At 44.1% G+C, this 72,089-nt stretch overlaps 1 protein-coding gene across 1 annotated transcript; it reads left to right on the plus strand.

Moving 5' to 3' along the window:
- Positions 1–9,420: 9,420 nt before the first annotated feature.
- LOC123161186 (uncharacterized) lies at positions 9,421–44,654 on the plus strand (the record flags this gene model as incomplete). Its single annotated transcript, XM_044579035.1, has 3 exons — positions 9,421–10,165; positions 24,782–25,489; positions 43,777–44,654. Coding segments are annotated over 3 exons (2,331 nt in total), but the record flags the coding sequence as incomplete, so codon positions are not given.
- Positions 44,655–72,089: the final 27,435 nt, after the last annotated feature.

The following is a 72,089-nucleotide window of genomic DNA, read 5'->3' on the forward strand; positions in this document are numbered from 1 at the left end:
GCCGGCAGCTGGAATTCTGGCTGGAAAAGGAGCAAATATTGGAAACCTATTCTGCACAGCTCCAAAAATCCTGAAACTCCACGGAAGTCATTTTTGGAATTAATAAGAATTATTGAGTGAAGAAAATACCAGAGGGGGCCCACATCCTAGCCAGGAGGGTGGGGGGCGCCCCCCTACTGGGCGCGCCCCCTGTCTCCTGGGCCCCCTATTGGCCCTTCGGTGCCCATCTTCTGCTATATGAAGGCTTTTACCCTGAAAAAAATCATAAGCAAGCTTACGGGACGAAACTCCGCCGCCACGAGGAGGAACCTTGGCGGAACCAATCTAGGACTCCGGCGGAGCTGTTCTGCCGGGGAAACTTCCCTCCGGGAGGGGGAAATCATCACCATCGTCATCACCAACGATCCTCTCATCGGGAGGGGGTCAATCTCCATCAACATCTTCACCAGCACCATCTCCTCTCAAAGCCCTAGTTCATCTCTTGTATCCAATCTTGTATCAAAACCACAAATTGGTACTTGTGGGTTGCTAGTAGTGTTGATTACTCCTTGTAGTTGATGCTAATTGGTTTACTTGGTGGAAGATCATATGTTCACATCCTTAATGCATATTAATACTCCTCTGATCACGAACATGAATATGATTTGTGAGTAGTTACGTTTGTTCCTGAGGACATGGGTGAAGTCTTGCTATTTGTAGTCATGTGAATTTGGTATTCGTTCGATATTTTGATGAGGTGTAAGTTGTGTGTCCTCTAGTGGTGTTATGTGAATATCGGCTACATGACACTTCACCATTATTTGGGCCTAAAGGAAGGCATTGGGAAGTAATAAGTAGATGATGGGTTGCTAGAGTGACAGAAGCTTAAACCCTAGTTTATGCGTTGCTTAGTGAGGGGCTGATTTGGATCCACTAGTTTCATGCTATGGTTAGGTTTACCTAAATACTTCTTTTGTAGTTGCGGATGCTTATAATAGGGGTTAATCATAAGTGGGATGTTTGTCCAAGAAAGGGCAGTACCCAAGCACCGGTCCACCCACATATCAAATTATCAAAGTACTGAATGCGAATCATATGAGCGTGATGAAAACTAGCTTGACGATAATTCCCATGTGTCTTCGGGAGTGCTTTTCTCATTATAAGAAATTGTCCAGGCTTGTCCTTTGCTACAAAAAGGAGTGGGCCACCTTGCTGCACTTTATTTACTTTCATTACTTGTTACCCGTTACAAACTATCTTATCACAAAACTATCTGTTACCTACAATTTCAGTGCTTGCAGAGAATACCTTATTGAAAACCGCTTGTCATTTCCTTCTTCTCCTCGTTGGGTTTGACACTCTTACTTATATAAAGGACTACGATAGATCCCTTATACTTGTGGGTCATCAAGACTCTTTTCTGGCGCCGTTGCCGGGGAGTGAAGCGCCTTTGGTAAGTGGAACTTGGTAAGGAATCATTTATATAGTGTACTGAAATTTCTGTCACTTGTTACTATGGAAACTAATCCTTTGAGGGGCTTGTTCGGGGTATCTTTGCCCCGACCAGTAGAGCAAGGAGTTGCTCCTCAACCTACTGAACCTACTGGATTTTTTTTACTTTGAGATTCCTTCGGGTATGATAGAGAAACCGCTAGCTAATCCCTTTGCAGGAGATGGAACATTGCATCCCGATTTACACCTTATCTTTGTGGATGAAGTTTGTGGATTATTTGTGTTGTTAAGAGGAACATCTTCCCTTTATCTTTGAAGGTAGATGCATTGACATGGTATAGGCTTTGTGATGATACGGGATCTTGGAACTATAAACGATTGAAGTTGGAATTTCACCAGAAGTTCTATCCTACGCATCTCGTTCATCATGATCGTAATTACATATATAATTTCTGGCCTTGCGAAGGAGAAAGCATCGCTCAAGCTTGGGGAAGGCTTAATTCACTGTTATACTCATGCCCCAATCATGAGCTCTCAAGAGAAATGATTATTCAAAATTTTATGCTCGGCTTTCTCTCAATGATCGCACCATGCTTGATACTTCTTGTGCTGGTTCTTATATGCTGAAGACTACTGAATTCAAGTGGGATTTATTGGAAAGAATTAAACGTAACTCTGAAGATTGGGGTTCCGATGATGGTAAGGAGTCAGGTATGACACCTAAGTTTGATTGTGTTAAATCTTTTATGGATACCGATGCTTTTCGTGGATTTAGCGCTAAATATGGACTTGACTCTGAGATAGTAGCTTCTTTCTGTGAATCTTTTGCTACTCACGTTGATCTCCCTAAGGAGATGTGGTTTAAATATAATCCTCCCATTGAAGTAAAAGTAGTTGCACCTGCTACAGTTGAAGAAAAGACTATCGCTTATACTGATCCTATTGTTCCTACTACTTATATTGAGAAACCACCTTTTCCTGTTAGAATAAGGGATCATGCTAAAGCTTCAACTGTGGTTCATAAGAGTAATACTAGAACATTTACACCTCGTGAGAAAATGAAAGTTGAACCTAGTATTGCTATGGTTAAAGATCTCTTGGATGATTATATAGATGGGCATGTTATTTACTTCTGTGGTGAAACTGCTAATATTGCTAAACCAGATGCTAAGATACATAGACCTGTTGTAGGCATGCTTTTTATTTCTGTTAAAATAGGAGATCATTTTTATCATGGCTTATTTGATATGGGTGCCAGTGCTAGTGCAATACCTATTTCCTTGTATAATGAAATTATGCATGATAGTGCACCTGCTGAGTTAGAAGGTATTGATGTTACAATTAAGCTTGCCAATAGAGATACTATTAAGCCATTTGGGATTGTTAGAGATGTCGAAGTCTTGTGTGGGAAAGTTAAATATCCTACTGATTTCCTTGTTCTAGGTTCCCCACAAGATAGCTTTTGTCCCATTATATTTGGTAGACCCTTCTTGAATACTGTTAATGCTAAGATTGTTTGTGAAAAGGATGTTGTTACAATTGGCTTGGGGGATATGAAACATGAGTTTAATTTTGCTAAATTCTTTAGACAATCCCATGATAAAGAATTGCCTAGTAAGGATGAAATTATTGGTCTTGCTTCTATTGCCGTACCTCCTACTGATCTGTTAGAACAATATTTGCTAGACCATGAAAATGATATGTTTATGAATGAAAGAAGGGAAATAGATGAAGTATTCCTTCAACAGGGTCCTATTCTAAAACACAACTCGCCTGTTGAAATCCTAGGGGACCCCCCTCCACCTAAGGGTGATCCCGTGTTTGAGCTTAAACCTTTACCTGATAATCTTAAATATGCTTATCTTGATGAAAAGAAGATATATCCTATTATTATTAGTGCTAACCTTTCAGTGCAAGAAGAGGAAAGGTTATTAAAAACTCTGAAGAAGCACCGTGCTGCTATTGGATATACTCTGGATGATCTTATGGGCATTAGTCCCACTCTATGCCAACACAAAATAAAATTGGAAAAAGATGCCAAACCAGTTAGAGATCCTCAACAACGGTTAAATCCTAAGATGAAAGAAGTGGTAAGAAAGGAGATACTAAAGCTCCTTGAGGCAGGTATAATTTATCCTGTTGCTGATAGTGATTGGGTAAGTCATGTCCATTGCGTCCCTAAGAAGGGAGGTATTACTGTTGTTCCTAATGATAAAGATGAATTGATCCCGTGAAGAATTATTACAGGTTATAGGATGGTAACTGATTTTCGTAAATTAAATAAAGCTACTAAGAAAGATCATTACCCTTTACCTTTTATTGATCAAATGCTAGAAAGACTACCCAAACACACGCATTTCTGCTTTCTAGATGGTTATTCTGGTTTCTCTCAAATACTTGTGTCAGCGGAGGATCAATCAAAAACTACTTTTACTTGCCCTTTTGGTACTTTTGCTTATAGACGTATGCCTTTTGGTTTATGTAATGCACCTGCTACCTTTCAAAGATGCATGATGGCTATATTCTCTGACTTTTGTGAAAAGATTTGTGAGGTATTCATGGATGATTTCTCCATTTATGGATCCTCTTTTGATGATTGCTTGAGCAACCTTAATCGAGTTTTGCAGAGATGTGAAGACACTAGTCTCCTCTTGAATTGGGAAAAGTGCCACTTTATGGTTAATGAAGGCATTGTCTTGGGGCATAAAATTTCTGAAAGAGGTATTGAAGTTGATAAAGCTAAAGTTGATGCTATTGAAAAGATGCCATGTCCCAAGGACATTAAAGGTATAAGAAGTTTCCTTGGTCATGCCGGTTTTTATAGGAGGTTCATTAAGGACTTCTCTAAAATCTCTAGGCGCCTGACTAGTTTATTGCAAAAAGATATTTCTTTTGTCTTTGATGATGACTGTGTAGAAGCATTTGAAGTACTTAAGAAAGCTTTGATCACTTCACCTATTGTTCAGCTACTTGATTGGAATTTACCCTTTGAGATTATGTGTGATGCTAGTGATTATGCTGTAGGTGCTGTTCTTGGGCAAAGAGTTGATAAGAAATTAAATTTTATCCAGTATGCTAGTAAAACTCTTGATACTGCCCAGAGAAATTGTGCTACCACTGAAAAAGAATTCTTAGCAGTTATATTTGCATGTGATAAGTTCAGACCTTATATTGTTGATTCTAAAGTTACTATTCACACTAATCATGCTGCTATTAAATATCTTATGGAAAAGAAAGATGCTAAGCCTAGACTTGTTAGATGGGTTCTCTTGCTCCAAGAATTTGATTTGCATATTATTGATAGAAAGGGAGCTGAGAACCCCGTTGCAGACAACTTGTCTAGGTTAGAGAATGTTCTTGATGACCCACTACCTATTGATGATAGCTTTCCTGATGAACAATTAGCGGTCATTAATGCTTCTCGTACTGCTCCATGGTATGCTGATTATGCTAATTACATTGTTGCTAAATTTATACCACCTAGTTTCACATACCAATAAAAGAAAAAGTTCTTTTATGATTTAAGACATTACTTCTGGGATGACCCACACCTTTATAAAGGAGTAGATGGTGTTATCGTTGTGTACCTGAGCATGAACATGAACATGTCCTAAGCAAGTGTCACTCCGAACCATATGGAGGACACCACGCTGGAGATAGAACTGCACATAAGGTATTTGTAACTCCCTCGATTCAATCGTACATTAATCATACACGCAAATGTGTACGATCAAGATCAAGGACTCACGGGAAGATATCACAACACAACTCTAGACACAAATTAAAATAATACAAGCTTTATATTACAAGCCAGGGGCCTCGAGGGCTCGAATACATAAGCTCGAATACACAAGAGTCAGTGGAAACAACAACATCTGAGTACAGACATGAGTTAAACAAGTTTGCCTTAAGAAGGCTAGCACAAAAGTAACATCGATCGAAAAGGCAAGGCCTCCTGCCTGGGAGCCTCCTAACTACTCCTGGTTGTCGACAGTCTTCACGTAGTAGTAGGCGCCCTCAGGGTAGTAGCAATCATCATCAAAGGTGGCGTCTGGATCCTGGGCTCTGACATCTGGTTGCGTCAACCGGAAAGAAGAAGAAAGGAGGAAAAGGGAAAGCAAAGCAACCGTGAGTAGTCATCCAAAGTACTCGCAAGCAAGGACCTACACTACATATGCAACATTATCAAAGGAAGGCTGTATATGTGGACTGGGCTGCAGAAATGCCAGAATAGAGAGAAGGCCTAGTCCTATCAAAGACTAGCATCTTCTGGAAACCACCATCTTGCAGCAAACAAGAGGGAGTAGAGTAGCATAAAGTAAAGTGGTAGTAGTGTTATCAACCTCGGCCAGAGATCCTTTCTCGACTCCCTGCGAGAAAGCAATCCCAGAGCCATACTATCCAGTTATCATCACAATCAAATCCTCATCACCATCCAGTTTTCATCACAAGTATCCAGTTCTAGTTGTATCGGTCGGGATACAACTCCAAGTGTCCGTTACCGTAGGACAGGCTATCGATAGATGTTTTCTTCCCTGCAGGGGTGCACCAACTTACCCACCACGCTCGATTGACTCCGGCCGGACACACTTTCCTGGGTCATGCCCGGCCTCGGCCAAACAATACGCTGCAACCCGACCTAGGCTTAATAGAGGCTGGACTAAACCTATGCCCCCAGGGGTCATGGGCCATCGCCCCAGGAACTCCTGCACGTTGCGTGGGCGGCCGGTGAGCAGACCTAGCTACCTCCCTAAAAAGGCAGGAGCTTACCAGTCCAACCCGGCGCGCGCCGCTCCGTCGCTGACGTCTATTAAGCTTCGGCTAATGTACACGACGCAGAACGCCCATACTATGCCCACGTGATGGTTAGTGCTATCAGGCTAGAGGCCCCTCGGATCAAATATCCAAATCTTAGTGGATTAGGAACGCGCGGTAACAAGCAGAGACTCACGAAAGATGTGACCCTATTGCCCCGTCTCGAGGACTTGCGGCAAGGGCTAAGAATGCCCGGCCACGCCTCGTAATTATCTCTCGGGCACCTTCCAGGTCAACCCGACTCCACATCACTCGCAATTATGCTCGCGCGGGCACCCCTCAGGGTCGACCCGTCTTTAGTAACATGGCTCAGTGTAAAGTCATAGTAACCATAGTAACTGTGTGTTTAAACATCAAGGGGAAAACCCGAGGAATCACCCCCGGTGAATTCCACTCAATGTAATCACCAAGGTGAACGTAAGAGGAATCACCCCCGAGGTTCACACTTGAGTGGTTGCACGACAGAGTCATATCGGAAGTGGTTAAGGTGGAATCACCCTCGATGACCACGACCGAATAGCTACACTACAGGGTTAACATCAGAAGTGCTGTAGAGGTCTCACCCTCGGCACTCGATAGTAACCCAGCAGTGTCGAGCAACTAAGGGGAAAGTGATGTGCGGTGCCAGGGCCTGGTCTTCAATCCCGTTGATCGGGTCTTCAATGATGAAGCAGGGGCAACAAGGACAAGGTGGGGGTCACTGATGGATCACTAACCAACCTATACTAAGCAATTTAGGATAAGCAGGTAAGGTACAATAACAGATACAAAAGCAGGCTATGCATCAGAATAGGAGCATACAATAATAGTAGCAAAATCTAATGCAAGCATGAGAGAAAGGAATGGGCGATATCGGGATGATCAAAGGGGGGGCTTGCCTGGTTGCTCTCGCAAGGAGGGCTCGTCGTCGACGTAGTCGATCACAGGGGCAGCATCGGTCTCGGGGTCTACCGGAGAGAAGAGGGGGAAGAAACAGTAAATATAAAGCAAACATAGCATCACAAAGCATAACGTGGCAATATGTCGTGCCGGGAGTGACCCAACGTATGGCTACACGATATAGGTGAAGGGGGAATTCAACCGGGAATGTTTTCCCGGTTCCGGACCTGTGTCAGACAGATGACCGGAGGGGAAAAGTTCCATGTTCAGATAGTTAGAGGCATGTGACAGATGAACGGACCGCGTATTCGGATTCGTTGAATTTTTCTGAGCAACTTTCATATAGAAAACATTTTCATCCGAGTTACGGTTTATTTTCTATGAATTTTTAAAGTTTAAACAATATTCTGGAATTATTTAAAAAAACAGAAAAGGAATATGACGTCATCATGACGTGCTGATGACGTTGGTAGTCAACAGACTCGCTGACCAGGTCAAACTGACCAGCGGGACCCACATGTCATAGACCGAGGGCTAACAGTGGGTTATTTTAAAAGAACAGGGGGGTTAATTAGCAGTTGGGCCCCACATGTAAAAGACTAATTAGCTAAACTAATTACTTTTAAATATAAAACTGGTTTAGTTAAATTGAATATGCGGCGGGGCCCGCATGTTAGTGGGCCAGAGTGCCCAGTCAGCAGTTGACCGAAGTCAACAGGTCAGCCAGGCCCACGGGTCAGCGACCCAGCGGGTGGCCCCAGCCGGCCAGGTCAGCAGTGGTGCCGGAGCTAGCTCCGGCGACCAAAGCAATGGCGGCGCCTCGCCGGAGTTGGCTGAGGCCGCACTACAGGGGGCCTCAGGACCTGCGGCTTGGACCTAAGGGCACGGCCCGGCGCCACGCACACAATGGTGACGACGACCGACGCCGGGGACGGCCGGAGCATCGCCGGCGGCGAGCAGAGGCGGCAACGGCGTTTGGGAGCGTGTCGGGAAAAGCCTACGGGGCGCCAAATCGGTCGTGGCTGGTCGCGCTCGAATGGACCTTCGACGCCGCATCCATCTACGGTGGTGGGGCGGCCCGTAACGGGCTGGAACGACGACGGCGAGTGGCGGGGCGGACGCTGGCGTTCGGCCGCGGTTGGAGACGAGGCTAGAGGGCGCGCGAGAGGGAACAGAGAGGGAGAAGGATGAAGGGCTCACTGAGCGGCACAAGGAGGCCGGTGATAGGCTTAGTAGCAGCAGGGGGGTCGCCGGAGAGGAGGAAGATGGCGGCGACCGTGGTGGACGGAGGTTGAAGACGGGGAGGCAGTGGGTTCCCTGGTGGCTTCCGACCCGAGCCCGTGGTCGGGGAGGGCGTAGCAGAGGTCGGCGAGGCAGGTGGACACGCCGGAGGCGCCCGGGGACGGCAGTGGCCGCGATGGTGGCACGGCGACGGCGACGAAAGCGTCGGCCCCTTTCTCCAGATCGGCAGAGCGGGAGTGAGGAAGAGGGGAGAGGTGGATCTGGGAGATGAGGAGGCAAGTGGGGAGGGGAGACGGGGAAGCCCGATGCGTCGGGGGATCTTATCCCCTCGTCGATGACGCCGGTGAGCCGGTCCGGTGGCGACCGCGACCGAGCGGTCGGTCGAGCAGTAGAAGACGACCGAGGGTGGGGGTTGGGCTGCTGGGCAGATCCCCAGGGCAGCGAGGAGGAGGGGGCTATGGGCCGTCCGGCTGGCCGAGGTGGGCCGAGGCCCAAGGGGAGGCCAGGGCTCTCCCACCCCTTCTTCTTTCCTTTGCCTTTTTCTTTTAGTTTTTCTTATCTGGAAACCAAAAGCTACTGCTTTGCAATTATTCCGAGCACCAAACGTCTCTTGTAAAAATGTGCCACATGCCACAATAAATAATGTGCAATATTGTGAAGTTGCACAAAATTGTTTTGAGCATTTGGAAATGATTACACACTTTTAGGAATTGAAAAGGCCAATTTAATTGTTGCTGGACCACTCAAATAATTTCTAGGAGCATTTTTGGAATCGAACAGAGGTAGGTTTCATCATGACAAATACTTAGGGAATATTTGCCACATTGTGAACTATTTTTCTGGCTCATTTGAAGATGCAAATAATTGACTTGCAATTTGAATTGAATTGGACTTGATTTTTGGACAAGTGGCATTTTGGCTTAGGAAAGCATGACGACAAGGCATCATTAGAGGGGATTACTGTAGCAAGATTCTCGGGGCGTTATAGTATTGCAATCCAGTTTTTATTGGCCTACTCTCTTCAAAGATGCTCGTAAGTTTGTCTTGTCTTGTGATGAATGTCAAAGAATTGGTAATATTAGTAGACGTCAAGAAATGCCTATGAATTATTCTCTTGTTATTGAACCATTTGATGTTTGGGGCATTGATTATATGGGACCTTTTCCTGCCTCTAATGGATACACACATATTTTAGTTGCTGTTGATTACGTTACTAAGTGGATAAAAGCTATTCCAAATAGTAGTGCTGATCATAACACCTCTATTAAGATGCTTAAAGAAGTTATTTTCCCACGGTTTGGAGTCCTTAGATATCTTATTACTGATGGTGGTTCACATTTTATTCACGGTGCTTTTAGTAAAATGCTTGCTAAGTATGATGTTAATCATAGAATTGCATCTCCTTATCAACCACAGTCTAGTGGTCAAGTAGAGTTGAGCAATAGAGAGCTCAAATTAATTTTGCAAAAGACTATTAATAGATCTAAAAAGAATTGGTCCAAGGAACTTGATGATGCATTATGGGCCTATAGAACTGCATATAAAAATCCTATGGGTATGTCTCCATATAAGATGGTTTACGGAAAAGCATGTCACTTACCTCTTGAACTTGAAGATAAAGCATATTGGGCTATTAAAGAGCTCAACTATGACTTCAAACTTGCTGGTGAGAAGAGGTTATTTGATATTAGCTCACTTGATGAATGGAGAACCCAGGCCTACGAGAATGCCAAGCTGTTCAATGAAAAAGTTAAAAGATGGCATGACAAAAGAATACAAAAGCGAGAATTTAACGTAGGTGATTATGTGTTGCTATTCAACTCTCGTTTAAGATTTTTTGCAGGAAAACTTCTCTCTAAATGGGAAGGTCCTTACGTTATCGAGGAGGTCTATCGTTCCGGTGCCATAAAAATCAACAACTTCGAAGGCACAAGTCCGAGGGTGGTGAACGGTCAAAGAATAAAACATTATATCTCAGGTAATCCTAGAAATGTTTAAACTAATATTATTGAAACCGTAACCCCGGAGGAGTACATAAGGGACACTTTCCAGAACGTTTCAGACTCCGAAAAGGAACAGGTATGTGGTACGGTAAGTAAACCGACTCCAAAACAGTTCTAATCGCAATTTTTCTCCGTTTTGGAATATTGAAGAATTTTGGAAAGCAAGAAGTAATCCGGGAAGGACACGAGGCCTCCATGAGGGTGGAGGGCGCCCCCCCTACTGGGCCCCCCCTGTCTCATGGGCACCTCGTGTGCCTCTCGGACTCCGTTTTCTTGCACGTTACTTCATTTGGTCGGTAAAAATTCATTATATAATCTCCCGACGGTTTTGACCACCGTATCACGCAAAAATCCTCCGTTTTCATTTCGAGTTGTTTTTCTGACAGATCTAGAGCACCATGACGTCTCCAAGCGCTCCCAAGGACAAGTTTTTCGAGAGGGTTTTCAACCCCTATCTTGCGGAGGTGCTGCAACACCCTCAAACCATTGAGATGCGTGAGGGGGTGCTGCACATCCGCGACGTGGAGGGACCAAGGCATACCGGAAGCGTGGAGACAAAGCTTGAAGCCATGGAACAACAAGTTTTCAAGTGCCAAGGGATGGTGGAGCATGGACTCAATGCCAACCAGATGATGATCGCGGAGTTCACCAACAACCACAAGCTGGATGCCAAGAACATTGGGGATACCATCTTCAAGCTTCATGAGAAAATCAAGCACCTCCAGGCCCAGATTTATGACCTGCAAAGCCAAAACTATGAGTATGAATATAGATTCAAGAGGATGAGTTTGGCTGCAGATTTGAGGATCCCGAAGACTCGATCATCCTTCTATGATGGTGAGCCTATGCCTTGGAAGATGGACGACAAGCCTACATCATCAACAACTCCTTCTTCACCACCTCCGAGGACATAATCACATGGGTATGGGCACTCCCCTCGGCAACTGCCAAGCTTGGGGGAGGTGCCCTGGTATCGTATCACCATCAGACTCCTATCTCTATCGTTTTTCTTAGTTCGATCCTTTTAGTAATATCTAGATCTAGTAGATTGAAGTTTTGATATGAATTAGTTTTGAGTTTTGCTTGGTGATCCTTCTATGTAATCGAGTCCGTGAGCTATCTATAATAAAGATTAGTGTTGAGTCAAGGGCTTTGCTATCTTGCTATGATCTTGAGAAAATAGAAAGAATAAAAAGAATAAAAGAGTTCATATTGATCTTATGGTAGTAATGACTTCACATATAAAGAGTATGAGGCATAAAAGTTGTTGAGAGTTGACAAACATATATAGTTTTGGTCATCATTGTAATTAATAGGAAGTACTAAAGAAAGAGAGGTTCTCACATATAAATATACTATCTTGGACATCTTTTATGATTGTGAGAACACATCAAGTATGACATGCTAAAGAGTTGATGTTGGACAAGGAAGACAACGCAATTGGTTATGTTTTCTCACATCTCAGTTAAAGTATATCGTCATGGGTCATTCAAACATGTTGAGCTTGCCTTTCCCCCACATGCTAGCCAAATTCCTTGCACCAAGTAGAGATACTACTTGTGCTTCCAAATATCCTTAAACCCAGTTTTGCCATGAGAGTCCACCATACCCACCTATGGATTGAGTAAGATCCTTCAAGTAAGTTGTCATGTTGCAAGCAATAAAAGTTGCTCTCTAAATATGTATGACTTATTAGTGTAGAGAAAATAAGCTTTATACGATCATGTGATATGGAAGTAATAAAAGCGACAGACTGCATAATAAAGGTTCATATCACAAGTGGCAACATAAAGTGACGTTCTTTTGCATTAAGATTTTGTGCATCCAACCCTAAAAGCATGACAACCTCTGCTTCCCTCTGCGAAGGGCCTATCTTTTACTTTATGCAAGAGTCAAGGTGATCTTCACCTTTCCCTTTTTTATTTTATCCTTTGGCAAGCACCTCGTGTTGGAAAGATCCTGATATATATATCCAATTGGATGTAAGTTAGCATGAACTATTATTGTTGACATCACCCAAAGGTGAATATGTTGGGAGGCGAAATTATAAGCCCCTATCTTTCTCAGTGTCTGATTAAAACTTCATAACCATAAGTATTGCATGAGTGTTAGCAATTGTAGAAGACTATATGATAGTTGAGTATGTCGACTTGCTGAAAAGCTCTATTCTTGACTCTTTCCGATGTTATGATAAATTGCAATTGCTTCAATGACTGAGATTATAGTTTGCTAGTTTTCAATGAAGTTTCTGAATCATACTTGACATTGTGAATAGATTGTTACTTGAGCATAACCAATCATATGATAAAATCTATATATGTTGTTGTTATATGAATGATCATGATGCCCCCTTGTCTGTATTTTATTTTTATCGACACCTCTATCTCTAAACATGTGGACATATTTTTCCATTTCGGCTTCCGCTTGAGGACAAGCGAGGTTTAAGCTTGGGGGAGTTGATACGTCCATTTTGCATTATGCTTTTATATCGATATTTATTGCATTATGGGCTGTTATTACACGTTATGTCACAATACTTATGTCTATTCTCTCTTATTTTGCAAGGTTTATCATGAAGAGGGAGAATGCCGGCAGCTGGAATTCTGGCTGGAAAAGGATCAAATATAGGAAACCTATTCTGCATAGCTCCAAAAATCCTGAAACTCCACGGACGTCATTTTTGGAATTAATAAGAATTATTGAGCGAAGAAAATACCAGAGGGGCCCACACCCTGGCCAGGAGGGTGGGGGGCGCGCCCCCCTGTTGGCCCTCCGGTGCCCATCTTCTGCTATATGAAGGCTTTTACCCTGAAAAAATCATAAGCAAGCTTACGGGACAAAACTCCGCCGCCACGAGGTGGAACCTTGGCGGAACCAATCTAGGGCTCCCGTGGAGCTGTTCTGCCGGGGAAACTTCCCTCCAAGAGGGGGAAATCATCACCATCATTGTCAGCAACGATCCTCTCACCGGGAGGGGGGCAATCTCCATCAACATCTTCACCAGCACCATCTCCTCTCAAAACCCTAGTTCATCTCTTGTATCCAATCTTGTATCAAAACCACAAATTGGTACATGTGGGTTGCTAGTAGTGTTGATTACTCCTTGTAGTTGATGCTAATTGGTTTACTTGGTGGAAGATCATATGTTCAGATCCTTAATGCATATTAATACTCCTCTGATCATGAACATGAATATGCTTTGTGAGTAGTTACGTTTGTTCCTGAGGACATGGGTGAAGTCTTGCTATTAGTAGTCATGTGAATTTGGTATTCGTTCAATATTTTGATGAGATGTATGTTGTCTCTCCTCTAGTGGTGTTATGTGAACGTTGACTACATGAAACTTCACCATTATTTGGGCCTAGAGGAAGGCATTGGGAATTAATAAGTAGATGATGGGTTGCTATAGTGATAGAAGCTTAAACCCTAGTTTATGCGTTGCTTCGTAAGGGGCTGATTTGGATCCACTAGTTTCATGCTATGGTTAGGTTTACCTTAATACTTCTTTTGTAGTTGTGGATGCTTGCAATAGGGGTTAATCATAAGTGGGATGTTTGTCCAAGAAAGGGCAGCACCCAAGCACCGGTCCACCCACATATCAAATTATCAAAGTACCGAATGTTAATCATATGAGCGTGATGAAAACTAGCTTGACGATAATTCCCATGTGTCCTTGTGAGCGCTTTTCTCATTATAAGAAATTGTCCAGGCTTGTCCTTTGCTACAAAAAGGATTGGGCCACCTTGCTGCACTTTATTTACTTTCATTGCTTGTTACCCGTTACAAATTATCTTATCACAAAACTATATGTTACCTACAATTTTAGTGCTTGCACAGAATACCTTATTGAAAACCGCTTGTCATTTCATTCTGCTCCTCGTTGGGTTCAACACTCTTACTTATCAAAAGGACTACGATAGATCCCCTATACTTGTGGGTCATCACATATATTTTAACCCATGGGGACCAAGTTCAATGGCCCACTTAGCCACTCTGCCTGTGGCCTCCCTGTTTTGAATAATATAACCTAAGGGAGCAGAACTGACCACGGTAATGGGATGACCAAGAAAATACTGCTTCAATTTGCGACTGGCCATGAACACCCCATATACTAGTTTTGGCCAATGTGGGTATCTTTGCTTTGACTCAATCAAAACCTCACTGACATAATAAACCGACCTTTGGACTGGATACTCCTTACCCGGCTCTTTCCTTTCCACCACAACTGCGACGCTGACGGCTCTACTATTTGCTGCCACATATAAGAGTAAAGATTCCTTCTCAATGGGAGCGGTGAAAACCGGCAGCTCGGCGAGTTGCTTCTTAAGTTCTTCAAAGGCCTCGTTGGCAGCATCACCCCAAACAAAGTGATATGTTTTCTTCATTATCTGGTAGAGAGGAATAACCTTCTCTCCCAGGCGGCTTATAAACCGGCTTAAAGCTGCAATACGACCCACCAGGAGTTGAACATCATTGACACATGCCGGCTTAGCCAGTGAGGTAATAGCCTTGATTTTCTCTAGGTTAGCTTCAATGCCTCTCTCAGAGACCAAAAACCCTAAAAGTTTGCCTGCAGGCACATGAAAAACGCACTTGGATGGGTTAAGCATCATCTTGTAGACCCAGAGATTATCAAATGTCTCTTTTAGATCCTCCAACAGAGTCTCCTTCTTTCTGGATTTGACAACAATATCATCCACATAGGCATGAACATTGCGCCCAATTTTACTATGAAAACAGTTCTGCAAACAACGTTGATAAGTTGTCTGGGCACTCTTAATCCCAAAAGGCATAGACACATAGCAGAAAGCTCCAAAAGGCGTGATGATAGCCGTCTTCTCTTAGTCTTTGACTGCCATCTTGATCTGATGGTATCCGGAATAAGCATCTAGGAAACACAAATGCTCACAACCCGCCATAGCATCTATGATCTGATCAATACGGGGGAGGGCAAAGGGATCAGCTGGGCAAGCCTTGTTAAGGTCTGTGTAATACACACACATGCGCCAAGTACCATTTTTCTTAAGTACTAGCACCGGATTAGCCAACCACTCAGGGTGGAAGACTTCAACGATGAACCCAGCTGCTAAGAGCCAAGCCACTTCTTCCCCAATGGCCTTGCATCTCTCTTCATTAAAACGACGAAGGAACTGCTTGACCGATTTAAACTTAGGATCAAAATTGAGAGTGTGCTCAGCGAGTTCCCTCGGTACACTTGGCACGTGTGAAGGTTTCCATGCAAAGATGTCCCGGTTCTCATGGATGAACTCGATGAGCGCGCTTTCCTATTTTGGATCCATATTAGCACCAATGGTGAACTGCTTGGATGAATCACCAGGGACAAAGTCAACCCGTTTGGTATTGTTTGCCAAATTAAACTTCAGCAACGGGTCATGCTCTGTTGTTGGCTTTTCCAAAGGGGTCATATCCACCGGGTCAACATTGTCTTTATAAAACTTCAACTCTCTATTGCAGATAGACTCAGCATAAGCATCATCGCCCTCACATTCTAGAGCTATTTTCCTGTCACCATGTACTGTGATGGTACCCTTGCGGCCCAGCATCTTAAGCTGCAGATACACATAACAAGGTCGTGCCATGAATTTGGCGTAAGCCGGCCGTCCAAACAGAGCATCATAGGGACTTTTGATCTTGACCACTTGAAAGGTTAACGTCTCTAGCCTGTAATTGTGTTCATTGCCAAATGCTACTTCCAAAGCAATCTTACCAACTAGGTAGGCCGACTTACCAGGCACCACTCCATGAAAGACTATAGAGGACGGATTAAGATCTTTGTTAGTCAGACTCATCCAGTGAAAAGTATCATAATACAAGATGTTGATACTGTTGCCTCCATCCATGAGCACCTTAGTGAACTTGTAACCTCCAACCTGAGGAGCCACCACCAGAGCCAACTAATCCGGATTATCAACCCAGGGCGGGTGATCCTCACGGCTCCATATGACTAGCTGCTCTGACCATCATAAATATTGAGGCACAACCGGCTCAACGGCACTCACCGCTCGCTTATGAACTTTCTGATCTCGCTTGCACAAGATAGTAGTAAAAACATGATACTGTCCACTGCTTAGCTACTTCAGGTTGCTCTAATACCCTGATTGTTGTTGTTGATTGCTTGATTGGGCTGCTGGTTAAAGCCGCCTTTTGATTGCCCTGACCTTGAAAACCGGAATTTGAACCGACACCCCCGAAGCCGGACCCGTGTGAACCGGAGCCTGGCTCGCCGTGTGGGCCATTACCGTTATTGTGATCCTGGTGAGAGTTATAATTCCTGTACTCCCTTATGATACTACAATCCTTCCATAGGTGGGTTGATGGCCTATTGGGATGACTATGTTTTGGACAAGATTGGTTCAATATCACCTCTAAATTGAACTTCTGCCCTCCAGATTGGGGCTGGAATTGTCCCTTGCAACTGCGATCACCGGACTGTGCATTAGTATTGGCCACAAAATCTGTGTAACACCCTGGATGTAACTTTCCATAATTTTAACTCAAACTCTTGCCATTTCGGGACCGCTGTGTAACACCCCAGGCTCACACGTTCTTCCACTATCGTAGCCTTAGGTTTAGGAATTAATTTTATTTTCAGGACCATTGTAGATCCAAAATCATAAGCGAGACTTTGCAGAACCTGTTTTTTCAGCACTTCGTAAAAAAGTTACTCCACTCTAGATCTGTAGACATTAGCCCTCCATGGCGATTTAAATGATAACATGTAACCCGCCAAGTGTCTTCCGGCTTAACTCTGAATCCCTTTTTGAACTGCCAATTTAACATTGTCATAACCCGGCTACACCCTGTCGGCTTAACCATGCTTTTAATCTTCTTTTTAGGCCTTGCACAACAAACATGACTAAGACCGCCACTTAATGTGACTGGGTCCCTTCCATCATCACAGAAGAAATGCTTGATTATTATGTTAAAACGGGCATCTTGTCAACAAACAATATCATTCACGGGCGTGTTCCAAACCCAGATGAAGCTAGACCTCAGCCAAAGGAGAATGAGGTTATCGTTTTTGCTGATCACATAAACCGGGGCTTCTCACCACCCAGGTCAAAATTCTTCTGTGATGTTCTGCACTTTTTTCAAATCCATCCCCAAGATATCGGACCCAATTCCGTATCAAATATCAGCAATTTCCAAGTCTTCTACGAAGTGTACCTTCAAGAAGATCCCAACATTGAACTCTTAAGAGAGTATTATTATTTGAACCGCCAGACTAAATTCACAGACGGTCCCAGCTTAGAGCTTGGTGGAGTCTCAATTCAACAGTGAAGAGAAGCTATTTTTCCATCTGCTGCACTTCCAAGTCATCCTAAGGATTAGAATCAAACTTGGTTCTACTGCCAAGACACATCTCCGACTGAAGAGAATCCTCTGTCGGGCTATCGTGACCACCGACTCAACCCAAAGCACCCTCTTCTAGAGTGGCTCACCAGTGCTGAATGAGCCAAATATATGCCTACCTTTTCAAAGGTTAGAGCTTTCCTGGCCAACGGTTTGACTGGCGTCGACCTGGTACATTGTTGGGTTTCTTGGAGGGTTATGCCTTTGAGCCGCCGACCCGACTTAATGTGCACATATACTTGTGATGTCAAAGATCCGCAACGGCACTGCCAAATTCGTCTGACTAATAAAGCGATCCATGACATGACCAAGACCCTTCTTGGGGAGAGCTTGGAGAACTACAACAAAGTGGGGTTGAATCCCTTCTGCAAACTTAACCCGCCACCAGATGTAAGCTCTCCAACTCATTTACCCCACTCACTATTTATATAATGTGCATATCCCTTATCTTCTTGTAACTTATGCAGGCTAAATCTGCTTTTTGGGATAAGAAGTATGAAGAGAAGGAGAAGGCACCCAAGAAACCCAGGGCTAAGACCAAGGCCCCTAAGAAAAATAAGAAGAAATCAACCGCCTCAGAGCTATTCACTTTTGATGATGAGTCGGAGGTAGAGCTTTACTCTCTTGGTTCCCTTTTTATACATCTTATTAACGTTGACTACTCTCAGGACGACGCGAAAGCCAGCCAGGCATGTGATGAAGAGGTAACTACTATTTCCTCTGACTCAGAGCTTTTGCCAAGACAAAAAATTCGACAGGTGACCCAAAAAGTAAGGTTTTCTCACCCTTTAGCTTACTTGGATCCAAACTTTAGTTTGAAGCAACAACGACATGAGAACCGGCGCTGAACTCAGAATAGTGGAGGCGGAGAGCTATCCTCAGGGTTACCCAACACACCGGCCCCTCGCAAGCATCAGAAAGAGGTGCCTCGGAATTCAAACTCTTTTTATTCAAAGGCGGGTCTTGTTTTCCCACCACTTACTCCTTCCGACTCAAATTATCAGGGAACTTCTCATTCCTCTTCTGGTGACTCTTCTCAAACCAACTACCGACTTTCAAAACTGCCCCTGGGTAATGACTTTTGACTTTGTTGTTTTAGCATTTGTACACATATATACTAGCATCTTCATCCTTTTCCTGCTGTGGGATAACAAAGCCAAGCAAGAAGGCGAAGACTCATAAGCCGGCAGAAGACCCAAAGATCCATGAGCCAGAAAAACAAACGCCAATATCTGAAGCTTCTGTGCAAAACCCCGAGGAGGTTACTAACGACCCTCCACCAGAGAACCCTGGCGCCTCCACCAATCCTATGGATGTTGATCCTTCAGGTGCTAAGCCGCCAAGTCCAATCAAGCCTTCTAAGGAGAATGCTGAAGATGTTCTGATCACCGGCACTAGCTACACAGAGCTGGGGAATCCTACCATCCTTGCTAAGCACTCCGCCAAGGAAGAATTGATTGAAAAGCGCAAGGCCAAGTTTGACATTGCCAACTATTCTCATCTAGGCGTCAGTGAACTACTCTCGGGCTATCTCAGTCAAGTGCACACTAGCCATGATTTTGAGATGGGCATAGTCAAGCAGATGCACCAAAAATATGAGGTGCAAACTTCTTCTTCCTTTGTTAATATATTCATTCAGCCCCCAAGTCTTAGTCACAGGAAAGAATTTAGTGAGTATGGCAAAGACTTTAATTAGTATATCATAGTAAAAACTTTGAGCCAGAGCTGCCATGAACCGGCTTGCTTTGGAAAAGATGAGCTGGATCATTTAGCTTCTGAATAAAACTTCACCTCATAGCCCTCACAGGCCGGGTTACCTTTGAAAAAGATGAACCGGATGTAGCTGCCACTTTTTGAAAGAACTTCTGCACCCATTATCCCCCAAGGCCAAGTGTTGTTGCTTGCAAAGGGCTTGGGACTTTGTCTATATGACATCTTAACATAGCTGATTATAATTGTTTAACCTCTTGTTTTACAGGAGGCCTCATCTCACTTGGCTGATATGAAAACCAGACTCAAGCTTTAAGGGTTTGAGCCCCAGAAAGCTGGCTCCAAGTTCAAATTCAGCATGGATGAAATGGAAAAACTGGAAACCAGGTTTTCTCCAGAGAGAATTGCCTAGGCTGAAGAAAAGACTACCTTAGTGGAGAGAGCCAAAAACGCTGAAGCTTCTTTGCAAGAGGTCACCGCAGAGCTCACCGGCTTAAAACGCCACATTATGCAGATGATTGTCGCTATCTTTCGTAAGTAATACTGAGTATTTTGATCATTTCCAATGCTCAACTTCTTAACCCGCTTGGCGACTTAACTGCATGTTTGTTTAACAAGCCCCAGTAGTACTAACCTTGGCGAAGATATGCTAGTAAAGCTGAAGGCGGTTTATACGCTGGTGGAGCAACTATATACAGGCGCTCAACAAATAGTAGTCACCATCTCGCACACCAAGCAAGCACCTGCTCTTCTCAGGGATGTTTTGAACAAGCTCTCTGTTCTGCCTGCAAGAAACGAAGAAATAAAGCGGTCATCTGCAAGAGCCGACGCTATTACTGCTTTGAGTCGGGCAAAGGCGTGGCAGGCAGAATTAGACCCGGCTGAGCTGGCCATTGGCTACCCAAGTTTCAAAGAGGATGGGTCTCCCTTTTATCAGGATGAGTTTGCTGCTTGCATGAAGGAGATGCACCCACTGGCAAGCCAACTCGCCGAAGAAACTGACCTGTCCAGATATCAGGTGGCTTATATGGCAGAGAATTCAAAAGTGAGGGTGCCGGCCTACGATGTTGTGGATCTCATCCCTCCAACACGTAAGCATACATTTGCTCCTGAAATTGATCCATTTGAATTTATTGATGACAAAGCTGAATTCCAAGCCATGACTGGACTCAACTGGGCATCGCCGAACTTCGAGACGACGGAAGAAGAAGAGGAAGAGCCGGCGCAGGATGACCCGGAAGCTTCAAGTCGCCAAGGCCAAGATAACTGATCCTTAGGGCGTTCTCAGATTGTATCGCGGCGCCTCTTCATAAAAACACGTAATCATTTGGGCCTAGAGATCCTTGTAATAGGCTAGTGGAAACAATGATTTGTCATGTCATCATGCATGTTTTAGCTTTTGAAACTGCTGATGATTTTTCCATGTGCTTTTGATGATCATGCAAGGAATATCATATGTTTTGCAAGCTTCCTGCATACATAGTGAATACCCTGGCGGCTTATGGTCGGGCGGGTCATAATGTCCAACATAATATATTCTGGCGACTTAAAGTCCATAACCAAGGTGGGTTGAAAAACCCAAATACTTATTCAAATATGAAGTCATACCTGTAGACCAAGAGCATAATGATGCTGTGAATAAATAGATCTGTAAGCCGGAAGCTTGACAGGTCCATAAGAGTAGCTCAATTCTGTTTTTTTGAAAAAAAATCAGTTTTTTTCCCATAAGCCGGCTCTCACGTGACATAAATCCGTTGTTTTAACCATAACAAGTTCAGGGTCTTATTGAAAAGATTAACTGGTAAGAGTACAAATGGGCCACATATCAGAGAGGCTGCGACAACAGGCGAGTTTGTCCTAGCTCTCTATAAGCCGGCTCTCACGTGACAAAGGCCGCCATTTTAACCCTGAGAAGTTCAGGGTCTTATTGAAAAGAGTAACTATCAAGAGTTTGGCGGGTCACCTAGCGGAGTAGCATCTTGTGAACAGGCAGGTTTAACTCAAAGTCGGCTTGGAAACCGGATCTCATGGGTGTGAACAGCTATACTCGGTGAGCAGGAAGCCCCCATGAGACCAATGAGATGGCGGGTAGGACAGATCAAGATGGGTGAGCAAGCTATGTTCATTAAACAGGAAGTCCCCAAATGTCCAATAAGGCGGCAAGTAGGCCGGATCAAGATGGGTGAGCGAGCTATGTTCATTGAACAGGATGCCCCCAAATGACCTTTCTTAATAGACAATAAAGACTCATATTTTGAAATGAAACGACAGAGTCCCCGAACTTTCAGGGATGCCGGCTTTATTATACTGATCAAAATATATACATTGATGAAGGTATGTAGAGCATAAGAGCCGGTGGCTCAAGTGTGATATGGTTGCATATGAGCAATGTTCCATGGCCGGTGGGTCTCCTCCTCTGATGTGTGTGAGTCCTTGTTTTCTCGAATATCAATGATGTAGTATGACCCGTTGTTTAGATTTGTGCTGACCACAAAAGTCCCTTCCCAAGGCGGGGATAATTTGTGCATATTTGTTTGATCCTAGATGAGCCGGAGCACCAAGTCGCCTTCTTTAAAGGTTCGAGATTTAACCCGGTGGCTATGATAACGGCGCAGATCTTGCTGGTATATTGCCGAACGAGCCGCCACCAGGTCACGTTCCTCATCAACAAGTTAAGAGCATCCTATCATGCTCTTTCATTATCAGCTTCAACATAAGCCGCCACCTTGCTGCACTTTATTTACTTTCATTGCTTGTTACCCGTTACAAATTATCTTATGACAAAACTATCTGTTACCTACAATTTCAGTGCTTGCAGAGAATACCTTATTGAAAACCGCTTGTCATTCCTTCTGCTCCTCGTTGGGTTCGACACTCTTACTTATATAAAGGACTACGATAGATCCCGTATACTTGTGGGTCATCAAGCCTCTTTTCTGTCGCCGTTGCCGGGGAGTGAAGCGCCTTTGGTAAGTGGAACTCGGTAAGGAAACATTTATATAGTGTGCTGAAATTTTCTGTCACTTGTTACTATGGAAACTAATCCTTTGAGGGGCTTGTTCGGGGTATCTTCGCCCCCACCAGTAGAGCAAGGAGTTGCTCCTCAACCTACTGAACCTACTGAATTTTTTTACTTTAAGATTCCTTCGGGTATGATAGAGAAACTGCTAGCTAATCCCTTTGCAGGAGATGGAACATTGCATCCCGATTTACACCTTATCTTTGTGGATGAAGTTTGTGGATTATTTGTGTTGTTAAGAGGAAGATCTTCCCTTTATCTTTGAAGGGAGATGCATTGACATGGTATAGGCTATGTGATGATACGGGATCTTGGAACTATAAACGATTGAAGTTGGAATTTCACCAGAAGTTTTATCCTATGCATCTCGTTCATCGTGATCGTAATTACATATATAATTTCTGGCCTCGCAAAGGAGAAAGCATTGCTCAAGCTTGGGGAAGGCTTAATTCAATGTTATACTCATGCCCCAATCATGAGCTCTCAAGAGAAATGATTATTCAAATTTTTTATGCTCGGCTTTCTCTCAATGATCGCACCATGCTTGATACTTCTTGTGCTGGTTCTTATATGCTGAAGACTACTGAATTCAAGTGGGATTTATTGGAAAGAATTAAACGCAACTCTGAAGATTGGGGTTCCGATGATGGTAAGGAGTCAGGTATGACACCTAAGTTTGATTGTGTTAAATCTTTTATGGATACCGATGCTTTTCCTGGATTTAGCGCTAAATATGGACTTGACTCTGAGATAGTAGCTTCTTTCTGTGAATCTTTTTCTACTCACGTTGATCTTCCTAAGGAGAAGTGGTTTAAATATAATCCTCCCATTGAAGTAAAAGTAGTTGCTCCTGTTACAATTGAAGAAAAGACTATCGCTTATACTGATCCTATTGTTCCTACTACTTATGTTGAGAAACCACCTTTTCCTGTTAGAATAAGGGATCATGCTAAAGCTTCAACTGTGGTTCATAAGAGTAATACTAGAACATTTACATCGCGAGAAAATGAAAGTTGAACCTAGTATTGCTATGGTTAAAGATCTCTTGGATGATAATATAGATAGGCATGTTATTTACTTCTGTGGTGAAACTGCTAATATTGCTAAACCAGATGCTAAGATACATAGACCTGTTGTAGGCATGCTTGTTACTTCTGTTAAAATAGGAGATCATTGTTATCATGGCTTATTTGATATGGGTGCCAGTGCTAGTGCAATACCTATTTCCTTATATAATGAAATTATGCATGATAGTGCACCTGCTGAGTTAGAAGGAATTGGTGTTACAATTAAGCTTGCCAATAGAGATACTATTAAGCCATTTGGGATTGTTAGAGATCTCAAAGTCTTGTGTGGGAAAGTTAAATATCCTGCTGATTTCCTTGTTCTAGGTTCCCCACAAGATAGCTTTTCTCCCATTATATTTTGTAGACCCTTCTTGAATACTGTTAATGCTAAGATTGATTGTGAAAAGGATGTTGTTACAATTGGCTTGGGGGATATGAAACATGATTAATTTTGCTAAATTCCGTAGACAACCCCGTGATAAAGAATTGCCTAGTAAGGATGAAATTATTGGTCTTGCTTCTATTGCTGTACCTCCTACTGATCTGTTAGAACAATATTTGCTAGACCATGAAAATGATATGTTTATGAATGAAAGAAGGGAAATAGATGAAGTATTCCTTCAACAGGGTCCTATTCTGAAACACAACTTGCCTATTGAAATCCTAGGGGATCCCCCTCCACCCAAGGGTGATCCCGTGTTTGAGCTTAAACCTTTACCTGATAATCTTAAATATGCTTATCTTGATGAAAAGAAGATATATCCTGTTATTATTAGTGCTAACCTTTCAGTGCAAGAAGAGGAAAGGTTATTGAAAACTCTGAAGAAGCACCGTGCTGCTATTGGATATCCTCTGGATGATCTTGTGGGCATTAGTCCCACTCTATGCCATAAAATTGGAAAAGGATGCCAAACTAGTTAGAGATCCTCAACGACGGTTAAATCCTAAGATGAAAGAAGTGGTAAGAAAGGAGATACTAAAGCTCCTTGAGGAAGGTATAATTTATCCTGTTGCTGATAGTGATTGGGTAAGTCCTGTCCATTGCGTCCCTAAGAAGGGAGGTATTACTGTTGTTCCTAATGATAAAGATGAATTGATCCCACAATGAATTATTACAGGTTATAGGATGGTAACTGATTTCCGTAAATGGAATAAAGCTACTAAGAAAGATCATTACCCTTTACCTTTTATTGAGCAAATGCTAGAAAGACTATCCAAACACACGCATTTGTGCTTTCTAGATGGTTATTCTGGTTTCTCTCAAATACTTGTGTCAGCGGAGGATCAATCAAAAACTACTTTTACCTGCCCTTTCGGTACTTTTGCTTATAGACGTATGCCTTTTGGTTTATGTAATGCACCTGCTACCTTTCAAAGATGCATGATGGCTATATTCTCTGACTTTTGTGAAAAGATTTGTGAGGTATTCATGGATGATTTCTCCGTTTATGGATCCTCTTTTGATGATTGCTTGAGCAACCTTAATCGAGTTTTGCAGAGATGTGAAGACACTAGTCTCATCTTGAATTGGGAAAAGTGCCACTTTATGGTTAATGAAGGCATTGTCTTGGGGCATAAAATTTCTGAAAGAGGTATTGAAGTTGATAAAGCTAAAGTTGATGCTATTGAAAAGATCCCATGTCCCAAGGACATTAAAGGTATAAGAAGTTTCCTTGGTCATGCCGGTTTTTATAGGAGGTTCACTAAGGACTTTTCTAAAATCTCTAGGCCTCTAACTAGTTTATTGCAAAAAGATATTCCTTTTGTCTTTGATGATGACTGTGTAGAAGCATTTGAAGTACTTAAGAAAGCTTTGATCACTGCACCTATTGTTCAGCTACTTGATTGGAAATTAACCTTTGAGATTATGTGTGATGCTAGTGATTATGCTGTAGGTGCTGTTCTTGGGGAAAGAGATGATAAGAAATTAAATTTTATCCAGTATGCTAGTAAAACTCTTGATACTGCCCAGAGAAATTATGCTACCACTGAAAGAGAATTCTTAGCAGTTGTATTTGCATGTGATAAGTTCAGACCTTATATTGTTGATTCTAAAGTTACTATTCACACTAATCATGCTGCTATTAAATATCTTATGGAAAAGAAAGATGCTAAGCCTAGACTTGTTAGATGGGTTCTCTTGCTCGAAGAATTTGATTTGCATATTATTGATAGAAAGGGAGCTGAGAACCCCGTTGCAGACAACTTTTCTAGGTTAGAGAATGTTCTTGATGACCCACTACCTATTGATGATAGCTTTCCTGATGAATAATTAGCGGTCATTAATGCTTCTCGTACTGCTCCATGGTATGCTGATTATGCTAATTACATTGTTGCTAAATTTATACCACCTAGTTTCACATACCAGCAAAAGAAAAAGTTCTTTTATGATTTAAGACATTACTTCTGGGATGACCCACACCTTTATAAAGAAGGAGTAGATGGTGTTATCGTTGTGTACCTCATCATGAACATGAACATGTCCTACGCAAGTGTCACTCCGAACCATATGGAGGACACCACGCTGGAGATAGAACTGCACATAAGGTATTGCAATCCGGTTTTTATTGGCCTACTCTCTTCAAAGATGCTCGTAAGTTTGTCTTGTCTTGTGATGAATGTCAAAGAATTGGTAATATTAGTAGACGTCAAGAAATGCCTATGAATTATTCTCTTGTTATTGAACCATTTGATGTTTGGGGCTTTGATTATATGGGATCTTTTCCTGCCTCTAATGGATACACACATATTTTAGTTGCTGTTGATTACGTTACTAAGTGGGTAAAAGCTATTCCAACTAGTAGTGCTGATCATAACACCGCTATTAAGATGCTAAAGTTATTTTCCCGCGGTTTGGAGTCCTTAGATATCTTATTACTGATGGTGGTTCACATTTTATTCATGGTGCTTTTCGTAAAATGCTTGCTAAGTATGATGTTAATCATAGAATTGCATCTCCTTATCACCCACAGTCTAGTGGTCAAGTAGAGTTGAGCAATAGAGAGCTCAAATTAATTTTGCAAAAGACTGTTAATAGATCTAGAAAGAATTGGTCCAAGGAACTTGATGATGCATTATGGGCCTATAGAACTGCATATAAAAATCCTATGGGTATGTCCCCATATAAGATGGTTTACGGAAAAGCATGTCACTTACCTGTTGAACTTGAACATAAAGCATATTGGGCTATTAAAGAGCTCAACTATGACTTCAAACTTGCCGGTGAGAAGAGGTTATTTCATATTAGCTCACTTGATGAATGGAGAACCCAGGCCTACGAGAATGCCAAGCTGTTCAATGAAAAAGTTAAAAGATGGCATGACAAAATAATACAAAAGTGAGAATTTAGCGTAGGTGATTATGTGTTGCTATTCAACTCTCGTTTAAAATTTTTTGCAGGAAAACTTCTCTCTAAATGGCAAGGTCCTTACGTTATCGAGGAGGTCTATCGTTCCGGTGCCATAAAAATCAACAACTTCGAAGGCACAAGTCCGAGGGTGGTGAACGGTCAAAGAATCAAACATTATATCTCAGGTAATCCTAGAAATGTTTAAACTAATATTATTGAAACCGTAACCCCGGAGGAGTACATAAGGGACACTTTCCAGAACGTTTCAGACTCCGAAAAGGAATAGGTATGTGGTACGGTAAGTAAACCGACTCCAAAACAGTTCTAATGGCAATTTTTCTCCGTTTTGGAATATTTAAGAATTTTGAAAGCAAGAAGTAATCCGGGAAGGACACGAGGCCTCCACGAGGGTGGAGGGCGCCACCCCCCTACTGGGCGCGCCCCTGTGTCATGGGCACCTCGTGTGCCTCCCAGACTCTGTTTTCTTGCACGTTACTTCATTTGGTCGGTAAACATCATTATATAATCTCCCGACGGTTTTGACCACCGTATCACGCAAAAATCCTCCGTTTTCATTTCGAGTTGTTTTTCTGACAGATCTAGAGCACGATGATGTCTCCAAGCGCTCCCAAGGACAAGTTTTTCGAGAGGGTTATCAACCCCTATCTTGCGGAGGTGCTGCAACACCCTCAAACCATTGAGATGCGTGAGGGGGTGCTGCACATCCGCGATGTGGAGGGACCAAGGCGTACTGGAAGCGTGGAGGCAAAGCTTGAAGCCATGGAACAACAAGTTTTCAAGTGCCAAGGGATGGTGGAGCATGGACTCAACACCAACCAGATGATGATCGCAGAGTTCACCAACAACCACAAGCTGGATGCCAAGAACATTGGGGATACCATCTTCAAGCTTCATGAGAAAATCAAGCACCTCCAGGCCCAAATTTATGACCTGCAAAACCAAAACTGTGAGTATGAATATAGATTCAAGAGGATGAGTTTGGCTGCAGATTTGAGGATCCCGGAGACTCGATCATCCTTATATGATGGTGAGCCTATGCCTTGGAAGATGGACGACAAGCCTACATCAAAAACAACTCCTTCTTCACCACCTCCGAGGACATAATCACATGGGTATGGGCACTCCTCTCGGCAACTGCCAAGCTTGGGGGAGGTGCCCCGGTATCGTATCACAATCACACTCCTATCTTTATCGTTTTTCTTAGTTCGATCCTTTTAGTAATATCTAGATCTAGTAGATTGAAGTTTTGATATGAATTAGTTTTGAGTTTTGCTTTGTGATCCTTCTATGTAATCGAGTCCTTGAGCTATCTATAATAAAGATTAGTGTTGAGTCAAGGGCTTTGCTATCTTGCTGTGATCTTGAGAAAATAGAAAGAATAAAAAGAATAAAAGAGTTCATATTGATCTCATGGTAGTAATGACTTCACATATAAAGAGTATGAGGCATAAAAGTTGTTTAGAGTTGACAAACATATATAGTTTTGGTCATCATTGCAATTAATAGGAAGTAATAAAGAAAGAGAGGTTCTCACATATAAATATACTATCTTGGACATCTTTTATGATTGTGAGCACTCATCAAGTATGACATGCTAAAGAGTTGATGTTGGACAAGGAAGACAACGTAATTGGTTATGTTTTCTCACATCTCAGTTAAAGTATATCGTCATGGGTCATTCAAACATGTTGAGCTTGCCTTTCCCCCACATGCTAGCCAAATTCCTTGCACCAAGTAGAGATACTACTTGTGCTTCCAAATATCCTTAAACCCAGTTTTGCCATGAGAGTCCACCATACCCACCTATGGATTGAGTAAGATCCTTCAAGTAAGTTGTCATATTGCAAGCAATAAAAATTGCTCTCTAAATATGTATGACTTATTAGTGCGGAGAAAATAAGCTTTATACGATCGTGAGATATGGAAGTAATAAAAGGGATGGACTGCATAATAAAGGTTCATATCACAAGTGGCAACATAAAGTGACATTCTTTTGCATTAAGATTTTGTGCATCCAACCCTAAAAGCATGACAATCTCTGCTTCCCTCTATGAAGGGCCTATCTTTTACTTTATGCCTTTTACTTTATGCAAGAGTCAAGGTGATCTTCACCTTTCCCTTTTTTATTCTATCCTTTGGCAAGCACCTCATGTTGGAAAGATCCTGATATATATATCCAATTGGATGTAAGTTAGCATGAACTATTATTGTTGACATCACCCAAAGGTGATTATGTTGGGAGACGAAATTATAAGCCCCTATCTTTCTCAGTGTCCGATTAAAACTTCATAACCATAAATATTGCATGAGTGTTAGCAATTGTAGAAGACTATATGATAGTTGAGTATGTCGACTTGCTGAAAAGCTCTATTCTTGACTCTTTCCGATGTTATGATAAATTACAATTGCTTCAATGACTGAGATTATAGTTTGCTAGTTTTCAATGAAGTTTCTGAATCATACTTGACATTGTGAATAGATTGTTACTTGACCATAAGAAATCATATGATAAAATCTATATATGTTGCTGTTATAAGAATGATCATGATGCCCTCTTGTCAGTATTTTTTTATCGACACCTCTATCCCTAAACATGTGGACATATTTTTCGATTTCGGCTTCCGCTTGAGGACAAGCGAGGTCTAAGCTTGGGGGAGTTGATACGTCCATTTTGCATCATGCTTTTATATTGATATTTATTGCATTATGGGCTGTTATTACACGTTATGTCACAATACTTGTGGCTATTCTCTCTTATTTTGCAAGGTTTATTATGAAGAGGGAGAATGCCGGCAGCTGGAATTCTGGCTGGAAAAGGAGCAAATATTGGAAACCTATTCTGCACAGCTCCAAAAATCCTGAAACTCCACGGAAGTCATTTTTGGAATTAATAAGAATTATTGAGCGAAGAAAATACCAGAGGGGGCCCACACCCTGGCCAGGAGGGTGGGGGCGCGCCCCCCTGTTGGCCCTCCGGTGCCCATTTTCTGCTATATGAAGGCTTTTATCCTGAAAAAAATCATAACCAAGCTTACGAGGTGGAACCTTGGCGGAACCTATCTAGGGCTCCGGCGGAGCTGTTCTGCCGGGGAAACTTCCCTCCGAGGGGGGGAAATCATCACCATCATCATCAGCAACGATCCTCTCATCGGGAGGGGGTCAATCTCCATCAACATCTTCACCAGCACCATCTCCTCTCAAAACCCTAGTTCATCTCTTGTATCCAATCTTGTATCAAAACCACAAATTGGTACCTGTGGGTTGCTAGTAGTGTTGATTACTCCTTGTAGTTGATGCTAATTGGTTTACTTGGTGGAAGATCATATGTTCACATCCTTAATGCATATTAATACTCCTCTGATCATGAACATGAATATGCTTTGTGAGTAGTTACGTTTGTTCCTGAGGACATGGGTGAAGTCTTGCTATTATTAGTCATGTGAATTTGGTATTCGTTCGATATTTTGATGAGATGTATGTTGTCTCTCCTCTAGTGGTGTTATGTGAACGTTGACTACATGACACTTCACCGTTATTTGGGCCTAGAGGAAGGCATTGGGAAGTAATAAGTAGATGATGGGTTGCTAGAGCGATAGAAGCTTAAACCCTAGTTTATGCGTTGCTTCGTAAGGGGCTGATTTGGATCCACTAGTTTCATGCTATGGTTAGGTTTACCTTAATACTTCTTTTGTAGTTGTGGATGCTTGCAATAGGGGTTAATCATCAGTGGGATGCTTGTCCAAGAAAGGGCAGCATCCAAGCACCGGTCCACCCACATATCAAATTATCAAAGTACCGAATGTTAATCATATGAGCGTGATGAAAACTATCTTGACGATAATTCCCATGTGTCCTTGTGAGCGCTTTTCTCATTATAAGAAATTGCCCAGGCTTGTCCTTTGCTACAAAAGGATTGGGCCACCTTGCTGCACTTTATTTACTTTCATTGCTTGTTACCCGTTACAAATTATCTTATCACAAAACTATCTGTTACCTACAATTTTAGTGCTTGCACAGAATACCTTATTGAAAACCGCTTGTCATTTCCTTCTGCTCCTTGTTGGGTTCGACACTCTTACTTATCAAAAGGACTATGATAGATCCCCTATACTTGTGGGTCATCACATATATTTTAACCCATGGGGACCAAGTTCAATGGCCCACTTAGCCACTCTGCCTGTGGCCTCCCTGTTTTGAATAATATCACCTAATGGAGCAGAACTGACCATGGTAATGGGATGACCAAGAAAATACTGCTTCAATTTGCGACTAGCCATGAACACCCCATATACTAGTTTTGGCAAATGTGGGTATCTTCGCTTTGACTCAATCAAAACCTCACTGACATAATAAACCGACCTTTGGACTGGATACTCCTTACCCGGCTCTTTCCTTTCCACCACAACGGCGACGCTGACAGCTCTACTATTTGTTGCCACATATAAGAGTAAAGATTCCTTCTCAATGGGAGCGGTGAAAACTAGCAGCTCGACGAGTTGCTTCTTAAGTGCTTCAAACGCCTCGTTGGCAGCATCACCCCAAACAAAGTGATATGTTTTCTTCATTATCTAGTAGAGAGGAATAGCCTTCTCTCCCAGGCGGCTTATAAACCGGCTTAAAGCTGCAATACGAGCCACCAGGAGTTGAACATCATTGACACATGCCGGCTTAGCCAGTGAGGTAATAGCCTTGATTTTCTCTAGGTTAGCTTCAATGCCTCTCTCGGAGACCAAAAACCCTAAAAGCTTTCCTGCAGGCACATGAAAAACGCACTTGGATGGGTTAAGCATCATCTTGTAGACCCAGAGATTATCAAATGTCTCTTTTAGATCCTCCAAAAGAGTCTCCTTCTTTCTGGATTTGACAACAATATCATCCACATAGGCATGAACATTGCGCCCAATCTGACTATGAAAACAGTTCGGCACACAACGTTGATATGTTGTCTGGGAACTCTTAATCCCAAAAGGCATAGACACATAGCAGAAAGCTCCAAAAGGCGTGATGATAGCCGTCTTCTCTTAGTCTTTGATTGCCATCTTGTTCTGATGGTATCCGGAATAAGCATCTAGGGAACACAAATGCTCACAACCCGCCATAGCATCTATGATCTGATCAATACGAGGGAGGGCAAATGGATTAGCTGGGCAAGCCTTGTTAAGGTTTGTGTAATACACACACATGCGCCAAGTACCATTTTTCTTAAGTACTAGCACCGGATTAGCCAACCACTCAGGGTGGAAGACTTCAACGATGAACCCAGCTGCTAAGAGCCAAGCCACTTCTTCCCCAATGGCCTTGCGTCTCTCTTCATTAAAACGACGAAGGAACTGCTTGACCGATTTAAACTTAGGATCAAAATTGAGAGTGTGCTCAGCGAGTTCCCTCGGTACACTTGGCACGTGTGAAGGTTTCCATGCAAAGATGTCCCGGTTCTCATGGATGAACTCGATGAGTGCGCTTTCCTATTTTGGATCCATATTGGCACCAATGGTGAACTGCTTGGATGAATTGCCAGGGACAAAGTCAACCCGTTTGGTATTGTCTGCCAAATTAAACTTCAGCAACGGGTCATGCTCTATTGTTGGCTTTTCCAAAGGGGTCATATCCGCCGGGTCAACATTGTCTTTATAAAACTTCAACTCCTCTATTGCAGATAGACTCAGCATACGCATCATCGCCTTCCTCACATTCTAGAGCTATTTTCCTGTCACCATGTACTGTGATGGTACCCTTGCGGCCCAGCATCTTAAGCTGCAGATACACATAACAAGGTCGTGCCATGAATTTGGCGTAAGCCGGCCGTCCAAACAGAGCATCATAGGGACTTTTGATCTTGACCACTTGAAAGGTTAACGTCTCTAGCCTGTAATTGTGTTCATTGCCAAATGCTACTTCCAAAGCAATCTTACCAACTAGGTAGGCCGACTTACCAGGCACCACTCCATGAAAGACTATAGAGGACGGATTAAGATCTTTGTCAGTCAGACTCATCCGGTGAAAAGTATCATAATACAAGATGTTGATACCGTTGCCTCCATCCATGAGCACCTTAGTGAACTTGTAACCTCCAACCTGAGGAGCCACCACCAGAGCCAACTAATCCAGATTATCAACCCAGGGCGGGTGATCCTCACGGCTCCATACGACTGGTTGCTCTGACCATCGTAAATATTGAGGCACAACCGGCTCAACGGCACTCACCGCTCGCTTATGAACTTTCTGATCTCGCTTGCACAAGATAGTAGTAAAAACATGATACTGGGCACTGCTTAGCTACTTCAGGTTGCTCTGATACCCTGATTGTTGTTGCTGATTGCTTGATTGGGCTGCTGGTTAAAGCCGCCTTTTGATTGCCCTGACCTTGAAAACCGGAATTTGAACTGCCACACCCGAAGCCGGACCCGTGCGAACCGGAGCCTGACTCGCCGTGTGGGCCATTACCGTTATTGTGATCCTGGTGAGAGTTATAATTCCTGTACTCCCTCATGATACTGCAATCCTTCCATAGGTGGGTTGATGGCCTATTGGGATGACTATGTTTTGGACAAGATTGGTTCAATATCACCTGTAAATTGAACTTCTGCCATCCAGATTGGGGCTGGAATTGTCCCTTGCGACTGCGATCACCGGACTGTGCATTAGTATTGGCCACAAAATCTGTGTAACACCCCAGATGTAACTTTCCATAATTTTAACTCAAACTCTTGCCATTTCAGGACCGCTGTGTAACACCCCGGGCTCACACGTTCTTCCACTATCGTAGCCTTAGGTTTCGGAATTAATTTTATTTTTAGGACCATTGTAGATCCAAAATCATAAGCGAGACTTTGCAGAACCTGTTTTTTCACCACTTCGTCAAAAAGTTACTCCACTCTAGATCTGTAGACATTAGCCCTCCATGGCGATTTAAATGATAACATGTAACCCGCCAAGTGCCTTCCGGCTTAACTCTGAATCCCTTTTTGAACTGCCAATTTAACGTTGTGATAAGCCGGCTACGCCCTGTCGGCTTAACCATGCTTTTAATCTTCTTTTTAGGCCTTGCACAGCAAACATGACTAAGACCGCCACTTAATGTGACTGGGTCCCTTCCATCATCACATAAGAAATGCTTGATTATTATGTTAAAACGGGCATCTTGTCAACAAAGAATATCATTCACTGGCGTGTTCCAAACCCAGATGAAGCTAGACCTCAGCCAAAGGAGAATGAGGTTATCGTTTTTGCTGATCACATAAACCGGGGCTTCTCACCACCCGGGTCAAAATTCTTCTGTGATGTTCTGCACTTTTTTCAAATCCATCCCCAAGTTATCGGACCCAATTCCGTATCAAATATCAGCAATTTCCAAGTCTTCTACGAAGTGTACCTTCAAGAAGATCCCAACATTGAACTCTTAAGAGAGTATTATTATTTGAACCGCCAGACTGAATTCACAGACGGGCCCAGCTTAGAGCTTGGTGGAGTCTCAATTAAATGGTGAAGAGAAGCTATTTTTCCATCTGCTGCACTTCCAAGTCATCCTAAGGATTAGAATCAAACTTGGTTCTACTGCCAAGACACATCTTCGACTGAAGAGAATCCTCTGTCGGGCTATCGTGACCACCGACTCAACCCAAAGCACCCTCTTCTAGAGCGGCTCACCAGTGCTGAATGAGCCAAATATATGCCTACCTTTTCAAAGGTTAGAGCTTTGCTGGCCAACGGTTTGACTGGCGTCGACCTGGTACGTTGCTGGGTTTCTTGGAGGGTTATGCCTTTGAGCCGCCGGTCCGACTTAATGTGCACATATACTGGTGATGTCAAAGATCCGCAACGGCACTGCCAAATTCGTCTGACTAATAAAGGGATCCATGACATGACCAAGACCCTTCTTGGGGAGAGCTTGGAGAACTGCAACAAAGTGGGGTTGAATCCCTTCTGCAAACTTAACCCGCCACCAGATGTAAGCTCTCCAACTCATTTACCCCACCCACTATTTATATAATCTGCATATCCCTTATCTTCTTGTAACTTATGCAGGCTGAATCTGCTTTTTTGGATAAGAAGTATGAAGAGAAGGAGAAGGCACCCAAGAAACCCAGGGCTAAGACCAAGGCCCCTAAGAAAAATAAGAAGAAATCAACCGCCTCAGAGCTATTCACTTTTGATAATGAGTCGGAGGTAGAGCTTTACTCTCTTGGTTCCCTTTTTATACATCTTATTAACGTTGACTACTCTCAGGACGACGCGAAAGCCAGCCAGGCATGTGATGAAGAGGTAACTACTATTTCCTCTAACTCAAAGCTTTTGCCAAGACAGAAAATTCGACAGGTGACCCAAAAAGTAAGGTTTTCTCACCCTTTAGCTTACTTGGATCCAAACTTTAGTTTGAAGCAACAACGACATGAGAACCGGCGCTGAACTCAGAATAGTGGAGGCGGAGAGCTATCCTTGGGGTTTCCCAACACACCGGCCCCTCGCAAGCATCAGAAAGAGGTGCCTCGGAATTCAAACTCTTTTTATTCAAAGGCGGATCTTGTTCGCCCACCACTTACTCCTTCCGACTTAAATTATCAGGGAACTTCTCATTCCTCTTCTGGCGACTCTTCTCAAACCAACTACCGACTTTCAAAACTGCCCCTGGGTAATGACTTTTGACTTTGTTGTTTTAGCATTTGTACACATATATACTAGCATCTTCATCCTTTTCCTGCAGTGGGATAACAAAGCCAAGCAAGAAGGTGAAGACTCATAAGCCGGTAGAAGACCCAAAGATCCATGAGCCAGAAAAACAAACGCCAATATCTGAAGCTTCTGTGCAAAACCACGAGGAGGTTACTGACGACCCGCCACCAGAGAACCCTGGCGCCTCCACCAATCCTATGGATGTTGATCCTTCAGGTGCTAAGCCGCCAAGTCCAATCAAGCCTTCTAAGGAGAATACTGAAGATGTTCTGATCACTGGCACTAGCTACACAGAGCTGGGGAATCCTACCATCCTTGCTAAGCACTCCGCCAAGGAAGAATTGATTGAAAAGCGCAAGGCCAAGTTTGACATTGCCAACTATTCTCATCTAGGCGTCAGTGAACTACTCTCGGGCTATCTCAGTCAAGTGCACACTAGCCGTGATTTTGAGATGGGCATAGTCAAGCAGATGCACCAAAAATATGAGGTGCAAACTTCTGCTTCCTTTGTTAATATATTCATTCATCCCCCAAGTCTTAGTCATAGGAAAGAATTTAGTTAGTATGGCAAAGACTTTAATTAGTATATCATAGTAAAAACTTTGAGCCAGAGCCGCCATGAACCAGCTTGCTTTGGAAAAGATGAGCTGGATCATTTAGCTTCTGAATAAAACTTCACCTCATAGCCCTCACAGGCCGGGTTACCTTTGAAAAAGATGAACCGGATGTAGCTGCCACTTTTTGAAAGAACTTCTGCACCCATTAGCCCCCAAGGCCAAGTGTTGTTGCTTGCAAAGGGCTTGGGACTTTGTCTATATGACATCTTAACATAGCTGCTTATAATTGTTTAACCTCTTGTTTTACAGGAGGCCTCATCTCACTTGGCTGATATGAAAACCAGACTCAAGCTCTAAGGGTTTGAGACCCAGAAAGCTGGCTCCAAGTTCAAATTCAGCATGGATGAAATGGAAAAACTGAAAACCAGGTTTTCTCCAGAGAGAATTGCCTAGGCTGAAGAAAAGACTACCTTAGTGGAGAGAGCCAAAAACGCTGAAGCTTCTTTGCAAGAGGTCACCGCAGAGCTCACCGGCTTAAAACGCCACATTATGCAGATGACTGTCGCTATCTTTCATAAGTAATACTGAGTATTTTGATCATTTCCAATGCTCAACTTCTTAACCCGCTTGGCGACTTAACTGCATGTTTGTTTAACAAGCCCCAGGAGTACTAACCTTGGCCAAGATATGCTAGTAAAGCTAAAGGCGGTTTATACGCTGGTGGAGCAACCATATACAGGCGCTCAGCAAATACTAGTCACCATCTCACACACCAAGCAAGCACCTGCTCTTCTCAGGGATGTTTTGAATAAGCTCTCTGTTCTGCCCGCAAGAAACAAAGAAATAAAGTGGTCATCTGCAAGAGCCAGCGCTATTACTGCCTTGAGTCGGGCAAAGGCGTGGCAGGTAGAATTAGACCCGGTTGAGCTGGCCATTGGCTACCCATGTTTCAAAGAGGATGGGTCTCCCTTTTATCAGGATGAGTTTGCTGCTTGCATGAAGGAGATGCACCCACTGGCAAGCCAACTCGCCGAAGAAACTGACCTGTCCAAATATCAGGTGGCTTATATGGCAGAGAATTCAAAAGTGAGGGTGTCGGCCTACGATGTTGTGGATCTCATCCCTCCAACACGTAAGCATACGTTTGCTCCTGAAATTGATCCGTTTGAACTTATTGATGACAAAGCTGAATTCCAAGGCATGACTGGCCTCAACTAGGCATCGCCGAACTTCCAGATGACGGAAGAAGAAGAGGAAGAGCCGGCGCAGGATGACCCGTAAGCTTCAAGTCGCCAAGGCCAAGATAACTGATCCTTAGGGAGTTCTCAGATTGTATCGCGGTGCCTCTTCTTAAAAACACTTAATCATTTGGGCCTAGAGAGCCTTGTAATAGGCTAGTGAAAACAATGATTTGTCATGTCATCATGCATGTTTTAGGTTTTGAAACTGCTGATGATTTTTCCATGTGCTTTTGATGATCATGCAAGGAATATCATATGTTTTGCAAGCTTCCTACATACATAGTGAACAACAGATACCCTGGCGGCTTATGGTCGGGCGGGTCATAATGTCCAACATAATATATTCTGGCGACTCAAAGTCCATAACCAGGGCGGGTTGAAAAACCCAAATACTTATTCAAATATGAAGTCATACCTGTAGACCAAGAGCATAATGATGCTGTGAATAAATAGATTTGTAAGCCGGAAGCTTGACAGGTCCATAAGAGTAGCTCGATTCTATTTTTTGAAAAAAAAATCAGTTTTTTTCCCATAAGCCGGCTCTCACGTGACATAAATCCGTTGTTTTAACCATAACAAGTTCAGGGTCTTATTTAAAAGATTAACTGGTAAGAGTACAAATGGGCCACATATCAGAGAGGCTGCGACAACAGGCGAGTTTGTCCTAGCTCTCTGTAAGCCGGCTCTCATGTGACAAAGGCCGCCATTTTAACCCTGACAAGTTCAGGGTCTTATGGAAAAGATTAACTATCAAGAGTTTGGTGGGTCACCTAGCGGAGTAGCATCTTGTGAACAGGCAGGTTTAACTCAAAGTCGGCTTGGAAACCGGATCTCATGGGTGTGAACAGCTATACTCGGTGAGCAAGAAGCCCCCATGAGACCAATGAGATGGCGGGTAGGACAGATCAAGATGGGTGAGCAAGCTATGTTCATTAAACAGGAAGCCCCCAAATGTCCAATAAGGCGGCGGGTAGGCCGGATCAAGATGGGTGAGCGAGCTATGTTCATTGAATAGGATGCCCCCAAATGACCTTTCTGAATAGACAATAAAGACTCATATTTTGAAATGAAATGACAGAATCCCCGAACTTTCAGGGATGCCGGCTTTACTGATCAAAATATATACATTGATGAAGGTATGTAGAGCATAAGAGCTGGTGGCTCAAGTGTAATATGGTCGCATATGAGCAATGTTCCATGGCCGGTGGGTCTCCTCCTCCGATGTGTGTGAGTCCTTGTTTTCTCGAATATCAATGATGTAGTATGACCCGTTGTTTAGATTCGTGCTGACCACAAAAGGCCCTTCCCAAGGCGGGGATAATTTGTGCATATTTGTTTGATCCTAGATGAGCCGGAGCACCAAGTCGCCTTCTTTAAAGGTTCGAGATTTAACCCGGTGGCTATGATAACGGCGCAGATCTTGCTGGTATATTGCCGAACGAGCCGCCACCAGGTCACGTTCCTCATCAACAAGTTAAGAGCATCCTATCGTGCTCTTTCATTATCAGCTTCAACATGAGCCGCCACGCGGGGTGAGTCATGACGGATATCACTTGGCAGAACCGCCTCAGCCCCGTAAACTATGAAGAAAGGTGTGTAACCCGTCGATCTGTTGGGGGTGGTGTTTATACTCCACAACACATAGGGTAACTCCTCAACCCAACAACCCGGCGTCCTCTGCAAAGGGACCATAAGCCGGGGTTTGATCCCTCTTAAGATTTCTTGATTGGCTCGTTCTACTTGACCATTGGACTGAGGATGAGCTACAGATGAGACATCAAGACGAATATGCTCTTGTTGACAGAACTCTTTCATAGCACCTTTGGACAAATTAGTGCCATTATCAGTTATAATGCTGTGAGGATAACTAAAACAAAAAATTACTTTTTTCATGAATTGTACTATTGTGGCTGCATCACACTTGTTGACTGGTTCTGCTTCAACCCACTTAGTGAATTTATCAACTGCCACTAAGAGGCGGGTCTTTTTATCCTTAGACCTTTTGAAAGTTCCGACCATGTCAAGCCCCAGAGCACAAACGGACAAGTAATTGGAATCATCCTCAATTCTTGAGCCGACACGTGAGTCCATTGAGAAAACTTCTGACAACCATGAGCGGATCTTTAGAATCCCAAGTACCTGAAACTTGCTGAGCCACCAAACCTGAGTCGCCAAAGCACCTGACCCGACTTAAATTCATTTCCTTGGCCACTCGTAGGCCATGAAGCAAAGCCTCATACTCAGCTGCATTATTAGTGCAAGGGAACATTAGTCGTAGCACATAACAAAACTTATCACCTCATGGGGAAGTCAAGATAGCTCCAGCCCCCGAGCCCTCAAGCTGTCGAGACCCATCAAAGTGGATTGTCCAATAAGTGTTGTCCGACTTATCCTCAGGCATCTGCAACTCTGTCCAGTCATTGATGAAATCCACAAGAGCCTGTGACTTGATAGTTGTCCTTGGCATATTGATACGTCCATTTTGCATCATGCTTTTATATCGATATTTATTGCATTATGGGCTGTTATTACACATTATGTCACAATACTTATGGCTATTCTCTCTTATTTTGCAAGGTTTATCATGAAGAGGGAGAATGCCGGCAGCTGAAATTCTGGCTAGAAAAGGAGCAAATATTGGAAACCTATTCTGCACAGCTCCAAAAATCCTAAAACTCCACGGAAGTCATTTTTGGAATTAATAAGAATTATTGAGCGAAGAAAATACCAGAGGGGGCCCACACCCTGGCCAGGAGGGTGGGGGGCGCCCCCCTACTGGGCGCGCCCCCTGTCTCCTAGGCCCCCTGTTGGCCCTCCGGTGCCCATCTTCTACTATATGAAGACTTTTACCCTGAAAAAAAATCATTAGCAAGCTTACGGGACGAAACTCCGCCACCACGAGGTGGAACCTTGGCGGAACCAATCTAGGGCTCCGGCGGAGCTGTTCTGCCGGGGAAACTTCCCTCCGGGAGGGGGAAATCATCACCATCGTCATCACCAACGATCCTCTCATCGGGAGGGGGTCAATCTCCATCAACATCTTCACCAGCACCATCTCCTCTCAAAACCCTAGTTCATCTCTTGTATCCAATCTTGTATCAAAACCACAAATTGGTACCTGTGGGTTGCTAGTAGTGTTGATTACTCCTTGTAGTTGATGCTAATTGGTTTACTTGGTGGAAGATCATATGTTCACATCCTTAATGCATATTAATACTCCTCTGATCATGAACATGAATATGCTTTGTGAGTAGTTACGTTTGTTCCTGAGGACATGGGTGAAGTCTTGCTATTAGTAGTCATGTGAATTTGGTATTCGTTCGATATTTTGATGAGATGTATGTTGTCTCTCCTCTAGTGGTGTTATGTGAACGTCGACTACATGACACTTCACCATTATTTGGGCCTAGAGGAAGGCATTGGGAAGTAATAAGTAGATGATGGGTTGCTAGAGTGACAGAAGCTTAAACTCTAGTTTATGCGTTGCTTCGTAAGGGGCTGATTTGGATCCACTAGTTTCATGGTATGGTTAGGTTTACCTAAATACTTCTTTTGTAGTTGCGGATGCTTATAATAGGGGTTAATCATAAGTGGGATGCTTGTCCAAGAAAGGGCAGCACCCAAGCACCGGTCCACCCACATATCAAATTATCAAAGTACTGAACGCGAATCATATGAGCGTGATGAAAACTAGCTTGACGATAATTCCCATGTGTCCTCGGGAGTGCTTTTCTCATTATAAGAAATTGTCCAAGCTTGTCCTTTGCTACAAAAAGGACTGGGCCACCTTGCTGCACTTTATTTACTTTCATTGCTTGTCACCCGTTACAAATTATCTTATCACAAAACTATCTGTTACCTACAATTTCAGTGCTTGCAGAGAATACCTTATTGAAAACCGCTTGTCATTTCCTTCTGCTCCTCGTTGGGTTCGACACTCTTACTTATACAAAGGACTATGATAGATCCCGTATACTTGTGGGTCATCAAGCCTCTTTTCTGGCGCCGATGCCAGGGAGTGAAGCGCCTTTGGTAAGTGGAACTCGGTAAGGAAACATTTATATAGTGTGCTGAAATTTTCTGTCACTTGTTACTATGGAAACTAATCCTTTGAGGGGCTTGTTCGGGGTATCTTCGCCCCCACCAGTAGAGCAAGGAGTTTCTCCTCAACCTACTGAACCTACTGAATTTTTTTACTTTGAGATTCCTTCGGGTATGATAGAGAAACTGCTAGCTAGTCCCTTTACAGGAGATGGAACATTGCATCCCGATTTACACCTTATCTTTGTGGATGAAGTTTGTGGATTATTTGTGTTGTTAAGAGGAAGGTCTTCCCTTTATCTTTGAAGGGAGATGCATTGACATGGTATAGGCTATGTGATGATACGGGATCTTGGAACTATAAACGATTGAAGTTGGAATTTCACCAGAAGTTCTATCCTATGCATCTCGTTCATCGTGATCGTAATTACATATATAATTTCTGGCCTTGCGAAGGAGAAAGCATTGCTCAAGCTTGGGGAAGGCTTAATTCAATGTTATACTCATGCCCCAATCATGAGCTCTCAAGAGAAATAATTATTCAAAATTTTTATGCTCGGCTTTCTCTCAATGATTGCACCATGCTTGATACTTCTTGTGCTGGTTCTTATATGCTGAAGACTACTGAATTCAAGTGGGATTCATTGGAAATAATTAAACACAACTCTGAAGATTGGGGTTCCGATGATGGTAAGGAGTCAGGTATGACACCTAAGTTTGATTGTGTTAAATATTTTATGGATACCGTTGCTTTTCGTGGATTTAGCGCTAAATATGGACTTGACTCTGAGATAGTAGCTTCTTTCTGTGAATCTTTTGCTACTCACGTTGATCTCCCTAAGGATAAGTGGTTTAAATATAATCCTCCCATTGAAGTAAAAGTAGTTGCACCTGTTACAGTTGAAGAAAAGACTATCGCTTATACTGATCCTATTGTTCCTACTACTTATGTTGAGAAACCACCTTTTCCTGTTAGAATAAGGGATCATGCTAAAGCTTCAACTGTGGTTCATAAGAGTAATACTAGAACATTTACATCATGAGAAAATGAAAGTTGAACCTATTATTGCTATGGTTAAAGATCTCTTGGATGATAATATAGATGGGCATGTTATTTACTTCTGTGGTGAAACTGCTAATATTGCTAAACCAGATGCTAAGATACATAGACCTGTTGTAGGCATGCTTGTTACTTCTATTAAAATAGGAGATCATTGTTATCATGGCTTATTTGATATGGGTGCCAGTGCTAGTGCAATACCTATTTCCTTATATAATGAAATTATGCATGATAGTGCACCTGCTGAGTTAGAAGGTATTGATGTTACAATTAAGCTTGCCAATAGAGATACTATTAAGCCATTTGGGATTGTTAGAGATGTCAAAGTCTTGTGTGGGAAAGTTAAATATCCTGCTGATTTCCTTGTTCTAGGTTCCCCACAAGATAGCTTTTGTCCCATTATATTTGGTAGACCCTTCTTGAATACTGTTAATGCTAAGATTGATTGTGAAAAGGATGTTGTTACAATTGGCTTGGGGGATATGAAACATGAGTAATTTTGCTAAATTCCGTAGACAACCCCGTGATAAAGAATTGCCTAGTAAGGATGAAATTATTGGTCTTGCTTCTATTGCTGTACCTCCTACTGATCTGTTAGAACAATATTTGCTAGACCATGAAAATGATATGTTTATGAATGAAAGAAGGGAAATAGATGAAGTATTCCTTCAACAGGGTCCTATTCGGAAACACAACTTGCCTGTTGAAATCCTAGGGGATCTCCCTCCACCCAAGGGTGATCCCGTGTTTGAGCTTAAACCTTTACCTGATAATCTTAAATATGCTTATCTTGATGAAAAGAAGATATATCCTGCTATTATTAGTGCTAACCTTTCAGTGCAAGAAGAGGAAAGGTTATTGAAAACTCTGAAGAAGCACCGTGCTACTATTGGATATCCTCTGGATGATCTTATGGGCATTAGTCCCACTCTATGCCAACACAAAATAAAATTGGAAAAAGATGCCAAACTAGTTAGAGATCCTCAACGACGGTTAAATCCTAAGATGAAAGAAGTGGTAAGAAAGGAGATACTAAAGCTCCTTGAGGCAGGTATAATTTATCCTGTTGCTGATAGTGATTGGGTAAGTCCTGTCCATTGCGTCCCTAAGAAGGGAGGTATTACTATTGTTCCTAATGATAAAGATGAATTGATCCCGCAAAGAATTACTATAGGTTATAGGATGGTAACTGATTTCCGTAAATTAAATAAAGCTACTAAGAAAGATCATTACCCTTTACCTTTTATTGATCAAATGCTAGAAAGACTATCCAAACACACGCATTTGTGCTTTCTAGATGGTTATTCTGGTTTCTCTCAAATACTTGTGTCGGCGGAGGATCAATCAAAAACTACTTTTACTTGCCCTTTCGGTACTTTTGCTTATAGACGTATGCCTTTTGGTTTATGTAATGCACCTGCTACCTTTCAAAGATGCATGATGGCTATATTCTCTGACTTTTGTGAAAAGATTTGTGAGGTATTCATGGATGATTTCTCCGTTTATGGATCCTCTTTTGATGATTGCTTGAGCAACCTTAATCGAGTTTTGCAGAGATGTGAAGACACTAGTCTCGTCTTGAATTGGGAAAAGTGCCACTTTATGGTTAATGAAGGCATTGTCTTGGGGCATAAAATTTCTGAAAGAGGTATTGAAGTTGATAAAGCTAAAGTTGATGCTATTGAAAAGATCCCATGTCCCAAGGACATTAAAGGTATAAGAAGTTTCCTTGGTCATGCCGGTTTTTATAGGAGGTTAATTAAGGACTTTTCTAAAATCTCTAGGCCTCTAACTAGTTTATTGCAAAAAGATATTCCTTTTGTCTTTGATGATGACTGTGTAGAAGCATTTGAAGTACTTAATAAAGCTTTGATCACCGCACCTATTGTTCAGCTACTTGATTGGAATTTACCCTTTGATATTATGTTTGATGCTAGTGATTATGCCGTAGGTGCTGTTCTTGGGCAAAGAGATGATAAGAAATTAAATTTTATCCAGTATGCTAGTAAAACTCTTGATACTGCCCAGAGAAATTATGCTACCACTGAAAAAGAATTCTTAGCAGTTGTATTTGCATGTGATAAGTTCAGACCTTATATTGTTGATTCTAAAGTTACTATTCACACTAATCATGCTGCTATTAAATATCTTATGGAAAAGAAAGATGCTAAGCCTAGACTTGTTAGATGGGTTCTCTTGCTCCAAGAATTTGATTTGCATATTATTGATAGAATGGGAGCTGAGAACCCCGTTGCAGACAACTTGTCTAGGTTAGAGAATGTTCTTGATGACCCACTACCTATTGATGATAGCTTTCCTGATGAACAATTAGCGGTCATTAATGCTTCTCGTACTGCTCCATGGTATGCTGATTATGCTAATTACATTGTTGCTAAATTTATACCACCTAGTTTCACATACCAGCAAAAGAAAAAGTTCTTTTATGATTTAAGACATTACTTCTGGGATGACCCACACCTTTATAAAGAAGGAGTAGATGGTGTTATCGTTGTGTACCTGAGCATGAACATGAACATGTCCTACGCAAGTGTCACTCCGAACCATATGGAGGACACCACGCTGGAGATAGAACTGCACATAAGGTATTGCAATCCGGTTTTTATTGGCCTACTCTCTTCAAAGATGCTCATAAGTTTGTCTTGTCTTGTGATGAATGTGAAAGAATTGGTAATATTAGTAGACGTCAAGAAATGCCTATGAATTATTCTCTTGTTATTGAACCATTTGATGTTTGGGGCTTTGATTATATGGGACCTTTTCCTGCATCTAATGGATACACACATATTTTAGTTGTTGTTGATTACGTTACTAAGTGGGTAAAAGCTATTCCAACTAGTAGTGTTGATCATAACACCTCTATTAAGATGCTTAAAGAAGTTATTTTTCCGCGGTTTGGAGTCCTTAGATATCTTATTACTGATGGTGGTTCACATTTTATTCATGGTGCTTTTCGTAAAATGCTTGCTAAGTATGATGTTAATCATAGAATTGCATCTCCTTATCACCCACAGTCTAGTGGTCAAGTAGAGTTGAGCAATAGAGAGCTCAAATTAATTTTGCAAAAGACTGTTAATAGATCTAGAAAGAATTGGTCCAAGGAACTTGATGATGCATTATGGGCCTATAGAACTGCATATAAAAATCCTATGGGTATGTCTCCATATAAGATGGTTTACGGAAAAGCATGTCACTTACCTCTTGAACTTGAACATAAAGCATATTGGGCTATTAAAGAGCTCAACTATGACTTCAAACTTGTCGGTGAGAAGAGGTTATTTCATATTAGCTCACTTGATGAATGGAGAACCCAGGCCTACGAGAATGCCAAGATGTTCAATGAAAAAGTTAAAAGATGGCATGACAAAATAATACAAAAGTGAGAATTTAACGTAGGTGATTATGTGTTGCTATTGAACTCTCGTTTAAGATTTTTTGTAGGAAAACTTCTCTCTAAATGGGAAGGTCCTTACGTTATCGAGGAGGTCTATCGTTCCGGTGCCATAAAAATCAACAACTTCGAAGGCACAAGTCCGAGGGTGGTGAACGGTCAAAGAATCAAACATTATATCTCAGGTAATCCTAGAAATGTTTAAACTAATATTATTGAAACCGTAACCCCGGAGGAGTACATAAGGGACACTTTCCAGAACGTTTCAGACTCCGAAAAGGAATAGGTATGTGGTATGGTAAGTATACCGACTCCAAAACAGTTCTAATGGCAATTTTTCTCTGTTTTGGAATATTTAAGAATTTTGGAAAGCAAGAAGTAATTCGGGAAGGACACGAGGCCTCCACGAGGGTGGAGGGCGCCCCCCCTACTAGGCGCGCCCCTGTCTCATGGGCACCTCGTGTGCCTCCCGGACTCCGTTTTCTTGCACGTTACATCATTTGGTCGGTAAAAAATCATTATATAATCTCCCGACGGTTTTGACCACCGTATCACGCAAAAATCCTCCATTTTCATTTTGAGTTGTTTTTCTGACAGATCTAGAGCACCATGACGTCTCCAAGCGCTCCCAAGGACAAGTTTTCCGAGAGGGTTATCAACCCCTATCTTGCGGAGGTGCTGCAACACCCTCAAACCATTGAGATGTGTGAGGGGGTGCTGCACATCCGCGATGTGGAGGGACCAAGGCGTACCGGAAGCGTGGAGACAAAGCTTGAAGCCATGGAACAACAAGTTTTCAAGTGCCAAGGGATGGTGGAGCGTGGACTCAACACCAACCAGATGATGATCGCAGTGTTCACCAACAACCACAAGCTGGATGCCAAGAACATTGGGGATACCATATTCAAGCTTCATGAGAAAATCAAGCACCTCCAGGCCCAAATTTATGACCTGCAAAACCAAAACTATGAGTATGAATATAGATTCAAGAGGATGAGTTTGGCTGCACATTTGAAGATCCCGGAGACTCGATCATCCTTCTATGATGGTGAGCCTATGCCTTGGAAGATGGACGACAAGCCTACATCATCAACAACTCCTTCTTCACCACCTCCGAGGACATAATCACATGGGTATGGGCACTCCCCTCGGCAACTGCTAAGCTTGGGGGAGGTGCCCCGGTATCGTATCACCATCACACTCCTATCTTTATCGTTTTTCTTAGTTCGATCCTTTTAGTAATATCTAGATCTAGTAGATTGAAGTTTTGATATGAATTAGTTTTGAGTTTTGCTTTGTGATCCTTCTATGTAATCGAGTCCGTGAGCTATCTATAATAAAGATTAGTGTTGAGTCAAGGGCTTTGCTATCTTGCTGTGATCTTGAGAAAATAGAAAGAATAAAAAGATAAAAGAGTTCATATTGATCTTATGGTAGTAATGACTTCACATATAAAGAGTATGAGGCATAAAAGTTGTTGAGAGTTGACAAACATATATAGTTTTGGTCATCATTGCAATTAATAGGAAGTAATAAAGAAAGAGAGGTTATCACATATAAATATACTATCTTGGACATCTTTTATGATTGTGAGCACTCATCAAGTATGACATGCTAAAGAGTTGATGTTGGACAAGGAAAACAACGTAATTGGTTATGTTTTCTCACATCTCAGTTAAAGTATATCGTCATGGGTCATTCAAACATGTTGAGCTTGCCTTTCCCCCACATGCTAGCCAAATTCCTTGCACCAAGTAGAGATACTACTTGTGCTTCCAAATATCCTTAAACCCAGTTTTGCCATGAGAGTCCACCATACCCACCTATGGATTGAGTAAGATCCTTCAAGTAAGTTGTCATATTGCAAGCAATAAAAATTGCTCTATAAATATGTATGACTTATTAGTGCGGAGAAAATAAGCTTTATACGATCGTGAGATATGGAAGTAATAAAAGCGACGGACTGCATAATAAAGGTTCATATCACAAGTGGCAACATCAAGTGACGTTCTTTTGCATTAAGATTTTGTGCATCCAACCCTAAAAGCATGACAACCTCTGCTTCCCTCTGCGAGGGGCCTATATTTTACTTTATGCCTTTTACTTTATGCAAGAGTCAAGGTGATCTTCACCTTTTCCTTTTTTATTTTATCCTTTGGCAAGTACCTCGTGTTGGAAAGATCCTGATATATATACATCCAATTGGATGTAAGTTAGCATGAACTATTATTGTTGACATCACCCAAAGGTGAATATGTTGGGAGGCGAAATTATAAGCCCCTATCTTTCTCAGTGTCCGATTAAAACTTCATAACCATAAGTATTGCATGAGTGTTAGCAATTGTAGAAGACTATATGATAGTTGAGTATGTCGACTTGCTGAAAAGCTCTATTCTTGACTCTTTCCGATGTTATGATAAATTGCAATTGCTTCAATGACTGAGATTATAGTTTGCTAGTTTTCAATGAAGTTTCTGAATCATACTTGACATTGTGAATAGATTGTTACTTGAGCATAAGAAATCATATGATAAAATCTATATATGTTGCTGTTATAAGAATGATCATGATGCCCTCTTGTCAGTATTTTTTTATCGACACCTCTATCTCTAAAAATGTGGACATATTTTTCGATTTCGGCTTCCGCTTGAGGACAAGCGAGGTCTAAGATTGGGGGAGTTGATATTTCCATTTTGCATCATGCTTTTATATCGATATTTATTGCATTATGGGCTGTTATTACACGTTATGTCACAATACTTATGGCTATTCTCTCTTATTTTGCAAGGTTTATTATGAAGAGGGAGAATGCGACAGTTGGCATTCTGGCTGGAAAAGGAGCAAATATTGGAAACCTATTCTGCATAGCTCCAAAAATCCTGAAACTCCACGGAAGTCATTTTTGCAATTAATAAGAATTATTGAGCAAAGAAAATACTAGAGGGGGCCCACACCCTGGCCAGGAGGGTGGGGGCACGCCCCCCTGTTGGCCCTCTGGTGCCCATTTTCTACTATATGAAGGCTTTTATCCTGAAAAAAATCATAAGCAAGCTTACGGGACAAAACTCCGTCGCCACGAGGTGGAACCTTGGCGGAACCAATCTAGGGCTCCGGCGGAGCTGTTCTGCCGGGGAAACTTCCCTCCGAGGGGGGGAATCATCACCATCATCATCAGCAACGATCCTCTCATCGGAAGGGGGTCAATCTCCATCAACATCTTCACCAGCACCATCTCCTCTCAAAACCCTAGTTCATCTCTTGTATCCAATCTTGTATCAAAACCACAAATTGGTACCTGTGGGTTGCTAGTAGTGTTGATTACTCCTTGTAGTTGATGCTAATTGGTTTACTTGGTGGAAGATCATATGTTCACATCCTTAATGCATATTAATACTCCTCTGATCATGAACATGAATATGCTTTGTGAGTAGTTACGTTTGTTCCTGAGGACATGGGTGAAGTCTTGCTATTAGTAGTCATGTGAATTTGGTATTCGTTCGATATTTTGATGAGATGTATGTTGTCTCTCCTCCAATGGTGTTATGTGAACGTTGACTACATGACACTTCACCGTTATTTGGGCCTAGAGGAAGGCATTGGGAATTAATAAGTAGATGATGGGTTGCTAGAGCGATAGAAGCTTAAACCCTAGTTTATGCGTTGCTTCGTAAGGGGCTGATTTGGATCCACTAGTTTCATGCTATGGTTAGGTTTACCTTAATACTTCTTTTGTAGTTGTGGATGCTTGCAATAGGGGTTAATCATAAGTGGGATGCTTGTCCAAGAAAGGGCAGTACCCAAGCACCGGTCCACCCACATATCAAATTATCAAAGTACCGAATGTTAATCATATGAGCGTGATGAAAACTAGCTTGAAGATAATTCCCATGTGTCCTTGTGAGCGCTTTTCTCATTATAAGAAATTGTCCAGGCTTGTCCTTTGCTACAAAAGGATTGGGCCACCTTGCTGCACTTTATTTACTTTCATTGCTTGTTACCCGTTACAAATTATCTTATCACAAAACTATCTGTTACCTACAATTTTAGTGCTTGCACAGAATACCTTATTGAAAACCGCTTGTCATTTCCTTCTACTCCTCGTTGGGTTCGACACTCTTACTTATCAAAAGGACTACGATAGATCCCCTATACTTGTGGGTCATCACATATATTTTAACCCATGGGGACCAAGTTCAATGGCCCACTTAGCCACTCTGCCTGTGGCCTCCCTGTTTTGAATAATATCACCTAAGGGAGCAGAACTGACCACGGTAATGGGATGACTAAGAAAATACTGCTTCAATTTGCGACTGGCCATGAACACCCCATATACTAGTTTTGGCCAATGTGGGTATCTTTGCTTTGACTCAATCAAAACCTCACTGACATAATAAACCGACCTTTGGACTAGATACTCCTTACCCGGCTCTTTCCTTTCCACCACAACTGCGACGCTGACGGCTCTACTATTTGCTGCCACATATAAGAGTAAAGATTCCTTCTCAATGGGAGCGGTGAAAACCGGCAGCTCGGCGAGTTGCTTCTTAAGTGCTTCAAAGGCCTCGTTGGCAGCATCACCCCAAACAAAGTGATATGTTTTCTTCATTATCTGGTAGAGAGGAATAGCCTTCTCTCCCAGGCGGCTTATAAACCGGCTTAAAGCTGCAATACGAGCCACCAGGAGTTGAACATCATTGACACATGCCGGCTTAGCCAGTGAGGTAATAGCCTTGATTTTCTCTAGGTTAGCTTCAATGCCTCTCTCGGAGACCAAAAACCCTAAAAGCTTTCCTGCAGGCACATGAAAAACGCACTTGGATGGGTTAAGCATCATCTTGTAGACCCAGAGATTATCAAATGTCTCTTTTAGATCCTCCAAAAGAGTCTCCTTCTTTCTGGATTTGACAACAATATCATCCACATAGGCATGAACATTGCGCCCAATCTGACTATGAAAACAGTTCGGCACACAACGTTGATATGTTGTCTGGGAACTCTTAATCCCAAAAGGCATAGACACATAGCAGAAAGCTCCAAAAGGCGTGATGATAGCCGTCTTCTCTTAGTCTTTGATTGCCATCTTGTTCTGATGGTATCCGGAATAAGCATCTAGGGAACACAAATGCTCACAACCCGCCATAGCATCTATGATCTGATCAATACGAGGGAGGGCAAATGGATTAGCTGGGCAAGCCTTGTTAAGGTTTGTGTAATACACACACATGCGCCAAGTACCATTTTTCTTAAGTACTAGCACCGGATTAGCCAACCACTCAGGGTGGAAGACTTCAACGATGAACCCAGCTGCTAAGAGCCAAGCCACTTCTTCCCCAATGGCCTTGCGTCTCTCTTCATTAAAACGACGAAGGAACTGCTTGACCGATTTAAAATTAGGATCAAAATTGAGAGTGTGTTCAGCGAGTTCCCTCGGTACACTTGGCATGTCTGAAGGTTTCCATGCAAAGATGTCCCGGTTCTCACGGATGAACTCGATGAGCGCACTTTCCTATTTTGGATCCATATTGGCACCAATGGTGAACTGCTTGGATGAATCGCCAGGGACAAAGTCAACCCATTTGGTATTGTCTGCCAAATTAAACTTCAGCAACGGGTCATGCTCTGTTGTTGGCTTTTCCAAAGGGGTCATATCCGCCGGGTCAACATTGTCTTTATAAAACTTCAACTCCTCTATTGCAGATAGACTCAGCATAAGCATCATCACCTTCCTCACATTCTAGAGCTATTTTCCTGTCACCATGTACTGTGATGGTACCCTTGCGGCCCAACATCTTAAGCTGCAGATACACATAACAAGGTTGTGCCATGAATTTGGCGCAAGTCGGCCGTCCAAACAGAGCATGATAGGGACTTTTGATCTTGACCACTTGAAAGGTTAATGTTTCTAGCCTGTAATTGTGTTCATTGCCAAACGCTACTTCCAAAGCAATCTTACCAACTAGGTAGGCCGACTTACCAGGTACCACTCCATGAAAGACTATAGAGGACGGATTAAGATCTTTGTCAGTCAGATTCATCCGGTGAAAAGTATCATAATACAAGATGTTGATACTGTTGCCTCCATCCATGAGCACCTTAGTGAACTTGTAACCTCCAACCTGAGGAGCCACCACCAGAGCCAACTAATCCGGATTATCAACCCAGGGCGGGTGATCCTCACGGCTCCATACGACTGGCTGCTCTGACCATCATAAATATTGAGGCACAACCGGCTCAACGGCACTCACCGCTCGCTTATGAACTTTTTGATCTCGCTTGCACAAGATAGTAGAAAAAACATGATACTGGCCACTGCTTAGCTACTTCAGGTTGCTCTGATACCCTGATTGTTGTTGCTGATTGCTTGATTGGGCTGCTGGTTAAAGCCGCCTTTTGATTGCCCTGAACTTGAAAACCGAATTTGAACCGCCACCCCCGAAGCCGGATCCATGCGAACCGGAGCCTGACTCGCCGTGTGGGCCATTACCGTTATTGTGATCCTGGTGAGAGTTATAATTCCTGTACTCCCTCATGATACTGCAATCCTTCCATAGGTGGGTTGATGGCCTATTGGGATGACTATGTTTTGGACAAGATTGGTTCAATATCACCTCTAACTTGAACTTCTGCCCTCCAGATTGGGGCTGGAATTGTCCCTTGCGACTGCGATCACCGGACTGTGCATTAGTATTGGCCACAAAATCTGTGTAACACCCCAGATGTAACTTTCCATAATTTTAACTCCAACTCTTGCCATTTCCGGCTATGTGTTGTGATATTTCCTTCGTGGTTGGGTTTTTGTCTTTTATTTTGCATTTTGTTCATGTCATGCATCTCATCTCATAGCATCATGCGCATTGCACGACATTGTTTTCTTAAACATTGCATCCGCTCGTAGTTGCCGCTCCTCGCTTCTCTTCATTGCGTTCGTTGACCGTTCTGAGACCAACCATGTTTTCGTTTCCCTCTTGTCAAACCACCTAACCTCTCTGCACAACCACCGACCCCCTCTTGCGCGCGTCAGAAAACTGCTCCGAACCCGAACCGGGCTGCCGTGATCAATGGGTCCGGATCATCCCCAAACATCCCCTAAATATTTTCGGTTCTTTGTTAGACTCCCCTAAGTATTTTATTCTCGGCCGTCCGATTATGATCGGAGGGTCGAAAGCACCCTAACTTTAATCAGCCTAAACCCTAGTCCTAGCCTGTCATGTCCACCCTTCCCTCGCGCCGCCGCCAGTCCATTTTCGTCGGGATCCTTCCCGATCCAGCCAACCACCTCCCTCCTACAGCCACCACCCAATTCCATCCATCCATCGATCCCCACCAACCAGTTTCCCCTTGCGGCCTCCTCTCGTATCTTCTCGAGCCCACAGCTACGTGAGGGGGTTGCTCCTCGGCCTCTTCCCGGATCTCATTGGATCAGCCCCAAGCGCCTCTCCTTGCCTCGCTGTCCAGCTGGCCTCTCCACCACCACCAAGGCCGCCCCTTCCTCGCATCAATCTGGAGCCCGGCGCTCTCTGCACCCGAGCAACTCCCTCGAACACGCCGCCACCAAGCCGCTCCCTAGCCTACGCCCCGATCCCCTGCACCACCTCGCCAGAGCTCCTCTCCAGCATGCCACCGGCAAGCAGCAGCAGCAACCAGGCCGACCCCACGACCTCTTCTCCTCATGTATTTCCCTCCATCTCTCTCTCATGGTGGCCCCTCTCTCTCCTTCACAGGAACGACATGAGCTCCATCCCGTGCCATGGACGCCTGAGTTCTTTCGCCGCCGCCGTCTTGCTCCGTCGCGGCTGGAAATGGGCTCCCTGCGCCATGATCTGCCACCCCGCGTTGCCCCAGAGTCCCTCGCCGGAGTCTAGCAGTCATGCCGGAGTTACACACCGCCGTGCCTTCTTCACCCGCGGTGCTCAAGTTTGAGCAGAGCGCAACCGCTCGCCCGTTGACCGCACCTCTCCACCTCATCGTTCGATCCAGCCAAGGCCCAGCTGTGCCCCTTGTCGGGCCTCCTTCATCAACGGGCCCATGAGGCCTGGTGAGCCTCCAAAGTTCCTGTAGCTCCAGTTTCGGCCCGCATGTTGTTTTCCTCTATTGCGAATTTAACCAATAATCGAGTTAAAACAGTTTTGCAGAAAAACCCGTAGAGTTCATGCATTTTATAACTCACAAGTGGTGCATCATATGTAAATACTTTATATATGTAAAGTTCTTAGAATTTCATCTAGTTTCATATTTTCCAACTCTCATCCATGTTTAAAATGTTAACTTGCTGTTTGCTATTATTTTGCATAAATCACATTTTAAAATGATTTATTTCATAACTAAATAACTGTAGCTTCAAATTAAGTAAACTTTATATGAAAATGGGGTAGAAAAATGCATAAGTTAACTTGGTGCACTTTGTTTTACTGTTTATCAACATTAAAATATGGTTTAGGGCAAAACAGTACCATAACCAAAATATGCATATGGGGATTTTCCGGATTTTTTGTTTGTTATATCCGGCCCCAATTAAATTGGCTGGATAGTTAGTTTACATATGTTTCACCTCTTGCCATGTTACATCATTTAATATTATTGTGTACCTAAATGAGAGCAAACTAAATAACTCGAATGTGGTGTTTCGTCAATATGCAACTCGTTGCATATTGAGCTCCACTTAACTTGTAGTATTGTTTGTTTCACTTTGAGCTCCACTTACCTTGTAGTATTGTTTGTTTCACTTTGCCATGCCATGCCTCTTTAAACCGGACATGCATCATCCTTGGTTGTGCATCGTGTCTTGTTTATGTGATGGTTGTTTACCATGTTGTTTGCTTCTTTTTGGTTGTGCTTTTTCTCAATAGTTCCCGTTTCGTTGCGATCGTGAGAATTCGTTTGACTACGTTGGTTCGACTACTTCATGGACTCGTTCTTCTTCCTATCGAATTTCAGGCAAGATGACCATTACCCTCAATATCACTTCTATCTTTGCTCGCTAGTTGTTCGTTCTATCGCTATGTCGCGCTTCCTATCACTTGTTTATCATGCCACCCATATTGCCATGTCAAGCCTCTAACCCACCTTCCTAGCAAACTGTTGTTTGGCTATTGTACCACTTTTGCTCAGCCCCCTCTTATAGCGTTGTTAGTTGCAGGTAAAGTTGAAGATTGCTCCATGATGGAACATGATTATGTTGGTATATCACAATATCTCTTATTTAGTTAATGCATCCATATACTTGGTAAAGGGTGGAAGGCTCGGCCTTATGCCTGGTGTTTTGTTCCACTCTTGCCTCCCTAGTTTTTGTCATACCGGTGTTATGTTCCTTGATTTTGCGTTCCTTACGCGGTTGGGGTTATGGGACCACCTTGACAGTTTGCTTTGAATAAAACTCCTCCAGCGAGGCCCAATCTTGGTTTTAACATTTGCCTACCTACCACCTATACCTTTCCCTTGGGTTCTGCAGACTCAAGGGTCATCTTTATTTTAAACCCCCCGGGCCAGTGCTCCTCTGAGTGTTGGTCCGAACTGGGCAGCGTGCGGGCCACCTCGGGAAAACTTGAGGGTTGGTTTTACTCGTAGCTTGACCTATCCGGTGTTCCCTAAGAACAAGATATGTGCAACTCCTATCGGGATTTGTCGGCACATTCGGGCGGTCTTGCTAGTCTTATTTTACCATTGTCTAAATGTCTTGTAACTGGGATTCCGAGTCTGACCGGGTGATTCCGGGAGAAGGAATATCCTTTGTTGATCACGAGAGCTTGTGATGGGCTAAGTTGGGACACCCCTGCAGGGTATAAACTTTTGAGAGTCGTGCCCGCGGTTATGTGGCAGATGGGAATTTGTTAATATCCGGTTGTGGAGAACTTGACACTTGACTTAATTAAAATGCATCAGCTGCGTGTGTAGCCGTGATGGTCTCTTTTCGGCGGAGTCCGGGAAGTGAACACGGTCTGGGTTATGTTTGAACGTAAGTAGTTTCAGGATCACTTCTTGATCACTTCTAGCTTCACGACCGTTTCATCTTACTCTTATTTGCGTATGTTAGCCACCATATTTGCTTAGCGCTTGCTGCAACTCCACCTCATCACCTTATCCTACCCATAAGATTAAATAGTCTTGATCTCGCGGGTTTTGAGATTGTTGAGTCCTCGTGACTCACAGATTCTGACAAAACAGTTGTAGGTGCCGATGATACCAGTGTAGGTGATGCTACCGAACTCAAGTGGGAGTTCGACGAGGACCTTGGTCGTTACTATATTTCATTTCCTGATGATCAGTAGTGGAGCCCAGTTGGGACGATCAGGGATCTAGCATTTGGGGTTATCTTCTTTTCATTTGGATTTGACCGTAGTCGGTCTATGTGTGTCATCTGAATGATGTATGAATTATTTGTTCATTGTGTGAAGTGGCGATTGTAAGCCAACTATTTGTGTATCCTTGTTCTTGTACATGGGATTGTGTGAAGATGACCCTTCTTGCAACAAAACCACAATGCGGTTATGCCTCTAAGTTGTGCCTCAACACGTGGGAGATATAGCGGCATCGTGGGCATTAACAAGTTGGTAATCAGAGCCATCCCCGATTTAGGAGCCCCCTGCTTGATCGAATCACTGACGTTCTTGATTCTAGAACAAAAATGTTTTGAGTCTTAGGATTATATATATCAGAGAGTAGGATTCTTTTTACTCCTCAGTCCCTCCGTCGCTCTGGTGAGGCCTCCTAACGTAGATGTTTTGTCTTTCCTCTCCTCAATTTGCACTAATTTTTTTAGGATCATGCGGGTAACTTGGGATCGTTCCGATATTCCTGTGACGAGAACATTGTTCTTGTTGCCTCCTGACATTTAGGGGTTGCGGCAGTGTCCCGGGAAGTTGAGCTCCAAGGTGTTGTTGTCACAATTTTATCGTTGCAGTTCTGGAATACATGAGTTTTGCCGATATCGAAAATCTCTTTTATGCAGTTGTTGGTGAGATAACCTCGACACCACCCAGTACTAGGGCGGGAGTTCGGGAGTATTGCCATAGATCGTATAACAGATGCTTTTCAAAGGTTGAGGTACACGATTTCCGGAGTTTTCTTGGTTATATGTTGACGGATGGACACAACTGGATGTAGGGATTGTTAGTTTGGGTCAGATATATTGCTTCCCCTGTATCCCCAACACCGGATTGCATAACCAAAAAGTTTTGGGAGTTTAAAGGTGGGAACTCAAGTAGCTCTTAGAATATCTTTCTGACAGATGCATGATATGTGATTGGGTAAATCTCTATCATATGTATTTGTTCTGGCTTATCCTGCAAGCCGAATTCTTTGTTTTGCTTTTGAGTTGTGGTATTCGAGTTGCTTCGATGTCAAGTATTGATTCCATACCTTTTCTAAATAGTGTTCTCATATTTCTATGGGAGTACTAATCCTTTCAATCATCGAGATTGTCATGTCAATTCTTTCCAACCGGTGTGCTTCTCTTCAAGTGGATCCAATCATTTCAACATTCGCGAGATCAATTCTAAGTTTTCTCAATGGTATCCATTCCATCTGCCCAAGTTGCTTTTGTTTTCCCGCCCTCCCACCCCTTTTCTTCAAGGATTCAGATTTCTTAATAAAGTATCCTTTTATTAGTGGGAAGTCTCTCCATTCTTTTCCGTCAATGTTCTTATCCGGTGATTCTCACGAAGATACTAATGGAGCTTCAAGTTTATTATTCTTCGTCTCTTTTCTTCTCCGGTGGATTAATTTCAAGCTTTGGTGTTGATCATATCTCTTCCTTCTGTTTCACATATGTTCCCATGTGAATTTCTTATCCAAGGCTCTCTTATTTATTCACCTCTCCCAGTTCATATCCGGAGTGTTGAAGATATCTCGGAAGATTCGTGTATCCAGTCTCAATTCGTTCAAGTTACTTTGAGGTTATTATCTCATTCAAGCCATTTAATTCAACCGGTGCAATCCCCCGTTTCAATCAATCGTTCAACGGTGTATCTTTTTAGTGGGCCCTAACCCACATGTCTTTTCCCAGGATTTTACCCGACTCTTCTAATTTTCCTGGAGCTATTCTCAAATTCATGTCAAAGTTTGACGTAAGAATGAATTTTCACCAGTCACATGCCTTCTCCAAGGTCGCTTTCAAGTTCTTTTCATCTTTGTCTCAATCTTTCCTCTTTTAATCCTTCCGGAGTGTCTCAAAAATTCATGGTGGTGTTTCTCGTCGTCATTCTCGGATTTTGAAGACCAAAGAAGAGTTCCTCTTAAATCCTTCCTCGTTCTTCCAAAGATGCGTAGTTCAAGCTTGATGCCATCCTCTCATAATTGTTTTTGATTGTGAAAATTCTTTTCTTACCATCCGGAGCATTTTATGAGTTGTTTCCATTTCTTTCCTCCGAAGGCCATCATGTCATAATTCTTCATTCTCAGCGTGTAGCTATCATTCTCCAAATCTTACCGGTGCATCACTCAAGTATTCTCTAATAAGCTCATGATCTCTGTTGGGGTCTACGGTAGGGTGCGTCAACTGCAAATTAAAATTTCCTACGCGCAGTACAACCAAGAACATGCTACGGAAGATGGATCACAGTTCGTTACCACTAGATGCGCAGTGCCGTGCAGTGGAAGAAGAGTTGGGGCAGCGCGTCCGCGTGGATCGTCTCCTCCTCGTCCGATCTCCCTCGAACAGCCGGTCGTCCGATCCCACGTACAAGTTCGCCGAAGCGACGCAAGTGCACCGCCTCTAACGGTATCCACGCGTGCAGGAGGAACACCGTGTGGCGGACTGCTAGGTCCGATCACACAGTCGGCGGTGAGTGGAGGTGTCTATTCGCAGCACATGCAAACCCTAGTCGCAGCGCCGAAGCGATCAACCAAATAAGTGCGCTGCACCTCCACCTTATATAGGCGTCCGTCGCGGCCTCAACACTTGGGCCTCGCACGGACCCTAAAGCCCAAAGTCCAGTTCAGATCACATCCGAACAGTGTCCTACGAACCGACCTCGTAGGTTCCTTCCCTTAAGCGCGCGACCCCTTAGGTTCAAGTCAGCTTGGTCGCAGTTCGCATCACCTCCGACCTGCACGGTTGGTAGCGGCCTCTAGCAAGGCGTGCCAACCACCAAGCAGACTATGAAGCTGGTTAGGCAAACCTGTACAACATGTCACACTTCTGTTCCCTTTGCCTCACGATATATGTTGTCGGGCTCAAGGCGAGACTGTCATCCTTGTGCTAGCCCGACCTCTTTCTCGTTCCAGTGATCCCGACCACAAACCGAATTATCTCATAATCCCTGTTGCATGGCCATGCTTATCTGATGTAGGGTGGAACCCTATGTGGACGATCTTTCACGTTTGGAGGGATCCTACGGGGAAATCATGAAGAACACACGGAAGCCCAAAGGGGAAACACGGGGAAAATGAGAGGAAGAATCACTAAGACGACATAGAATCAATCACACGAGTGCTAGATCACCGACAACATAGAGTAACATAAGATCCATGATCAACTAAGGTAAGGATACATAGGAACAGTTCTTCTCCGTACGGAGGTCTTGAAGCCGCTTGGGGGATCTTCTACGAAGACGTCCTGAGCTCCAAGGAGAAGTAGCCAAGTGGATGAGCAAGGCTCTCACACAAAATATGAGCTAAACCTATGCTGCCCTAGAAAGGAGATGGGGGCGTCCTATTTATAGTCTTAGTGCAAATGGAAGTCAAAACGAAGGGGTACAAGGGCTCCAGCCCACAGGTTCGATCACTCAGGAGTCGGACGTCCGGAGGCTCGGGATGGTCCGGTCGTCTGGGCGCGCTCGGACGTCCGTTGTTTCATCTCTGGTGTAGGCACGTCGGTCGTCCGTAGATGGTCGGACGTCTGGAGCTTCTGGAGGGGCCGGACGTCCGGAGGCTGTCGGTCATCCATAGATTTGGTTTGGATGGTGATCGTCCGGTCGTCCGGAGCGTCTCAAACATCCGTAGATTCGGTTCGGGTAGCCTGGTACCGAACGTCCGGAGGGTCCGGTCGTCCGTGTTCTGGGACTTGTCGGATGTCCGGACAGGGTCGAATGTCCGATGCCTGTAGCTTCTGCTGCAGCTCTTCTTCTTGTCCATCATGCTTGGGGTCCTCGCCGTCTTGGCTCTTGTATGTAGTTGTTCCATGGCTCGCTTCCAGGCACCTGATGACACATAGAGTTTCCGAACGAGGTAGTAGCCATGTCTCGCGAGTAGGGATAGGAAGTTCGGAGAGGAGCGAGTTCACCTTATCTTCAATAGCCTTAGCTCGGGCTAGTGTCATGGGTCGAAGAGGTGTTGAGGGAGATGTGGGCACGTCCATGGGGATGAGCGAGGGATGCTCCGCATCATCTCCCCCCTTGGGAGAGATCCGACCTCGGATCAAAAGTTGCATCACCATGGAAAGGTGCGAGGTCCTTGACGTTGAAGATGTCGCTCACGTTGTACTTGCCTCGTGGTAGGTCGATCTTGTAGGCGTTGTCGTTGTAGCGTGCTAGAACCTTGAAAGGTCCATCGGCGCGAGGGAGAAGCTTGGACTTGCGTTCGTTGGGGAAGCGGTCCTTGCGAAGATGTAGCCACACGAGATCACCAATGTTGAATACCATGGGTTGCTTGTTGATGTTGAGCTTGGTCGCTAGTCGTTGTACTTGGCGCTCGATGGTGTGCCTTGTATCTTCATGCATCCTCTTGATGTAGCTTGCATGAGCACTTGAATCGATGTTGGTGCGCTCTTGTAGAGGAAGAGGTAGAATGTCCAATGGGGACTATGGGTTGAAGCCATAGACGACCTCGAAAGGGGACTTTCCGGTCGTGGAATGTCTTGCACGGTTGTAGGCGTACTCGGTGATGGGTAGACACGCCTCCCACTCCTTGATGTTCTTCTTGATCAACACGCGAAGTAGAGTGGAGAGTGTACGGTTCGTCACCTCCGTTTGGCCGTCGGTTTGAGGATGGTATGCCGAAGAGAACAATAGCTTGATTCCGAGCTTGGCACATAGGGTCTTCCAAAAGTAACTCAAGAACTTGATGTCGCGGTCCGAGACAATCGTCTTTGGTACTCCATGAAGTCGCAAGATTTCCCTACAAAAGAGATTGGCGATATGTGAAGCATCGTCTATCTTGTTGCAAGGAATGAAATGTGCCATCTTAGAAAATCGGTCCACAACAACAAAGACGGAATCCTTGCCATTTTGAGTTCTAGGCAAACCAAGTACAAAATCCATGCTAATGTCTTCCCAAGGTTGATAAGGAATGGGAAGGGGCATGTAAAGACCATGGGACTGAGCTTTTGACTTAGCTTTGCGACATGTAGTTCTTGGAGAGCGTGGCGAAAGTCTTGTCGCGTCCAAAGTGTCCCATTAGTCCGCCTCCATGAGCCTCTTGCAAAAGGAGCAAACGAAGAGAAGACCCGGGAATGCAAAGTTTTTTAGCTATCATAAGATAATCATCCTTTATGTAGTATCATTCCCAAGACGTGTGTGTCAAACACTTAGCATAAGGAGTAGCAAAAGAAGGATCATGCTCATACAAGTCTTTTATATGCTCAAAACCAATAACATTCAACTCAAGTTTAGTGACAAGTGTGCATATTCGTGAAAGTGCATCCACAACTACATTTTCCTTACCCTTAATGTACTTGATCACATAAGGAAAAGATTCAGTAAATTCACTCCATTTGGCATGATGCTTGTTCAACTTAGTTTGGCCTTTCAAGTACTTAAGCGTTTCATGATCGGTATGGATGACAAATTCATGAGGTGTAAGATAATGTTCCCAAACATGTAGCACAGGCACTAAAGCATACAATTCTTTGTCATAGATGGGGTAATTAAGTTGAGCACCGGAGAGTTTTTCACTAAAATAAGCAATGGCTCGTTTTTCTTGCATCAAAACTCCGCCAATTCCGGTACCACTTGCATCACAATGAACCTCAAAAGTTTTCTCAAAGTTGGGCAAAGCAAGAATCAGGGCATGAGTAAGCAAAGACTTGACCTCATCAAAAGAGGTGGATTGCAAAGATCCCCAAACAAAAGGTGCATTCTTCTTACTCAAAGCATGTAAAGGAGCGGCAATTGTGCTAAAGTTTTTCACAAAGCGGCGGTAAAATCCTGCAAGACCAAGAAAACTTCTCACTTGTTGCAAATTGGTGGGTTGGGGCCAAGTTTTAATTGCTTTAATCTTAGTTTCATCAACATGGACACCCTTGGAAGAGACAACAAAACCCAAGAAAACCACTTTGTCAACGCCAAAAGTGCATTTTTTCAAGTTCGCATAAAGGCTTTCCTTTCGGAGGGTTTGCAACACAAGGATATCATCAAAGTAAACCACAACGAAGACTCCAATGTAAGATCTAAGCACATGATGCATAAGACGCACGAAAGTTCCGGGTGCTTTCGACAAACCCATAGGCATCACTAACCACTCATATAAGCCAAATTTTGTTTTGAAAGCGGTTTTCCATTCATCACCTTCTTGAATGCGGATTTGATAATAGCCACTTTTAAGATCAATTTTGGAGAAAAAGTTGGCTCCGCTAAGTTCATCAAGCATATCATCTAAGCGAGGAATGGGATGCCTATAACGAACGGTAATAGTGTTTATGGGTCTACAATCGGAACACAAGCGGAAACTTCCATCGGGTTTAGGCATAAGTATAACAGGAACGACACATGTGCTTAAGCTTTCACGTACATGACCGTTGTCGATGAGTTGTTATACTTGCCGTTGAATCTCCTTGGTTTCTTCGGGATTGACACGGTATGGAGCTTTGTTTGGAAGTGGCGCTCCGGGGATGAGGTCGATTCGATGCTCAATGCCTCGTAGTGGAGGTAGACCCGGAGGTAGCTCATCGGGGAAAACATCGTTGAATTCCTGCAAAAGAGATTGAAACACTAAAGGTAACTCATGAGAGGTGTTAGTTGTTGGCTCTCCATCTTTGCACACAAGAACGAAGTGCATCACACTTGATGGATTCTCACACACTTCTCTTATCTCACTTTTTGTGGCAAATAGGATGAGGTTTTTCTCTCTAGGCGAAGAGGCGCTCAAATTTGGCTTGTGGCTCTCACTCACTTTTCGGTGTGTCACTTTTTCACTCGTCTTTCCATGATTGGTGGCTTGCTTGTTCGCTATCACTTGACTAGGAGACATAGGTCGTAGCACATATTCCTTCCCTTTCAACTTGAAGCTATAGTGATTGGTACGCCCATTGTGGGTGACACCACGGTCGAATTGCCATGGTCGACCAAGAAGGAGGTGGCAAACGCTCATGGGGACCACATCACATTCCAAAGTGTCTTCATAGGCACCAATTTTGAAGGATACTTGGACCGTATGCTCGACTCGTATAGTGCCGAAATCACTTAGCCATTGAACCTTGTAGGGGTGCGAGTGCTTCCTCTTGACCAATTGAAGCTTGGAACATAGTTCTTCACTTGCCAAGTTGTGGCAACTACCTCCATCGATGATGACCTTGACGGACCTTCCATTGATGCCGGCCTTAGTGTGGAAGATGTGGCATCGTTGGTCTTCTTCTTGTTGATGTTGAAGTGTCAAGACTTTGGAGACAACGAGAGCGGGGCTCGAATCCTCATCACAAAATACTTGATCATCTTCATCCCCGTTCACGCGCCGGTGCATGGCCACTTGCTCAAGGGCTTCCATATCCTCTTCACTCATTGAGTCATATGTGTCGTCGTCGTTGAGGATCATGGTGCGCTTGTTCATGCATTGGTAGGACTTGTGGCCTCGGTCGCCGCAAGTGAAACACTTGAAGGAGCTTGTTTTGATGGTCTCATCGGTTGGAGTAGATGATGAAGCACACGGCTTGAAGTTGCTTGTCGTAGGAGGAAGACGACTTGAACTTGCCGAAGTTTTCTTGTAACTTGACTTGTCGTCGTTGCTTGGAGAAGGCTTGGTCGATGTAGATGTTGGAGGAGTCATTGAAGCTTGGATGTTGGAGAAGCCGTAGGTCTTGGATGAGTACTTGGCGTACTTGAAGTCATCTTGCACTTGACGTTCCGCCTTGGTTGCTTGATGTACGAGCTCAATGAGGTTGGAATAGGGTTGGAAGTCGGCAATCTTCTTGATGGGATGATTGAGTCCATTCAAGAAAAGTGCCATTGTTTGCTCATCATCTTCCGTGATATTGGCTCGAATCATGGCTATCTCCATTTCCTGTAGTATTCTTCAACACTTTTTGTTCCTTGCTTGAGGAGTTGTAGCTTCTTGAAGAGATCGCGGTTGTAGTAGGTTGGTACAAAGCGTGCCCGCATGACATCCTTCATTTGAGCCCAACTGGTGATTGGTGGTTCACCTCTTGCTTGACGTCGGTCAAGTACTTGTTCCCACCATATGAGCACATATTCTTGGAACTAAAGTGATGCCATAGCGATCTTCTTCTCTTCCTCATAGTTGTGCAAGCGGAAAATTTTGTCGACCTTCAATGCCCATGAGAGGTACTCTTCCGGATCATTGCTTCCATTGAACTTGGGCATTGTGAACTTGAGCTTGCCACAGCGTTGCTCTTCATTGTGTTGTTGGCGATGGTGATGGTGACGTCCTTGACGTGGAGGATAGTCATCCTCATGTTGCTCTTGGCGCGGATGAAGTCCATGATCAACTTGCTCTTGTTGAACTTGAGGTTGAGGTGGAGCTTGACGAGCTTGTTGAGGGCCTTGTGGAGCTTGACGTTGCACACGCGGTTGGTAGTTCCTCTCTTGGATTTCTTCTCGAAGGGCTTCCTCTTGATTGCGCCGCTCGTGATTGCGGTTGGCAATGGCTTGGCTCGAATCTCGAAGGGCACGTTGCACCTCAAGAGCTTGCGCTTCTCGTTGTTGTTGTTGAAGACGTTGAGCCTCGGCGTCTTGTTCCTCTTGGTGTAGACGCGCTCGTTCTTCCTCTTGGCGCCGTAGTCGTTGTCGTTCTTGAGCTTGAGCAAAAGCGACTTGGTTTGATTGAGGATGAGGGATTTGCTCATCGACTTGTTCTTGTGTATGCTTGTCATGTAGCGGGTTCCAAGATGCATGCCGGTCTTCACGCGCCGCTCGACGAAGAGTGTTCGATGACGGTGTACTTGTGTCGGAGAAGGTGTCGTCGGAGTGTCGACTTGAGCGACATCGTCTTGAGTATGAATAAGTGGAAGGGCGCCGGTTCCTCATGAAGGCGCGGATCTCATCCATTCTTGCATCATTCTCTTGCTTTTGAGCGTCGAATTTGTTGTCGAAGTAGTCCCTCATTGCTTGTTGCTTTTGGTGCAATGCCTTTTGAGCTCCAAATAGGTGGTTCTTGGTGACGAATGATGACATGTCATTGTCATTCTCGATGAGAGGTGTAGTGGTAGAAGAACTTGGCCTATCCATCATTTCAATGAAATGTAAGTGGTAGAAGGAAAAGAACGTGTACCACATGTACCTTGACCGAAGTTGAAGGTGAATCAAGTTCACTCAAATGCGGACAATGAAATAGCACTGTTGGTACCAATTCTTGTCGGTTCTCAGACCTACACACGTAAAAGCTTATGGTGGAGTTTGGTTAGGATGGTGGCACAAAATTTGATGCAATAGTAAGTGAGCTTCAATAATGCTGGAAAAGATTCACAAATTTGCAAATGCAACAAGTAGACCAAGCAAGTATGGGTACACGGAAACACACACGCAAATAGATAAATGGGATTGTGCAATCCAAAATTGAGCCAAAATGTGGAAACCACGAAATGCTCTTGTTGCACAATACTAGAGAGACACTAGCACGATTGCAAAATAGGCGGATATGCAAACTTGTGCACAACCTACTAGGCTAAAATGCAATGATCTCTATCCCAAGTATGCTATATGTATGATATTTTGGTGCAATGATCCAAGATGATCCAATATGACAATCTTAGTGTTGTATGATGCTATGGTTCTTGCTTATAAGCTCTTTGCTTATCTTTTCTCTTTGCTTAAAAGCTTGGGTGGCTCTTTCACTTTTGAGCTCTTTTCTCATGCAAAACTTCACGAACCAAGGTAGCAATTGCGCATGCTATGGCAACTTTGTGACACACAAGTTGATCTCAAGATATGCACCCCTATTGTATGGTATGTATGCTATGGAGTATGATCACTAATGTGCACAAGTCACGTTGCTTGCAATACTCAACGGCTAGTCTCGATGGGTAAGCTATGCAAAAGTAGGGACAATGTGGGTATCAAATGCAATTGCAAGTTATGACCAAGATGTCGTCGAAGTTACCGTCCTTGGCGATGATGAGACCCTTGCGAAGATGAGCCGTGGTGGCGATGACGTCAACTGTAGCTAGATAGCCGAAACACAAAAGGATACGGGATCCACAACTCAAAATCTCAAGGACCAAAGTATGGCAAAATCGTCATAGGGGGTAGCGGGGAAGATTTTCGTGTATGTGGGTTTGGAAGAAGTGGTGGAATGTGGGGTTGTGGTGGTGGCCGAACTGTCAAAGTTCAGTTTCGTCAGGGTTTCCCGGATGTCCGGGATTTTACGGTCGTCCGGACATCGTCAGACGTCCGACCTTTTCCGGTCGTCCGGAGCCTGGGAAAAAATCGGGCTTGGGAAGAAGAACTGTGAGATTTCCGGGGAAGAAGAAGATGGTGAGGTCGAAATCGAGTGATATGGTGGATGGAAAAGGGTGGGGAGGGTGAGAAAGGCTAGATCCACACATAGCAACACAAATCCATGGACCAAATCCAACAAAATCTCAACTCACAAACAAATCACAAAAAAAATTTGGGGCTATTTTTGGTGGGGAATTTTTGGAATTAGGATGAAAACAACAAAATCAAGCTAGAAAACACGGGGTAGGGGCTCCAAAAATGTGATCAACGTGGCTCATGATATGAAGATGATGTAGGGTGGAACCCTATGTGGACGATCTTTCACGTTTGGAGGGATCCTATGGGGAAATCACGAAGAACACACGGAAGCCCAAAGGGGAAACACGGGGAAAACGAGAGGAAGAATCACTAAACCAACATAGAATCAATCACACGAGTGCTAGATCACCGACAACATATAGTAACATAAGATCTACGATCAACTAAGGTAAGGATACATAGGAACAGTTCTTCTCCGTACGGAGGTCTTGATGGTCTTCCCTAGAAAGGGGTCTTGAATCCTCTTGGGGGATCTTCTCCGAAGAGGTCCTGAGCTCCGAGGAGAAGTAGCCAAGTGGATGAGAAAGGCTCTCACACAAAATATGAGCTAAACCTATGCTGCCCTAGAAAGGAGATGGGGGCGTCCTATTTATAGTCTTAGTGCAAATGGAAGTCAAAACGAAGGGGTACAAGGGCTCCAGCCCGCAGGTTCGGTCACTCAGGAGTCGGACGTCCGGAAGGCGTCGGACGTCCGGAGGCTCGGTACGGTCCGGTCGTCCGGGCGCGCTCGGACGTCCGTTGTTTCAGCTCTGGTGTAGGCGCGTCGGTCGTCCATAGATGGTCAGATGTCCGGAGCTTCTGGAGGGGCCGGACGTCCGGAGGCTGTCGGTTATCCGTAGATTTGGTTCGGGTGGTGATCGTCCTGTCGTCCGGAGCGTCTCGGACATCCGTAGATTCAGTTCGGGTAGCCTGGTACCGGACGTTCGGAGGGTCCGGTCGTCCATGTCCTGGGACTTGTCGGACGTCCGGACAGGGTCGGACGTCCGATGCCTATAGCTTCTACTGCAGCTCTTCTTCTTGTCCATCATGCTTGGGTTCCTCGCCGTCTTGGCTCTTGTATGTAGTTGTTCCATGGCACGCTTCCAGGCACCTGATGACACACAAAGTTTTCGAATGAGGTAGTAGCCATGTCTCGCGAGTAGGGATAGGAAGTTCTGAGAGGAGCGAGTTCACCTTATCTTCAATAGCCTTAGCTCGGGCTCGTGTCATGGGTCCAAGAGGTGTTGAGGGAGACGTGGGAACGTCCATGGGGATGAGCGAGGGATGCTCCGCATCATTATCCTAGTCGGATCACACGAGGGGCCCAGAGCATATCTCTCCTTATCGGAGGTGCAAATCCCATCTTGCTCGACCATGTCTCGCAGCATGGGACTGGACAAACCCGAAACCTACCTTTGTAACTACCCAGTCACGGAGTAGCGTTTGATCGGGCCAAAGCAAGTCTGTCACCATCCCGAGTACATGCGTCAGCTCAGGTCTTAGGACATAGAACGTATGTTGTACTAGAGACTCACAGATGACACATCGCTGCGTCTCATAGTTGGGTCTGTCCGACTTGGACCTTATCTCGACTCGGATCCGACTACGTCGAATCCGACCAGACCTTTCCAAGTCCATATTATCCGGTTAGCATCCAATGCTCCATGGCTAGTGAGACCAAGCCATCGACCGTGTCATATGCTAGTCTAGTCGGCTGCGCGTCCACACAACCCTTTCGACTAGGGACCTTTTAGGTCAGTCATCATACAATGCATAGTCCCACAAACAAGTCACGTACTTGCTGATACACATCATTGATAATGTCCAAGGACTATCTTTATTCATAAACACATAGGAAATATCATCATACATGATTGCCTCTAGGGCATATCTCCAACAATCTCTTCGTTCTCATGTATCTAAATCCCCTCAAGTATCTTCATTCGTTTTCCAATTCTTCCCGGTGAATTGTGCCTTTGCTACTTTCATTTTCAACTCTTACGGTGGTTCGTTCAAGATTTCACTTCCTTTGTTATCATATCAATTCATTCGCTATTTCCAAATCCCACCAATGGTTTCATCAATATCTTCTCAAGTTTGCGCTATATTGTGACGCCCCCGATTTAATCGTACACTAATCATGCACGCAAATGTGTACGATCAAGATCAGGGACTCACGGGAAGATATCACAACACAACTCTAAAACATAAATAAGTCATACAAGCATCATAATACAAGCCAGGGGCCTCGAGGGCTCGAATACAAGTGCTCGATCATAGACGAGTCAGCGGAAGCAACAATATCTGAGTACAGACATAAGTTAAACAAGTTGCCATAAGATGGCTAGCACAAACTGGGATACAGATCGAAAGAGGCGCAGGCCTCCTGCCTGGGATCCTCCTAACTACTCCTGGTCGTCGTCGTCAGCCTGCACGTAGTAGTAGGCACCTCCAATGTAGTAGTCGTCGTCGACGCTGGCTCCTGGCTCCTGGACTCCAGCATCTGGTTGCGACAACCAGAAAGAAAGGAAAGGGAAAAAAAAGGGGGGAGAAAGCAACCGTGAGTACTCATCCAAAGTACTCGCAAGCAAGGAACTAAACTACATATGCATGGGTATATGTGTAAGGAGGCCATATCAGTGGACTGAACTGCAGAATGCCAGAATAAGAGGGGGATAACTAGTCCTATTGAAGACTACGCTTCTGGCAGCCTCCGTCTTGCAGCATGTAGAAGAGAGTAGAATGAAGTCCTCCAAGTAGCATCTCCACTGTAGAATCTCCAAATAGCAACTCCAAGTAACAACTCCAATAGCATCGCAGTAGCATAATCCTACCCGGCGATCCCCTCCTCGTCGCCCTGAGTAGAAGCGATCACCGGGTTGTCTGTGGAACTTGGAAGGGTGTGTTTTATTAAGTATCCGGTTCTAGTTGTCATAAGGTCAAGGTACAACTCCAAGTCGTCCTGTTACCGAAGATCACGGCTATTCGAATAGATTAACTTCCCTGCAGGGGTGCACCACATTCCCCAACACGGTCGATCCCATTTGGCCGGACACACTTTCCTGGGTCATGCCCGGCCTCGGAAGATCAACACGTCGCAGCCCCACCTAGACAAAACAGAGAGGCCAGCACGCCGGTCTAAACCTAAGCGCACAGGGGTCTGGGCCCATCGCCCATAGCACACCTGCACGTTGCGTGCGCGGCCGGAAGCAGAACTAGCCCCCTTAATACAAGAGCAGGCTTACGTTCCAATCCGGCGCGCGCCGCTCCGTCGCTGACGTCTGAAGTGCTTCGGCTGATACCACGACGTCGGGATACCCATAACTACTCCCACGTAGATGGTTAGTGCGTATAGGCTCGTAGCCGACTCAGATCAATTACCAAGATCTCGTTAAGCGTGTTAAGTATCTGCGAACGCCGAACAGGGCCAGGCCCACCTGTCTCCTAGGTGGTCTCAACCTTCCCTGTCGCTCCGCCACAAAGTAACAGTCGAGGGCCGTCGGGAACCCAGGCCCACCTCTACCGGGATGGAGCCACCTGTCCTTTCAGCCCCCTTGTCAGAATCACTTGCGGGTACTCAATGAGCTGACCCGACTTTAGTCATCATCTGTATAGTATGTATGTATGTATGTATAGTATATACCCGTGATCACCTCCCGAGTGATCACGGCCCAATAGTATAGCAAGGCTGACGGACAAGAATGTAGGGCCAATGATGATAAACTAGCATCCTATACTAAGCATTTAGGATTGCAGGTAAGGTATCAACAGATGTAGCAACAATGTCAGGCTATGCATCAGAATAGGACCAACGAAAGCAGTAACAAGCTATACTACTCTAATGCAAGCAATATAGAGTAGAATAGGCGATATCTGGTGATCAAGGGGGGGGGCTTGCCTGGTTGCTCTGGCAAGAGAGAGGGGTCGTCAACTCCGTAGTCGAACTGGTCAGCAGCAGCGTCGGTCTCGTAGTCTACCGGAGAGAAGAGGGGGAAGAAGTAATGAATACAGAGCAAACAAAGCATCACAAAATATAACAAGGCAATACGTGGTGTTCGGTGTGCCCTAACGCGGTAGTAGGTGATACCGGTGAAGGGGGGAAAACATCCGGGAAAGTATTCCCGGTGTTTCGTGTTTTCGGGCAGAGGAGCCGGAGGGGGAAAGTTGCGGGTTCGATAGGTTAGGGGGGTGTGGCGGACGAACGGACTGCGTATCCGGAATCGTCTCGTCGTTCTGAGCAACTTTCATGTAGAAAGTATTTTAATCCGAGTTACGGATTAAAAGATATGATTTTCTAAAGATTTTATTAATTTTTGGAATTTAATTAATTAATTAATTAATTCAAAAAAATGGATTTATGACGTCAGCATGATGTCATGCTGACGTCAGCAGTCAACAGAGTTGACTTGGTCAACCTGACATGTGGGTCCGGGGGGACCCACCTGTCATCCCCTAATTAGGTTAATTAGGGTTTAGGTTAATCTAATTACAGTTTAATTAAACTTAACTAGTTAATTAATTTAATTAAACCGGATTAATTAACTTAATTAATTCATTAGTTAATTAATTAATAATTAATTTTATTAATCATTTTTATTTTTATTTAATAATTTTATTTTTAATTCCCTTTTTTTTAAACCGTTCTGGGGTGTGGGCCCCCGTTGTCATAGGGCCAATAGGCCTTAGCGGATCGGTGCGCCCGATCGGGAGGTGCGGGCGAAGGGGCACCCGCACGCGAGGCCACCAGGGGCGAGGCGGGGCGCCAGAATCCGGCGGGGTAGGGGGGAAAGGGCCGGCCAGCTCCGGCGAGCGGCGGGAACGGCCAGCAGGGGGCTCGGCGGCAGCGGACGGCGCCGGCGTGGGCGCACGGGGCGCGGCCATGGACGGGGCGAGACCAGCGGGCGGGGGGGGGGGGGACGACGGGCACGACCCGGTCGGTGTAGCGCGTGGCCAGGGCGCGACCGGCCGCGGTGAGCGCGGGGCCGGAGCGCACGGGGCCCGGCGACGGTCGCGGGGGAAGAGGGAGTGCGAGGAGAGGGGGCGGGAGCGGGCGAAGCTCACAGGGGGTCCGCGGGGTCTAGGAGGCGGGCGCGGTGGAGCTTGGAGGCGACCGGCGAGGAGGGAGTCGGGGAGGTGGCCGCGGCGGTGGCGGGTGGCGATGCAGATGGAACGGTGTCGGGGAGGCAACGCCGCGACGGCGTTAGGTCGGCCTCCCCCCATTCCAGACGGAATCGGCAGAGGGGCGGGGAGGTGTCGGCGGGAAGGGGTCGAGGAGGCGAGCGCCAGCGTGGTGGCGAAGGGGTGGCGCAGACGATGTTGGTGAGTGGCGTCGGGGCGGTACGGCGAAGACGGGTTTGATCCCGGTGGCGTCGGGTCCCTGCCCCGATCTCGCCAGATCGGGGGGGGGGGGAGCGTGCGATGTGGGGCGATGGCGGGGCAGTTGCCCGATCCAGATGGGGAGGAGAAGGGGATCGGGGAGAAGTGGGGTAGTGCGGTGGGCTAGGGTTTGACCAGGGTGGGGTTATGGTGGAGTGAGGGGGCGGCCTGGGCCGGTTTGGGCCGGCCTGGCTAGCAGCTGGGCTG

Source organism: Triticum aestivum, chromosome 7B (assembly GCF_018294505.1).
Source record: "Triticum aestivum cultivar Chinese Spring chromosome 7B, IWGSC CS RefSeq v2.1, whole genome shotgun sequence".
NCBI classification, from domain to species: Eukaryota; Viridiplantae; Streptophyta; class Magnoliopsida; order Poales; family Poaceae; genus Triticum; species Triticum aestivum.